The 72,089-nt window shown below is 30.4% G+C and overlaps 7 protein-coding genes across 9 annotated transcripts; 4 read left to right on the plus strand and 3 right to left on the minus strand.

Moving 5' to 3' along the window:
- The first annotated feature begins 3,837 nt into the window (after positions 1 to 3,837).
- On the plus strand, positions 3,838 to 9,066 carry LOC114193568 (glutamate decarboxylase 1-like). Its single transcript, XM_028083421.2, has 7 exons — positions 3,838 to 4,006; positions 4,107 to 4,311; positions 7,192 to 7,392; positions 7,501 to 7,715; positions 7,815 to 8,068; positions 8,191 to 8,243; positions 8,383 to 9,066. Exons 1-7 carry the CDS (start codon positions 3,921 to 3,923, stop codon positions 8,878 to 8,880), a joined length of 1,512 nt encoding a protein of 503 aa, XP_027939222.1. The 5' UTR covers positions 3,838 to 3,920; the 3' UTR covers positions 8,881 to 9,066.
- A 1,715-nt stretch (positions 9,067 to 10,781) lies between these two features.
- Positions 10,782 to 13,651, minus strand: LOC114193567 (Concanavalin A-like lectin protein kinase family protein). The gene has a single exon (XM_028083420.2). It carries the CDS (start codon positions 13,224 to 13,226, stop codon positions 11,127 to 11,129), a length of 2,100 nt encoding a protein of 699 aa, XP_027939221.1. The 5' UTR covers positions 13,227 to 13,651; the 3' UTR covers positions 10,782 to 11,126.
- A 12,980-nt stretch (positions 13,652 to 26,631) lies between these two features.
- Positions 26,632 to 27,872, minus strand: LOC114193570 (Adenine nucleotide alpha hydrolases-like superfamily protein). Its single transcript, XM_028083424.2, has 4 exons — positions 27,523 to 27,872; positions 27,240 to 27,349; positions 26,979 to 27,097; positions 26,632 to 26,898 (listed from the first exon to the last, which is right to left on the minus strand). The coding sequence occupies exons 1-4, from the start codon at positions 27,695 to 27,697 to the stop codon at positions 26,802 to 26,804; spliced, it is 501 nt and encodes a 166-aa protein (XP_027939225.1). The 5' UTR covers positions 27,698 to 27,872; the 3' UTR covers positions 26,632 to 26,801.
- A 2,225-nt stretch (positions 27,873 to 30,097) lies between these two features.
- Positions 30,098 to 31,401, plus strand: LOC114193569 (uncharacterized). 2 transcript variants are annotated; one of them, XM_028083422.2, is made up of 5 exons: positions 30,098 to 30,229; positions 30,360 to 30,463; positions 30,556 to 30,601; positions 30,794 to 30,910; positions 30,987 to 31,401. In XM_028083422.2, the coding sequence occupies exons 1-5, from the start codon at positions 30,139 to 30,141 to the stop codon at positions 31,256 to 31,258; spliced, it is 630 nt and encodes a 209-aa protein (XP_027939223.1). In that variant the 5' UTR covers positions 30,098 to 30,138; the 3' UTR covers positions 31,259 to 31,401. The 2 variants fall into 2 exon arrangements, with proteins under 2 accessions (XP_027939223.1, XP_027939224.1); XM_028083423.2 differs by having other exon boundaries at positions 30,108 to 30,229; positions 30,402 to 30,463.
- An 8,894-nt stretch (positions 31,402 to 40,295) lies between these two features.
- LOC114193409 (transmembrane 9 superfamily member 2-like) lies at positions 40,296 to 43,939 on the plus strand. Its single transcript, XM_028083188.2, has 7 exons — positions 40,296 to 40,826; positions 41,333 to 41,373; positions 41,470 to 42,055; positions 42,146 to 42,283; positions 42,376 to 42,532; positions 42,689 to 43,173; positions 43,273 to 43,939. The coding sequence occupies exons 1-7, from the start codon at positions 40,675 to 40,677 to the stop codon at positions 43,490 to 43,492; spliced, it is 1,779 nt and encodes a 592-aa protein (XP_027938989.1). The 5' UTR covers positions 40,296 to 40,674; the 3' UTR covers positions 43,493 to 43,939.
- Positions 43,940 to 44,274: 335 nt separating this feature from the next.
- ATSRL1 (PRP38 family protein) lies at positions 44,275 to 50,077 on the minus strand. 2 transcript variants are annotated; one of them, XM_028083252.2, is made up of 5 exons: positions 49,851 to 50,077; positions 49,015 to 49,380; positions 47,727 to 47,807; positions 47,283 to 47,354; positions 44,275 to 45,477 (listed from the first exon to the last, which is right to left on the minus strand). In XM_028083252.2, the coding sequence occupies exons 2-5, from the start codon at positions 49,300 to 49,302 to the stop codon at positions 44,560 to 44,562; spliced, it is 1,359 nt and encodes a 452-aa protein (XP_027939053.1). In that variant the 5' UTR covers positions 49,303 to 49,380; positions 49,851 to 50,077; the 3' UTR covers positions 44,275 to 44,559. The 2 variants fall into 2 exon arrangements, with proteins under 2 accessions (XP_027939053.1, XP_027939054.1); XM_028083253.2 differs by lacking the exon at positions 49,851 to 50,077 and adding an exon at positions 49,568 to 49,791.
- A 5,460-nt stretch (positions 50,078 to 55,537) lies between these two features.
- On the plus strand, positions 55,538 to 56,701 carry LOC114193618 (hikeshi-like protein). The gene is made up of 2 exons (XM_028083485.2): positions 55,538 to 55,828; positions 55,928 to 56,701. Exons 1-2 carry the CDS (start codon positions 55,726 to 55,728, stop codon positions 56,392 to 56,394), a joined length of 570 nt encoding a protein of 189 aa, XP_027939286.1. The 5' UTR covers positions 55,538 to 55,725; the 3' UTR covers positions 56,395 to 56,701.
- The last annotated feature ends 15,388 nt before the right edge of the window (positions 56,702 to 72,089 follow it).

Here is a 72,089-nt window from a genome sequence, read left to right on the forward strand (position 1 = left end):
AAAATGACTTTCTAATTACATGTTTTGGAATTTTTTTTAAATTTTCGAAATAAAACTTTTAGAATAAAATTTTAGAAATACATGAAATGCATTTTGGGAAAAAAAAAAACGGAGTATGATTTTCAGAATAAGTTATTCGGACACATTTAGTATCTTTTGGAATGAGTTGCCAAAATGAAATACCTTTCAGTCGAAAACACATGAAATACATTTCTGAAGAAGTTATATATATATATATATATATATATATATATATATATATATATATATATATTCTCTCTTCCTCCTTTGTAGTGTTTTTCCTTTACAGCAGTGACAACAGCAGAGATGACGACAGAAGTGGTGTAGTGCAGTGACAAAGGATAATTCAATCTTCTTCTGCCAGTAGGGCGTGGATTTAGTAATTAAGGGGTGCAGGAATCAATAGCTACTTTTGTGATAGTCTTGCAGTTATATTGTGGGTGAGTAAGCTGGAGCCTGATTATTATCAATACTATAATAAATGCAAATCAGGAAAACTAAAAATCCATTACCATAATTGTCTTCCAATTCATTTAATAATAAATCAAGGCCCAAATATCTAAGTAAATAATGAGAGCTTCGCTACCATTATTACATAATAATACATTTTTTTTTTCTTTTGTAAAGTTTTGAATTCCGTTCGATACTATTATTTTATAAAAAGGCTACCTTTCCTTCTTTACTGCATCATCTAAGAAGAATGTTCTTATTTTAAGCTGTCCATGCCGTATTTGTGTTTTCTGTTTCTTCTTTTAATGAAAGAACGGTAAGAAAATTACGACTCTTTATCAAGAGCCAGCGATGATATAATTTTCAACTGATGATTATTCAAAAAATTATCATTTAAATAATTATTGCAAGTATAAACATTTGGATTCAAATAAATTGTAACTAATTTATATTAATAAATATCTAAATTTAATATGGGAACAGGAACATATGGGCAGCTAATTATAAAAAGAAAAATAATTTTTTAACTATATTAAATTTTGATAATTTTTTTTTTAATTTTAAGTGATATATTTTAAATAATTTCATATTTTTTTATTTTTTTTATATTTTAAAATTATTTAGAAGATGTCACTGTCTAGAAAAATATTGTATATATTAGAAATTTAAATTTGTTAGTCGGTATAAACATTTTCTACGTTACTCGTAGTTTTCAAGCTACCTAAGAGAATGTTGGCCCACCGCACCATACAATTTACATTCATTTTTAAAATTTTTGTATTGTTATTATGTAGTGTGATTTCTCGTTAAACATAACGAAATATTTGTATTAATTATTTTATTAATATCTTATATGCAAATTTCATATTTTATTCCGTGATTCATTTTAATAAGTATTTTTTTAACTGTTATATTTGTTGTGAAATCTCATGTTTACAAGATATTCAAATTTAAAATTAAAAAATTACAAATAACTTTTTTACTTTTTCAAATGAGTAAATAATTAATTCAGTATAATAAGTATTTTATATTTTCTTTGTAGTATTATAAAAATTATTTTTTGTTAATGTTTAAAGTGATTGAATATTCATTGACCTTCTTAAATATTAATGATTAATAGTTTAAACAAAATTAGTGAAATTAAAATTTATATTAAGATTATAATATTTTATTATACTAAAAACGGAATACATAATATTTATTGTTGCTAAATTTATTATTTATCTTTTTACTTTTTCAAAAATTTGTGAGTTGGTTTGCTACCCTAATTTAAAGGAAAGGTTAAATTTAGGGAAGATAATTCAAGGCGGATTGTCCCACAGGTCCGCATAAAAAACACAAGGCAGTTAGGATGTTGAGTCTGCTAGCTCGCACTCGCATGCTTACAAAATTAAATATGTTCATTTTTTAGTTCTCACATCATTCACGTTATTTTTATAAGTTTCTTTTATTTTTTATTTTATTATTATTATTATTATTATGTTTATGTATAATCATTGTATATAAGATAATGATTTTAGTTCTTGAATGTGGGATATCTTTTTATGCATTTTTAGGTACATGTCTTGTAAGGTGACATGTTGTTATTATACTTTAGCTATAATCTTTGGTACTATTTTTTTGTCTTTGATTAGGTAAATTAATTAGAATTATTTCGATTGAAAATAAATATCATAAAAAAAATAAAAAGTTTTGCTTATCACAAAAAAAAAATATTTGTTCATCACAAATGCAAGCCAGCGGGCCAACCCGCAGGACAGGCCGATCCACAGGACGAGACAATCCGTGGGACGAAATAGGTAAAAAAAGTAAACATAATACTAAATTGCGGGACGGCCCAATTCAACTTGCACTTTATGGGCTAAAACGCAGAACGGGTTAAAACAAGCCAAACTGTCTGCTTTACCATCCCTAATTAAATCTCATTACTCATAACTATTATGGAATAAACTCAAACCTATTTTTGAATGATGAGATGGTGCATTATTATCCTTATAAATATTATTTGAATTTTAGATAAGTATATAAATATGGATTTCATTTTAAAATGAATAAAATAACTTTTGTTGACAAATGTTTGACATGATACATATTATGAAAGGAGATAAAATGTCAAATAAAATTAAAAGGAAAAGAAAAAGTGGGTAGAAGTAAATACTACACAAATGTATTATTGTTTTTACAAAATATCTACTACATCTTGTATATAATGTAATATATGACTATGAGTTAACATTTAAAATAAAAATAAAAATAAAAACTTCTTCCATCGACCTCCACTTCATTCCTAAAAGTTAAGAATTACCTTGGACGTGTGTCATGAATCCTTGAATAGAGCTACTCTACACTTTCATTAATACTTAATTGATATTTGTATTTAAATTTCTCTCAATTTAGTCTATTAAAATTTTCTCCCATATATTTTATCTTCAGATATTCGTTTCCCTTTTTAGTACATTTCAAAATAAGTTTTTGCTGATTTATTTATCTTAAAGTTTACTATTTTTCTCTCTATATCCATAATATTACTCGAGTGTTATAAAATTTCATAATTAATTTTATATGTTCTACTTAACTCTTAAATAGGTATACTGTAGTATAGTCTAACAAATGATAAGTGTTAAATTAAATTCTTATTACTACGTGTGATGAATATAAAAAAATTATAACTTTTTTTTAATAGTGATATATATATATATATATATATATATATATATATATATATATATATATTTGATTCACCAATTGGTATGTTTTTTTTCAAGATTTTTAAGAAATTAATCCAATAATAATGAAATCCATAAACACTGCTTAAAATTAAACGAACAATCTGTATACATTAAAAAAAGAAGATGAAGTTCCCTTCGTCCATATAGTTTATTTAAAAGTCATTTGAATATTCCTCTCTTTGCTTCCAGCTTGCAAATTAACTTTGCATGCCGAATAAAAGGGAAAAGAAAGAGTAGACGAAGAAGAAGAAAACTACAAGTCTGGAACATTTAGCAAGCATATATTTCTATTCATCGTCTTTTTCTTCTTTTGTTTGCAGAATGTTTTGACCTCGGAATTTTGATTATATAATTATTGTTTTTAATCTTTTAACTAAAAAAAATCTACGTTCATTACATTAATTGTTTAATTTTAGAAAACTTAGTGTAAGCGTGTTGTGTGAATAAACGAAGAATGGAAACAGTGTTTCGTTACGGGGAAAGAGAGAACGCGTAAAGCATGTTAGTTTGTGTGGGGTTATTATTTTATTACACAAAAAATAAAAATAAAAAAATTTATTTTATTATCCTGGTGCATGACACGTGGCCATCTCCACTCTATTTAAGACCCTAACTCCTCTCTCTCACAACCTTCACCTTCGCACTTTTCCACAACAGATTCATCACTTTCTACAGACAGTTGTTTCTTTCTCTCTCTGTTTCTCGCGATTATCGAGCGCCATGGTTCTCTCCAAAACGGCATCGCAGACGGACGTTTCTGTCCATTCAACCTTCGCCTCTCGCTATGTGCGCACAGTTCTTCCCAGGTAAGTAGATGTGGATCTCTGTTTTTTGATGTATTTATTGAATGAATGAATGGTTAAGATGTTGTGTGTGAAAATGGAAATGAACGATGATGATGCGTAGGTTCAAGATGGGAGAGCTATCGATCCCGAAGGAAGCGGCGTACCAGATCATAAACGACGAGCTGATGTTGGACGGAAATCCGAGGCTGAACCTGGCGTCGTTTGTGACGACGTGGATGGAGCCTGAATGTGACAAACTCATAATGGCTGCCATTAACAAAAACTATGTGGACATGGATGAGTACCCTGTCACCACTGAACTTCAGGCAAGTACCACGCCATGCTATTTACTATTTATTAATCTTAATCGATTATGATTATGGATGAGAGATATAATTTTTTTTTTAATCATTTATCCAGTACCACTCCTTGAATCCTTCTCTCTAGCTTCCTCAGGTCTTCACCTTCTGTGACTTACATCTCATCTTATTGTCTCGTTATAATTCACATCACTATGACTTACCTTTCTATATGTAGTTTCTTGGAGAAAAAGAAATTCAACCTCTCTTTCGAACGGTTAATCCATGGACATTTAAGAAAGACCCCATGCTCATTCAAAATTTTTATGAATAAAATATAAATGAAACAAAAACACTCGTTTTACACGGAGATTTAAAAAGAAAAATGTTTTTTTTAATGATTAAATTTTGATAATTTTTTGAGTGTTTTTTTTTTAATATTTTAAAACTACTTAAAAAATAATAATAAAAGAAAATTGTAAAAATTTAATTACAAAATATTGTACTAAATAACGATATTAGTTGATTAAAAGTGAATTAAAATATTAATATTCTTATTCATTCAACATTTTTATCACTCAAATATAAATACCTTTTTAAAAATGGAAAAAAAAATGTTACTGAATTAAAAATATTATATTTATTATTTTTTTAAGTTTAAAATATAAATATATTAAATTTTAGGATATAATAAATTCAAATTTTACTTTTAAATTTAAGGAATAAAATTATATTTAACTATAATTTTTTAAACTTTAATATACTTGAATAAACTTAAAAAAATATTTTTTAAAATTTTGTTTGAGAATATTATTGAAAAAAAAATGTAATTGTACCTATTTTTTAAAAACGATTTAAAAAATATAACCAATTTTTTTTATAAATTCTATAAAAAGTAAAACTATTTTCTACATTCTTGAATATTTAAAAAAAATTGACCTTGTCAATCCCAAATTATTTTTTTTTATTCTAATCATGGTTTGAAAAACTCATTTCTTTTCCTTGTGATGACAAAATATATTCAGATTAAGTGGTCACTCACAAAAATATCCACAATAGATAGATGAATATATACTTGCTTATTTCAAGATGTTGGGTTATATTTTTTTTCATCTATAGATTATGATTATAGTAATTAAGGAAATTGTGGTTATATATAAAAGACATTTAACATTACTTTTACTCAAAAATATTAAGACAATAATGTTATGGACCTTTGATCTTATATAGTTTTAATTTTGTCTGTTCTATTCAATGTGAAACTTTTGACTTACACTTGGACTCCCAACACAAGATTAGTCATTGTTAGCATAATATAAGTACAAGCAATACACTCAACCAGCCCCACACCTATTTTATATATGTTTGATAATTTAATTAATTTTATTTTTTAATCTCTAAATTAAAAAATAAATATGATTACAAAACAATGAAAAATGTACACAAATAATATTTATTCTTTAATTTTTATATTTATATTTATATAAAAACTTCTATTTTATTTTATGTGTGGCTATGTAATGGTAGATGTTCTTTTATATTTTCTGTGAGGTTTTAGTTATTCTCTATGCAATTTCTCTAATTATTATAAATAATTTTTTTGTATATTTTTTATAAATGTTTTTTTGTTTTATTTATTTTGATAATCTTGTTTAATCGATGTTGAACTCAATATTTTTTGTTATATTTTTTATCTGTATGTTATACCCTGTATGATAATTATTTTTGTCGGAAAACAAGAGTAAAAATTTGGAAGTAGATATATACAATTATTTTATAACAAAAATGTATCTATAAAAAATATCCAAAATTAAATTCTATGACATAAATAGATTAAAAATAAATATTAAATGGTAGTCAATAAAAAAATTTCTTTTGAGTTTTAAGATGTTTAACTCTTGAACAATGCATACATAAACTAAATTAAAAATTTCATAATTTTAAAATACAGTGACATACACATTATATATATATATATATATATATATATATATATATATATATATATATATATATATATATATATATATATATATATATATATATAGACACACACATACACTAAAAATGTTTTACATAAATAATTATATTATATAATTTAAATTTATAATAATTATGTTTGTAATTTTATGTAATTATAATAATATTGAAATAACTTAAGGTTATATTTAGTTGTTTGTAATGTTATGTGTAACTTTTTTTTATACTATATTTGAATACAAATGAAACTAAAACCAATAAATATTTATTCTTTTTAATAATTATTTATTAATAGAAGAAAATGTTTCATATATATGTTTCCAGAATTAAAACTTACATAAATAGATCATAAAATGAATGTAATAAAATTCTATTTTTAACTTTTAAAGTTTATGCTTTTAAACTTCAGAAGTAGCCATACTTCATAGTTGTTGGACCTTTGATTTGGGCCCGTATGAAAAAAATAAAAAAAGCGAGAGCCGAACAGAAAGTCCTTTGGTCCAATCAACATACAATGGGTCATTTGTTTTGACAATTGGCAGCCAGTTATGGGTGAAAAACATTTTAGTTAAACTTTTTCATCCATCTTGCACTCCAATTTACATAGTCTTTAACATATCAAATAAATATTTATTTATATTAATAATAGTTGTTCATATATACTTCCTCTATAAAATAAAAATGGATGAAAGTTACAATATTTCCCAAACAATACAGGACAAAAATGATTTTACATTTGCAAACGTTGACAACACGTCAATATATCCCATTTTTTCCCAAAATAGTGTAATATAAGCCTGCTATTTGCATGTGTTGTAATTATACGTAGAGTGTATACCATTCAAACTTGATTTCATAGTACAAGCAAAGTTGCTTCGTGCATAACGTTTCGATCTAACGTTAACATTCAAACTTGTATGCGTGTAGAATCGTTGCGTTAACATGATAGCTCACCTTTTCAATGCACCACTGGGAGAGTCAGAAGCTGCCGTTGGTGTTGGTACGGTTGGCTCATCAGAGGCCATAATGTTGGCTGGATTGGCATTCAAAAGGAGATGGCAGAATAGAAGGAAAGAAGAAGGGAAGCCTTGTGATAGTCCCAATATTGTTACTGGTGCCAATGTTCAGGTACACAAAAACACACTTGCATCTTCATCCAATAAAATTTCATCATTGTTGGGAACTGTTTCTTGAATCTACTCATTATTGAACTTAATTCATTGTGCTCATTTGAAGGTTTGCTGGGAGAAATTTGCAAGGTACTTTGAGGTGGAGTTGAAAGAGGTGAAGCTGAGTGATGGATACTTTGTAATGGACCCTGAAAAAGCAGTGGAAATGGTGGATGAGAACACCATTTGTGTTGCTGCTATCCTTGGTTCCACTTTGAACGGAGAGTTTGAAGATGTCAAGCGCTTAAATGATCTCCTACTAGAAAAGAATCAGGCAACTGGGTGTGTGTACTATAAATATTCATCGCTTCTTAACTATTTCCTATTTTGTGAATCTAGTTTTAGAGATGGAATTGACATGTGAAATTAATTGTTGGGTAGATGGGACACTCCAATTCATGTGGATGCAGCCAGTGGTGGATTCATTGCACCATTTCTTTATCCAGAGCTTGAGTGGGACTTTCGGCTACCACTAGTGAAGAGCATCAATGTTAGTGGACACAAATATGGTCTAGTCTATGCTGGAATTGGTTGGGTCATTTGGAGAACCAAGGAAGACCTTCCTGAGGAACTCATTTTCCACATTAACTATCTCGGAGCTGATCAACCCACCTTCACCCTCAACTTCTCCAAAGGTAAGTTCACACACTCAATTGGTTCAAAACAAGAACACAATTTTGCTTTCCCTTTGTACCACTAACTTGGTTATGCATATTGATATCACTACATTTTTTTTTGCATAAAATTTGCAATGCAGGTTCTAGCCAAGTTATTGCCCAGTACTACCAACTAATTCGACTGGGTTTTGAGGTATTATGAGACATTCTTGGGCACAAACCATACTTAGCTATTTCTCTATTTTTTCTTTATCTCACCAGGTATCAAATAGTTGATAACATGTTGTATTAGTCATCTATATTAAATTAGACTTGACTTAATGGGTTTGCAGGGATACAAAATGGTGATGGAAAACTGCACAGACAACATGGCAGTGCTTAAGGAAGGACTAGAGAAAACTGAAAAGTTCACCATTGTGTCTAAAGACATCGGTGTCCCATTGGTGGCCTTCACTTTGAAGGACCACAGCCACTTCAATGAGTTCCAAATCTCTGATCTTCTGAGGCGCTATGGATGGATTGTGCCAGCATACACTATGCCCCCAGATGCAGAACATGTCACAGTGCTTCGTGTTGTGGTTAGGGAGGACTTCTCTCGCACCCTTGCGGAGCGTCTTGTCACTGATCTCACCAAAGTGGTGCGCGAGCTGGAGCTGCTTCCTGCTAGGGTAATCAGCAGCACCGTAACGACTACTGCCGGAGAAGATGGTGAAGTCACCGAGGGAAAAGTATTGATTGCCAAGAAGAGTGAACTAGAGACACAGAGAGCAATCACTTCAGCTTGGAAGAAGTTTGTGATGGAGAAGAAGAAGACGAATGGTGTTTGTTAGAGCCCTGTTTTCGATCAATTTTAGCAGACCAATCTCTGCGTTTCCACAACCTTTGGTAGGCACAAATTTTACTACAATCTTAATTATCCTGGTATGACAATTATCGTTCATGAATGCTCATAAAGTTTTAACTGGTGTCATTTATTCTGTTTTATCAATGCAAGTACGTTCTTGTGTTCCCAAAAATTTGTTTTGGATAAGTTGGTTCAAGTAAATGTGTTCCAGTGCATACAAGGACAAATGATTGATCATTTTTGCAAACGTATCAACCGCTTGGCGACCTATTTTTAAAACTTTATAGTTGTACAGAAAACAGAATAGTAGATGTAAACTAGTTATATGAATTTGTTGGAATTAATATTAATACATCACTAATTTCTTAAAAACCCATCCATCAATGTTTCCTATATTTAAATACAACTAAGGAATTACTTATATTTAATCAATTGTAATAATAGAAGTAATTTTTAATTAAATAAACTCAATTAAATGTGATTATTTTTAAATACTCTTGTTATCAAACTTAAACACTATTTGTAATAAATATGACTAAAAACATACTTTACTAATGCAATTTCTTTTATGAAATAAAAAAGTTAAATGAGTTCAACTATATATATTTTTTTAAAATTAGTATGAAAAATTAGATGCAAAAATAATACGTATTATTCTTTCGTTCTTATAATTTAGTATTTCTTAAAATAATTAAACTCGGTACCTGATATATAAATATAAGACTAAGATTTACATATATTTCTCGAACTGGTAAAATTAACATATTTTAATTTTGATTCTTATAGAAGATTCATTGCATTTTATTTTAAATTCTTTCATAGAAATTAAAATCAAAATTCGTTAACGTTATTAAAAGGATAAGTATATTTAAGTCTAGTATTAAACCACAGTAAACTTATTTGGTGCTAAGTACATATCAAATTAAACTTCCCAACTTTACCACATAGTAATTAAACCTATACTCTAAACACATTACAAAGTAAGATGAAAAGCTATATTCAGTTTTTTGTGGGTACAAATTCATTATCAGTGTCATTTTCTTTTACAAAGCCCCTTGTACGTACTTCTATGAACAGTACTTTCTTCACAAACTCAAATATAAACAAAAATGTCTATTTTACATCAACTAAAAATGTTAGTTTAATTTATTGATTTTTCTTTATTTCTTAAAACATCATACTTCTAAACTATCTCTAATAAAATCATATTTTCTGGAGATGTTTAGATTAAGCTTGAAAATATTTTTTAAAATAATAACATTAAATAAAATTGAATGAAATAAATTTAATTATACTTTTATAAGCATCATGTTAAATTTACCAATGTTGTTGGTTGAATAAAATCGGAAATAATTGATCGTGTTTGGACTAAAAGTTACTCCACTTTTCAACACAAACAACATAAATTTCATTAATGTTATTATGTAGAAAAGAACAAAGAAAAGTGAGAAGGAACAGCAATTTGTTAAGCTGTCATACTTCAATTATGAAGATTTGCAACGTATTACATCGTCGCCTTTTAGAATTCTAAATTTGTAGCAGAATGAAATGCTCCGCTGAGTTTCCTTCATTCATCAATTAAATTGTGAAAAGACACCGTTTGAATCCAGTACTACCAGAAATGGATATCCTAATCACAAAATTCCAAAATCAGAGGCCAGAAACAATACTATTTTCCAACTCTCAACTAAAATAAGAGAATCAAGAAATACATTCAGAAAGTTGGGGGAAGATGTGAACATCAATAAATAAAAAAAACTATTACCCCAGTTTCAAGACTGATAACCATATATAAAACCGAGGCATTATTTCTCTATATACAGTGTATATTTCTGTATGTGACAGATACAAACACCTGCATTGCCATGAATGGGGCAAAGGAGGAAGTTCCCGAGAAATTTCTAACTTTATTATACCGTGGTCACTTAATTAAAATTATCCAAAAAAAGCTTGTTTACAATCCAAATTGGGCATTAAATTAGAAGTAGAACAATAATCTATCTAAAGTTACATCACCTTCCCTACACTTTAACATTTAACACCAACGTCTTGCATTGGTCCGCAGCATGAGATGAATCCCTCCAATTAGTTTCTGCCATGAATCATGAGCTTGAACCCCAAAATTTCTCTCTCAGGGCCCTTAATTGCATGTTATTGTCATTTACATACAAGAACAAATGAATACATATCTCTCTCTATTTACACTATATCAGTCAATAAATTTCAATGAGATCAGACTATATCTCCAAGATTGAAGCTGTTCTCTGATGTGGATGTGGAGATGGTGATTATACCATCACAGTCAGAAACACTATCTTGCAAGCTCATGAGTAAGTAAGAGTGAGAAGTACTGAAACCTGTGGTAGGCTTGGTTCTTGGAACAATAGGCACTTCAGCTTCCCCCACCAGCATCTGAACCACACCCCTCATAGTTGGTCTAGCCAATGGATCAGGGTGAGAACAAGCTAGCCCAACCAAGAGCACCCTTCTCATCTCACCCTCATCAAACTCTCCCTCAAGCCTTGCATCAGCCGCCATTTGCAACCTTCCTTCCCGGTGCAAACTCCATACCCATTCCACCAAATTGCAGCTAATTCCACCCTTACCACCTCCATTCCCATCTTTCTCTATCGGTCTTCTCCCACTGGCCACCTCAAGAACCACTGCACCATAGCTGAACACATCAGTTTTCTCTGTAGCCTTTCCTGTGAGGAGATACTCCGGTGCCAGGTACCCCATTGTTCCGGCAGCCACCGTGGCATCCGGCGACTTATCATGCTCCGTTTGCCTCGCCAAACCAAAATCTCCCAACCTTGCGTTGAACCCTTCATCCAACATTATATTACTAGTCTTGATGTCCCTGTGAATCACCTGATTCTCACACTCTTGATGCAAGTAGGCCAAGGCAGAGGCCACGCCCAACAGAATCTTACGCCGGTGAGACCAGGGAAGAGGTGTCCTTGCCTCGAACAAAGCCTTGTCCAAACTCCCGTTCGGCATCAAGTCATACACCAGCAGAATCTCCCCCTTTTCGTGGCACCACCCTTGAAGCCGAACCAGATTCCGATGCCTCAGGCTCCCAATGATAGACAACTCCGACAAAAACTCATTCTTCCCCTGACTGCTATGGCTGCACCTCTTCACCGCAACAGTGTCCCCGTTTTCAGGCAAAACCCCCTTATACACAGTCCCAAACGCGCCATGACCAATGATCCTATTCGCATTGAAACACTTTGTAGCAGACTTCAGCTCCTTGTAGGTAAACTGCTTCGGCATTTTAATGATCTCCGAACCAAGCGAATCGAACTTGTTAACACGCTTAACCTTCTTAGAGTAAAACCAAATCAATGCACCGGCAAAAATAGCCAAAACAAACGCCCCGGCAGTGACAACACCGGCAACCGCTCCTAAATTCTGCTTACACAACCCATTGTGGCAAGACGATCTGCTTTTGCTCTCTTTCTGTTCACTATTAGAAGGAGCCGGAGAAGGAGGTGCCGACTTCACCACATTCGCCGTCGGGTTCATCAGACTCACCGCCGGTGGAGGCGGTGGGGCCGCCCCTGCCGCAGCATCAAAGGATGAACCAAAACTCCACCACTCTATTCTGTGAATCTCTGTGCTACCCTGCGTGGAACCTGAGAACCCCACATACATAAAATCACTCAAATACTTATCCACGTCGAGGCTCGTCGACAAAACGGGATCTTTCGGTTTCAAATTGGAATACGAAACCCACACGCTCAACCCTCTGCTCGATCCATCGAACTCAATCCACGCGTTGATTAGGTCACCGCTCTTCAGATCGATCCCAACGCTCTCCAAATCACCAACCTCGCTCGAGACAACGCTGTTTAAGTCCACCCCAACGTGGTTCCCATTAATGTCCTTAAACTCTACGTCCATAAGCGTATCAAACTCGACGGCAATAAACCCGCCGCCGCCGCGGATGGCGGCGGCGGCGGCTGCGCTAAGTCCAAGAAATCCACCGGCATCGCCGATCGTTTCGTCGTCCGGCGCAAGGACGAAGGCGAGGCCGCCGCCGATGGAGGATGGGTTGAGGTTGGCGATGGAGAAGGAAAAGAAGGTGGTGAAGCTGGCCGGAGAGCGGTTACCCGGTAGGCGGAACCTGACCGGACGGGAGTAAAGAGCTCTGCCGGCGCTGGAGGTGGGAACGGCGAGGTCGCGCGTGAGGCTTACGGTGCCGTTGTTAAAGTGAGCGTCCCCCAGAAGCTTGAGGCTTCCCAATGTTAAGGTTCCAAAGTCGAACTCGGTGGCTGCTGCTACGAAATTGAAGAAGGCAAAAATAAAGAGCGTTGAAAGATGCGACATTGGCGAAGCAGAGATTGAATTGGCGAATTTGATTCTGTTTTGTTCCTTCGTTTGTTGTTTGTTTGGTTTGTTCCCCTAAGGAGAGTGAAAGTGAAAGAGAAAGAGAGAAAGAGAAGGTGAGAGTGAGAATTCACGGGTTCAGAGAATCCCAAGATAGTGTTCTTGGCCACGTCGACACCTGTCCACTCTCTCTCTCTCTCTCAACGGTTATTTCATTCATCTTTCTCACACACACTCACTCACTCACTCATCTCCATAATCTTCCAATAACTTTTCAATATAACTCAGATTACCTCATTAATCAACTTAATTATGTTTAATGATTGAGATAAATTTGATGTTTAAGAAAGAGATGAGACTTTGCGTATGAATGCGTTCAATTCAATTCAACTGCAGACAAATTCTTTGCTCTCTCTCTCTTTCTCTCTCTTGTGGTGGCTGCGCTCACGCTCACGCTCACGGACATGTGCATTCGCCGCTCAATCCACCCTTCTCCGCATTTATTATTATCGTTAATTAATTATTATAAATAAAATAGTACTTTCTATACTCTCCCTTCAATGTAAAGGTGAAAGGATAATAAATTACGACGTAAAATGTTTTCTACAATAAAAACATTACGATGTTTGGCTGTCTAAAAGTTGTGCATACAATCAAATTGTCGTTTCATCAATTATTTTAAATGTTATCTTACTGTACTCAACATCATAAAGAAAGACAAAGAAATGTTTTTACCCAAATACCATATATAGACTAAAAAATTGTGTAGATGAAAATATTGTGTCAAATATTTATACAAATAGTATGATTCTTTTTCTTAAATCAAATTTTGAAATTTGATTAGAAGAAAACTGATGAAAAGATAAGTCAGAATTCGAAGTTGGAAGAAACGAAATCTGAACTATGATTAGAAAAACAATGATTGAAAAACCAGAGAGAGTTAGTTGATTTAAATAGTTTGAATTTATTTTAGCAAATAAATAACTTTAAATACCAAAAAAGTTATTATACAAACACATTTTGTAATAAAAATGAACTGCATGCCGAAAGGGTAATTTCATTAGTTGAAAAAATAATAATTTTAGTGTGGCATATTTAGGCGCAGCCAAAGGGTTATAACAGGAGAAAAATAGGATAAGGGAGGAGGAGAAAAGGGTGTCTTTTAGATAGGAAAAAAGAACTAAAGAAAAAAATTATTAATAAAGATTATTAAAAGGGTTAAAAACTTTACCAAAACCAAAGAGGACAAAGTGCAAGCCATGGCTTTTATGAGTCAATACCATATAACCCAAAAAGTATTATAGTACCATAATTTAGGTTTTCACCTATCAATTAAGACTTGCCACTAGCTTGACATGCCATACAACATTATCCTTCTCGTGTTTTTTAATATTTTAGCACATTCGATAATGTTATCTTCAGCTTTATATTTACGTGTTAAATATATTTTTAGTTCCTTACTTTCTAGTAAAAATTAAAATGTGTTTTTTTTCAAAATTTTAGATCAATTTAGTCCCTCAACTTCATAAATATGTGTATTTAGTCATTTTAACCAGATTGTTTTAAGTCTATTTCACGCTTCAAATACTTTTCATGATAGTATTTAAGTTGTTTACATTATTTGACTTATTTTTACTTCAGTATTAGATGAGAAACACGTATAAAACATCAAATTAACTTAATAAAGTTATGTTACAAGAACTAAATTTACCCAATATTTAAAGATAAAAGACTAAATTGGTCAAAAATTTCAAAAATAGACTAATTCTAAATTTCACTAAAAATTAAAAGACCAAAAACATATTTAACCCTATGATTATATATAAAATTTTAACTGAAACTTTAGTATACGTGGGGATGAATGTTGCCCAGATTCTTGTTACCAAATACCGTGGGATTAGAAAGGAATAAAGGGAGAAAAAAAGGTTTCATCTTTTATGCTTTGAATTATAGAAGGAGGAAACTGGGAAAGGGTGAGGAAGTTGCTCACTTGTTCTTTCTTCTTTTTGTGTGTATGTGAATGTGTATAGCTTTTTCTCTCTTTAGTTATTCCCTTTCCTTGGAAATCAGAAAACGATGCCTTCATTTGAGTTTGAGAAGGATGTGTTATTTTACGGAACCAGAAAGTGAGGGGAAAGAATGAAAGAAGAGAGAAAAGAAAATGTGGGTGGAGTGCAGCTGGTTTGGTGGAATAGAATGGAAAAATGTTGCGTTGAGAATTGGTGAACACGCAACGTTGTTTCGAGCGATTTCATGATAACATGAGACAAAGGAGCCGTTAGAGGAAAAAGGTGAGTATGTATGATTATTTATTTATTATGGATAAGATGATGATGGTGTTATAATTTTTGTAGAATAAACTATGCGTATATGGAAGGAAGGTTTTGGTGGCTGTGGCATACTTTACCAAAGTTGTACTCAAACTATTATAATGCCTTTTTCTGAAAATTAGGTTACTTCTTCTGAAAGCTCAAAACCACACCATTCTCAAACTCAGATCTGTTTCTGATTTTCATTTCCACCAACCGCTTCAAATTTCTCACCAAGCAAAAGGTCTCTACACTCGCCTAGTGTTCCGTCCATTTTTGTTTAATATTAATAAGAATTTTTTTTTTATTATTATTAAATATTGGCAACATTCTCTTATCACATGTAATATCTTCTAAATGATTTTTTATTTTTTTATTTTTTTATTTTTTCATTCTCAATATTTTAAAATTATTTAAAAAATGATACATCATGTTCTGAGAAAAAATTGTCAAAATTTAGTAGTCAAAATATCATTGTCCAATTAATAAATAGATTTTAAATCTAAATTGATTTTATAAAATTGATTTGTTACGTAAAAATTTACTAATTTATATAGATTTGTTACATGAAAATCTACATCGCTTCAAATTTGTTTTATTTACAGATGATATAGATTTACGATCCATCTAATGCACATACCAAACGGAGAATTAGGTATTTATAAATTATTAGTCCGTCAAGCAATATTATTATTGTTAATCACTACATATTCTTCGTGTAAATATTAATTAATATCGATTTAAATACTTTGAAATAGAATTGGTTGTTACGAAGATTGTGGAGTTGAAATTTGTAAATATTAATGTAAAGGGTTTATTTTCTCTACAAAATAATATACACATGAAAAAGAAATAATAAAACAAAGTTAGATAAAATTAAAATTATTTTTAAAAAGTTATAAGAAAAAGTACGGTTTAAAAATATTTCAAATGGCTTATTACTTATTTAATTGACGAAATATATTTTTTCATATTGATAAAGATGTAATATATTATTTGAATGAAGTCCTACGAAGAAACAAAATTAAACTAATAATTTAAAGAGTTAAATATTTTTTTGTCCCTAAATTATAACAAAAAATTAGATTTTACCATTATCTCTAATATTAATACAATTTAATTCTCAAACTTTAAAAATGACTGGATGTAAATGTAATCTTATCACTAAATAATCTTAAAATTTGCTAACATGATAAACATTTTTGCTAAGTGTGTATCCACGTGTTGACACGTGTGTGTTTACGTCATCACATGACAACGTCGTTTGTCGCATCAACAAAATTTTAATCTTGTTTGGTTACCGACACAACACTACATTCATTGAATAATAAAATTTGGAGATAAAAATATTAAAAAAGATTGAAATAATGACTATATATTCAAGAAATATATATATATATATATATATATATATATATATATATATATATATATATATATATATATATATATATATATATATATATATATATATATATATATATATATATATATATATATATATAACCAACCGTTTATTGCTTATAAGAACATACAATAGAAAAACAAATGGAAGTATTTAAAAAATTTATTTTATCTTCTTGTAATTTTGTATGTTTCTTAATTTATTTTATATTTTTTATATATGTATACAATTTAAATGTTTTTTATTATATTATAAGTACAAAATATCACTACATTTTCATGAACTATTTCTATAAAACAATGTCTACAAATAGAAAATTTAACAATACTTATATTTTGATAGAGAATAAAAAAAGAAAGAAAGAAAAAAAAATATTTTGAATAAAAATTAAATTATGTTAATTTGTTTATCATAATTTAATTTCATTTAATTTTACTATTTGTATTTCAAAACTTTTAATATACAAAAAATATGGAACTAGGTGGTTAAGTCATATGTAATCTTGGTGGTGTGGTGTGGAAACAAAATAATAGCTACATTATTTTGATATCTTTTATGATATGTATCCGTTTTTGAAACAAGAAACAAATAAGTTTAATTACATTTGAACAAAGAATAATATTAATATAAATATTTATTTGACAATTAATTAACAAAAACATATATACTAATAACTTATTTTACGTTAGAAACATATTCATTAATATATACACATTATTTTATTCTATTGTATTGAATTAAAATTTAATTTTGTTAATAATTTTTATTATTTTTCTTATTAATTTATATTATACTTATATTTTATTTTAATTTTAACTATTATTTAAGATATTTAAACTTAAATTAAGTTTATTGAAGAAGATTTTGATAATTATAATGAAAAGAATAAAAAATGTTATTTGTTATATATATATATATATATATATATATATATATATATATATATATTAAAAAAAATTATAGTTTTTAAAAAAGTTAAATAAGTATTTAGTTCTTTTAACTTTTATAAAAAAAAAGATTTTTTTCTTTTATCTTAAACTTTGAATCATTCTTCTTCCTAAATTACATTTATTCATATTCATTTTTTAACATATCAAACTGAAAACGAAATTTAATTTCATATCATAATTTATAGAAAGAAAAATATTTAACTTAAAAAAAGTAAATTACACTAAATAAAATGAAGTTAGAAAATTTCCAACTGATATTTTTCTCTTTAAAACCTTATAAATTTCTAATTAAAAGATTAATTTCAATTATACCGATATAAAAACACCTATGGAATGGGTAGTGATACTCACATGTGAACCATGATATCTGTCATTGTCCAATTAATTTGCTAGTGAAGAAAAAACACATATATATTAATAATGGGTGGTACCCACCATTAACTACTCTAAAGAATTTTATCATGGATATCCGTACATACCGGTATGCAATTTTTATCTTGTGCAATAACTGATTATTTAAATATACCTGAAAGTTAAAACTATAAAAATGCATTGTAAGACTACTGAATTATGCATGATTAATGTGGTCAAAGTCCTTGGTTTAGCTCATATGTATTGATTCAATTTAATTAACAATTTCAATTTTAGACGTTTATGTACAATTACTTAAAAAAAAATGAATACTGATAAAATGTTATTATCACTGTCATATTAGGAAAAATAAAATAAAGGTGATTAAGAGATGGAAGTTGTACTATAAAATACAGATAGTGAGGATCTGTACGTGGAAATGGGACAACCGCCACATGCATTAGTAACGCATCTTTATTTTATTTGCATGGACCAAGTTATCCCAACCGATAATCTTGTCTGTCTCCTCCTCATTCCCTTTATGTCCATTTTCTCTTATTGGTTAATTAGAAAGTAAATGTTTTTATTTGATAAGTTTTATTTCTATAAATAATTGTTATTAATTTTAGGTCATGCATATATATGACACATAATTAAATATATTAGAGTCATTATTTATTAAACCAAAAATAAAGTGATCTAACTAAATTAAAGATTTAGTTAAAAATATATGTCATGAAAATAAATATTATGTAGAGACCATAAAATAATTTTTAATTTGATGAGGGGCTAAATTAGAAATACTGAAACTTAAGTAATTAACTGTTTATAAATGGTCATGGTCCCCTTCTAAGAGAACAATGAGTCATAATGTACTTCTCAAGTTCATGTTCCTTTCTCTCTATCTCCATCAAAAAATAAAATCAAAGGAAATAAAGGTGCTCTACACGAGGAAGATCACTGGATCAGTAGTGCTCTAAAGAAGGGAACATCATCGTTATGACTAATTCAGGTATGCTTCCGTTTACTAATTACAACATGTTTATGAGTATGGGGTAGTGTTTATGATTGATCGTTAGTATCAATATTAAGATCATTTTATCCTAACATATTTAAGTTTAATCCAACACAACCCTTTTATATAAAATAAATTAAATTTTAAATTTAGATTAGATATGTTTATAATTTTTCATTGATCGTAAAATTAAAATTGATGTCTGTCCGAAAATTTGAAATATTTTGAATTAATGTGAGTATAATATAGTCTTTTTAATGTAATTATGTTAATTTTTTTTATATGTCAAATATATTTCGTACTAGCATTTGAGTTGTTTATATCATTTAAAATAATTAACATAATTGGGTTAAAATAACTATATCCATTCATATTTAAATTTTAGAAATTAAAATATATTAAAATTTCAGACAAGGAAGAATTCTAATTTCGCATCAAAGTTGAAGGACTAAAAACATATTTAACCCTAAATTTAATTTAAGTTATTAAGAGTTTATTTTAGACTAGATTTTGGTTTATCATATTATTTATTATCATATCCAATATACAATGTCCTTTTAACATGAGTAGAGTTTTAGAAAATTTCACATTTATTAAAAGATGTGTCGAAGATTTTACATCAAATAAAAAATATATGTCGATTAAAAATAACTGTCAATTAAAATTAAGACTAGTTTAAAGATTATGAAAGAAAATAATTCTCACCTTATAAACTAGTTTAACAAAATTAAATTAGACATACATTTTAGCACCTAAATAAAAAATTACCGGTCTTTCAAGAAAACATTATAAATAGATATAACATTAATTAGACATGAGTCCAATACACACAAACTGAATTAACATTATCTCTAACTTAAAATTTTTAAACAATGAATTTATAGTTCTTCATTATCAAATTAATAAAATTGTTATGCAAGAATTAACTTCACTTCTAATTGATTTATGCAATGATTTGTAAATTGAAGTTTTTGTTAGGAATCCAAGTGTGAGTCTAAGTCCCACATTAGTTCGAAATGAGAAAGTAGATCACTATATAAGAATAAAGATCCATAAACTCATTGCCTTAAGGTATTGGGTTGAGAGTGGTGTCAGTGTCTTATGTGGTTAGGCTCAGATCTCATTGGTGTTGTATCTCCCTAGTGAAATCCCCTAGTTAAATCTAACAAGTGGTATCAGATACGTGAACAAATATCTCCTTAATTTTGTTAAAATTATTATTATTGAAAAAAAATTACCCATTTAAATCTTATATTTATCTTCTAATTTTATTCTCCTTAATTATTTACTTTTGCTTTAAAAATGTATATGATTGAAATTCAAATAGTTTATAATTATCTCCGCTTACGATCTTAGATCACAACTGGGTGACAACCTCGTTGAAGCATCATTTAAATATGAGCTAGTCGTGGTCGTCAGTTTTCTCACGGTTGTTTATTTGTCTCAAACATTTTGAATGCTTCATTTTCGCATTCATAATGTAAGTAGGACAGCTTTCTCTTTCCCAACATGCTTTTTTCTTTAAAAAAATTCAACATCCGGTCTCTGTCAGGATTCAAATGTCAAGATGTATAGCACTTCTTATTTCTCTACTATAATACACAACTATTCATCTTCAATTTCTTTTTTTTTTTCTCTTTTCATGCATCACAAATAGTTATTTTGATTTCAGCATGACAACATCTCATGCTCCTGTACTCTCTCTTCTTATTATACCTATGGTTTCATTGATGTCTCAATGTATTTTGGTAATTTTCTAGTGTTAGATAGTCAGTTTTTCTAATTGAGATAAAGATGAAAAAGAGGGAGATAATTCTTTTATTTGGTTATTTCTATTTTAAATTTGACTATTATTTGTTGAAGGATTAAATATGTTTGTACTTTTTAAATTTGGAAACAAAATTAAAATTCTCTTATATTCCAAATTTTAATATATTTTTGTCTCAAACTTTGAAAATGTATAAACCTTATTCTTTTAACTTAACAAAGTTTTTTTTCTTACGTATATAACGACATTCCAAATTGACATCTAGATGAGAATATGTCAAATGGTGTCACTAACACAAAAATGACTTATTATGTTTATCCATTTAGGCCTTATCAACAAAGGTCAGGTGTGAAAAATGTGTGATGACATTTTTCTAAATAATTTGTTAATTTTTACCTCTGACTCCTTCTCGTTAGACGTAAATTTTTATTTTTATATCTGACTTCAAAGGATCATACGTAAATTTACGTTTAACAACAAGGGGTCTAATGTAAAAACTCATCAAGAAAATTCTCTAGACAATTTCTTTTCACTTTCTCCTTAATAGAGCACGCACAAAACCTTCTACAAACGACAATGAGAGCTGCGACCTTCGTAAGGCCTCCATTGTTGCACAAAGCTTATGTTTTCTTTCTCTGTGATGTTTGTCACATTGAAAAACATTATTTCCACGGATTATTTTCAACATTAAGGTTGATTTTCTTCGTCTTCTTTCTTAAACTTGGCCTTTACGAGATAATGTATGAATGTGAAGAATTTTATATTTTGTTCCCTTTGGATTTTGGTCTGTGCGTGAAGATGAACCTTCACCTTTGGTTTGTGCGTGAATTTGTTAGCATGTATATAGGTTCACTTTTTCTATGAGTTTTAGACATTTTTTTTAATTAATTTTAGGGTTTAATTGGGTTGTGCATGATAATGAAACATGATTTTAAAGTTTAATTAATTTTAATTTTATTTGTTATTTAATACTTTAGATTATATTTTTTAGATTTTTTATTTTATTTTATTTTATATTTTTTAGACTTTAGATAATTTATATTTATTAGATATATTTTAGATTTTTTTAGGCTTTAGATAAATTAGATAATTTTATATTTTATGTTTTTTAGACTTCAGATAATTTTAGATTTATTAGATATTTTAGATTTTTAAGCTTTAGATAATATTATATAATTTTATATTTTATATTATTATATATTTATTTGATTTTGTTCCATTAATAAGAAATTCAACTTCGACATGAAGAACTCTCTATAAGGATAATCTTACAAACTTCATAACATCTAATATATAACAATTATGACATCTTTGAATTTAACCAGAGTTGTGGCATAATTAAATCAATTACTGCATAGGAGATAAAAAATGTTCAATTTATAACACCAAAGGTTAGGAATTATATCTTAAATTAATTGTTTTGCATAGAAGTTATTTAAGATATTAATTTTTCCTTTTGTTATTTGTAATGTAATAGGAATAATGGTTCTTTTGAATGCAGGTATTATGTCATATGCATTGGATGACAACTATCATTAGAGCAAGAATCATTAGAGATTGGACGAAGGTATGTAAACACTTATAACTTATTCATGAATTGTATGGTTTGAAGAACTTTACACACGCTAACATTATATCATTGTTTTAAGACTTCGATGATGTCTCTCCATAATCAAATAACGACATGTTGGAAGTAAGAAGAGACCGAACATCTTGTCTCTTCAAGCATTTACAAGAAGATTAGGTTTATGATTTAATAGTTTTTTCCTTTCATTTAGTAGTTATTCATTACATATGTACTTTGATTGTTAAATGTACTATAAATGTTGTTTGAGAAATATATATATATATATATATATATATATATATATATATATATATATATATATATATATATTTTGTTCTAGATTGTTTATGACTTTTACGTTTTGGTTTCATGCTAAAATCACGAAATTAAAAAAGAAACTACAACATTTATGTTTGTTAATGTACTAACATACATAAATTTATGTATGAGAATTTTGTGTCAGACATAAATTTATGTCTGAGAATTTTGTGTCAGACATAAATTTATGTCTATTATGTTGTTATGAAACGTAAATTTACATAAGTTAAAACAACAACATACGTAACTTTACGTCTCTCAAAATTACGTTGACTCTGTACATAAGTAAAAAATTGAAATGCAGGACGTAAAAAGTCTTTTTAATGTTAGTGTGTAAACGTCTCAAACGCCAGCCCGAAACGTTGGTTGACACTTAAAAAAATTAACTCGATTAGGTTAAAAATACTATATCTATTCATTTTTATAATTTGTAGACAAAAGTGTATCAAATTTTAAGAGAAAGATAAATTTCAATTTCACTTTAAAATTTTAAAATTAAAAACATATTTAACCTTTAAATATAATTTTTAAATTACTATTAATTTCAATGATATGAAAATTAATAAATAAATAAAAAATAATATATTGTTAATCTTTTCCCATTCTACTAGTACTATAAATCTTGAAAAACTAGATCTTTTTTAAGAATTCTTAAACCAGCATGGACAAAATTCACGAACCCTCTCTCTCTTCATGAAAATCAAACCAAAGACATGTATCCATAACTGAACCTCAAGTCAACCCGAATAATGCATTTTATATGTATTTGATCACAGTCATTGAATCATGAATCACAGAACATTTTATAACTTAGTTTTGTTATGGCTGAAGGGAATTTTGCATTTATGAAAGCACGTGATTCGATGAATACAATATAAGCATGTGAGAAATGTCTGTTATTTTTTCATGTTATCCTAACAAAACGTGTGGTGAATGGAAAGTACTTATGTTTGTGGCATGGTATGAGTTTGCACTAACGTGGATGAATATTCAGAAGGGTCCCATAGTTAGCTGGAACTAGGGAAACTGCTCATTCTTATAATCATTTATGTATCAATAATTCAATTGCCCACACAATTCTCTCTAAAATTTTACTTCCCACATCCACATTTCTCAACTCAACAATTAATACAATTAATACATTTCATAAAAAAAAATACTAACAATAAATATTAATAAATTTGAGTAACTTACCTAGATGCATATTTAACTTCTTAACTTCTTGTACACATTAAAGCCTCTATAATAATATGAAGTGGACTACTGTGAGAAGTTGTTATTTGAATAGTTGAAACATCCCTTGCAATTACTTGAAGGGTTGGAAACTTTAACCCATTTGTTTTCCACCATCATAAGATATCAAATTCTTGTATAATTGACAAATTATCTTCTTCCAAGTAATAATTCAACTCTATTTTCATAACTGTAGTTCTAGATTTTTTCTTTTTTGCCATAAACTCTAAAAATTCATTGGCCTCATGATTAACAAAAAGAAGAGCTACAAATTAAGAGTCAAACATTCTTATGAATATATATATATATATATATATATATATATATATATATTTGTATTTGTATGTATTATAAGGAGTAAAGATAATCAAATGTGTGACCTACAAATTATTTGATAAATAAAATTGAAGAACACCTATTTGAACATAATCACGTACAAAAGAAAAAATTGTGTAATAAGAAGACGAAAACTTACCTTAAAGATTAAATCTTGAAAAACAAGTCATACAATTGAGAGAGTAAAAAAAAGTGTATAACCAAATATTAAGAGAGTAAGAAATAGATTATGTTTAATAATATATATATATATATATATATATATATATATATTAGATTATCTAATAAATTATAGATATTTTAGTAATTTAAACATGGTCGGTTATTTGGGTGGAGATATGCATATTTCCATTCTCATCTTCATTCGTAGTTGAAAACTTTGGATATTATCCATATCCATATCCATACTCAATCAATGCGAGATTTTCTCATCAAAACTGAGACGGTTTTGGGTGATATATACAGATTTATTTGTCAATCTCTACGAGTATTATGCAACTGTCTTCTATTAATTGATCACATTTGTTGCCTTGCAATGTGACAAAATTTCCATTCACATAGAACTTCAATGTGAGAGTACCGAAGTCTCCTATATGGGTCCCAAGGTAGCTAGCCACGAAAAGATGATCTCTTACTCCTAAACATATTTCAAAATATAATGAATCAGAATTACGTAAAAAAAGAAGAAGAGTATAATGATAATTTTTAAATTTTTATTATTTTATTATCCTTAAATTCCATAATTAAAGAATATAACATCTAATTAATTCATTTCTTGTATCAAGTTCATCTTAATTATAGATTTTAATTAAAGCATTTAGTGTAGTTGCATAATTATTAATTTAAAATTTTGATAAGAGATTAGAAAATGTTTAAGATAACAAAACTTGTATTCTTTTAACATTAATTAAATTTTAATAATTTTATTAGAAAAATAGTAGTTCTTATTTGATTACGCTGAATTGCTTTGCTCTATATCAATTAGAGTTTATGGTGTACAAAAAGTTATAGTTATAAGGACATATGTTAAAAGAATTCAATTACAAAAGGACAAAAACAGTTATAAGAAATGGAAATGTGGGATTTGTCAAATCCATTTCCCTTTGGCAATTAAAATGCAAATTATAAGTAGAAATGAATTTGGTCCAAACACATGCATAAGATACAAAAGTTGGGAGGAGGATCCAATTTTCACGGGTAACCCAATGCAATACATTACGATTAAAAAAACAAAATTTATGTAGACACTAATATGCTTTTAATTTTTCAACTCTTTATGTTTCTGTTTTTTTCTTTAACCCTTTCATTTTCTATTGAAAAGTATTTATAACTGAGAAAGGACAATTAGTTGTGAGTTCATAGGCTGAGTCTGACATTTTGTATATTTTAGTTCCAAGTTGTGACAACAAACGAATAAGAGAACGCCACACGCACTTATGAACACTAACATAAGCTTGCACCAATAATATGGGTTTGGACCATTTTGATTCATCCAAATAAAAAATGGTGTTTTTGATCAATGCTTTCACTTTTGCTTCCCAAACTCACTTCTTGATACCACCATGCTTGATGTGAAGTTTCTTTTTAAAAGACAAAACACAACCAGCTTTAAAAGATTGACTTTAAGCACGTTAATGTTGATTTTGGTTAAATAAGGAAGTTTCTTCAATTATAATGAGTTAAGGTGGATGATGACGATTGATGAACCATTTTTCATCAAAATATCTGCTTCTTTCTTCTTCTACTGGATTCAGGCTTTAAATGCCTTCTGGAAATAGATTACTGTCGGCAGTAGCAACTATTTCAACCCAAAAGCCAAAAGTTCGTGATCAAGTTCACTGTGTAAAAATTCTGTTAATGAGTCTATGATTTTTTTTTATTGAATTCTTATTAAATAAGATAAAATAATTAAATTGTGAAATGATAATTTTTTAATGAATTCACTATAATGCGAAGCAGAATTTATTTTCATGCTTTTATTGTCATGGATGCTGTCGTGGGCCAGAATTTATATACAACAATTGAATATGAAGTGTTAACGACAAATTGAGCCCATGATCTTGCAGGCTTATAATTGGACATGGCTTCAAGACTGGGCCAATCCTTAAGCACTTATTTCTTGATCCAATCCAAATCTTTAATTCTATCCAATCGAAACCAAACCATACTATATATTTACATGAAACAACATCATTACAAGGTGTACACGAAAACACATGACCAAAATCACAATCATTGAACAGTAACAACACAGTGTTTTCGATTCTCCATATAGATTCATATATACTATTTAAGTAATTATTATTATCATTCACAACGGGATTCAATGACGGGAATTGGAAGATTGTTTTGCCTTGACCACAGTGACGGGGCAAGAGGCATTTGTCATCACATGCTTGCTTACACTGCCCAACAACACCCTGCAAGAAACAGTGTTTAAGAGAGATTAGAAAAAATTAAGAAAAAAAAAAGTTGGTTAATGAATGGTTAATATTGATACCTTTTAATGGGACCTAAACCTCTGCTTCCAAGAACCAAAGAATCAAGGTGAAGATCTTCCACAGCTTCACACAATTTCTCCCGTGGATCTCCCCAATACACCTTTGCCACCGCCTTTGCCTGTTTCAAACATCAACACAAAACCAATTTGAAAAATGAGATCTGCGTCTATTTATATATTTTAAATTTGTTTTATCTCTGATGGATGCGTGATTTCTAACCGATAAAATCATGTTACATATAAAAAACAACGTAAATATACCCCTTTAGTCTTGGAGGCAGTATCAAGCATATCTATGACCTCAGGATCCCTTGCAATCCCATATTGCTTAGTAAAATTCAACTCCCTCAGTTCCTCCAAAGGCACCAAAGCTGCAAAGCCATTAACCAACCAAAAGTTCAAGTTATGTACAAAACATAGAACTCGTAGATTCATTTTGATAATATTCATGTTGTTCATATAGATGGAACTCTAATTCTGATAAGAAACAACACAACATGATCATGTGTATGTGTGCATGAGAAAGGGAAAGAGGGGCACTAACGTGAACCAGTGTCTTCAAAAAGCTCCTTTCGGGTGTGATGAGCTTGGGGAGGCTGAACATTGATCAAGATGATTTGATCACCATGGTTGATGAGATTATCAACGGCCCATCGAAGAGCTAACTTGCTTGTGGGAGAAAAATCCATGGCTACTCCAATAGTTCGTGTCTTTGCCATAGTTAACCGATGCTGCCAGAAACTGAGGGTTGAGTTCAGTTTATATAGTTGGTGTTTGTGTTTGTGTTGTTGTGTTGAGGGTTTTTCATTTACGCCCGTGGTTTTGAAAAGTAGTAATACACAGAATGTTCGTGAAAGCCCTAGAATAAGATGGAGTGTGCTTTGTTCCTTAAAGATAAGCGTTGGATGGAATTTGTGACAGAGGAAGATGGTGTGGAATATGGCATAAAGGTGACATATATAGAAGACAAGAATGCTGTTTTCCCAGAGAGCCTTCTACAGAAAAACACGCAAGTTATTCCATGGTAGTGCCATATGTCTTGTCTCTCATTGGGTTCTAACTACTTTCTTTGACTTATTAAATACTTGATTACGACGACATTACTAGAAAGCAGCTTTAGAAAATGATTGTTCTTAATATCACTACTGCTGTTTAGCTAAACAAGAAACATGCATAAATAATAGAGGGAAGAGAAGAAACCTTATACATGATTCTAAAATCTAAAGTCTAAATGTTTGTCAATCACTGTACTAGAAAGAAAGCAGCTACAAATATCTCTCACAACAATTTGTTAATTTAAATATATGAATTAGTTAAATTTCAAATCCCTTATAAAAAGTTGGATATTTTTAAATAACATTTTTATTTATTAAATATTTAACTTTTTAATACTTTTTAATTGAATTTTTATTTAATTTTTTACTAAATGAGTGATATTTATCTTGTTTCATCATTTTACTTATCTTGAATTTAAAAAATATGAGGTTTTGTAATTTATATAAAATAATATTGTAATTGATGTAAAATAATACCTTTTTATTGTTTTAATCGAAACATGTTGAATAATGAGATCATCTGCTCTCTGATGATCATTATTTTTTTAAGTTTTCAATACATATTCATTTAAAGTCTATTATCATTTTATATTAACCATATTATTATTTTATATTAATCATAAAATTTCACATTCTTTAATACATAAAATATAAGTAAGATGTCAAGAAAATAAGTCACTTAATTAATAAAAAAAATTAAACGAAATTGAAAAAAAAATTGAATACTTAAAAATTAATAAAAATCCAATTAAAAATATTTAAATTCATGAAAAATTTAAAAATTAATTAAATTTGTATATTTACATCTTTAGCATTGACTATATATATATATATATTATTTTTCATATGTAGAAAATATTAGGGAAGCCAATGATTTGATGTGAAGATAAGATGGATGGATAATCAGGTAATAGTATGAATATTATTTAAGTTCAAATACTAAAATAAATGAGTTTTAATTTTAATTTTTATGATTTTTTTATTTCTCTAAAGTTGCTTTATATTTATATTTATATTTATAGTACAAATGAAAGTAATTAATAAAGAGATTTCTTAAAAGAAAAATAATAATTTTAATTTTAAAATGGATTATTTATTAAAGAATAAAATTAAAAATAGAAATATGGACATCAAAATGGTGTGTATCCTTTATATATAGGTATAGATAAAAATAAATAATAATTTTAAAATTTAGAAAAATAAACGGAGAAAATTTTAATAAAATAAAAACCAAAATATATGTATATAAACGTATGTAAACGTATTACTTATTTGTCTATATATTTATGTATATAAATGCAACATATTAGAGATGATGGGTAACGAATGTTTTGCGTTAGAGAGATAAAGATAATAATCTATATGCACCTTGCCTTGCAATCAAAAACACATTTCTAAGGTGTTATGAATTGCTTATGTGTTTGTCTCCTTTTTCATTAAATATAAAAAAAATAATGAAATAAAATCAAATTGAAATGTTGTGTATAAATTATACTTTCCATTAGTATTTGAAACGGTTAAATAAAATTTGAAACAATTTACCAGTATTTCTTTTTCTTCCTTAGGAACTTATAGGGTCAAATAAAAAGAGGAAGAAAAAAAAACAATTATAACCAAAGTTATGATAAGTATAAAATACAATAAAGTGCAACGATAACTAATACTATGGATTGTTGCCGGAGAATGGAAATGTGATGAAAACTGGCATGGTGAGAGTTGGTGCCGGAAAACCAATAAGATGAAAACTGTGTTAGTTTTTAACATCAGTCCTAATTGGTGCATAAGATAGGATTAAGTCTTAATTGGTGAATAAGATAGGACAAGATAAAATTTAATGGTGAATAAGATACGACAAAGTGGTGAGATATTCTTAGCTTAACTAACAATGGATTATCATCTTCACTACACTGGCCTTTCTTTAAAAAATAACAAACTCATTTTTTAATTTATCATCCTTTTCAGCTTTTGCCAACCATACTTTAATCTTATCCTCTTTCAAATTCTATTTTAAAATTATATATATATATATATATATATATATATATCTTTAAATGAAATTTAAAACACAATTCAATTGAGTTGCAGAAAGAGAAGGCTTTCCCGCTATGTCACAGTCACACCTCAACAACTGGTTTTCTGACTGCTCCAGCTCCATGGAATTCGAGATTGGAGCCACTGATGCAGATCAAACACTTGGTACATATGCTATATACTATTTTCCTTTTCAATATTCTTATTTATGTTTCATTTTGTTTCTTGAAATGTTAATGTCTGACACTATTAGCTCTACTTGTTTTATATGTTACTGTGTTTTTTTCTACACCAGAGCCTTGGTTTCAATCTGATACATCTTCTGGGTACCTTCAAGATGCCATTGCAGGCAAGGGTATTTGGTGCAAGGAACAAAATTTACCATCCTGCTATCAAAAGGTTGTATTAATTTGCTTAACGATGTTAATTTATAGCGAAAGTTGAAAATTTCAAATTCTTACCACTGGAATTTTCATTACTTGGATGATCAGGTAGAACAATTTCCAATGTTCTCCACAACAGCTCCACCTCTTCATGGTACGTACGCTTTGGAATCTTGTTTTTTTCCTATGTTCGGGTTCATCAGTTTGTTCTTTTGCTTTTTCTCAACTGTTTGATGCAAATTCTGTGGCCAAGTGTATGAAGCTTGGTGGAGTCTGGAATTGTAGCATGTCATTGTAATTGAAATGAGATGAAACATAACTGATCATTTTCTCATCACCTTTGTAGATTGTGGCATTGCACATAAAAAAAGGAGCATGAGTACGAGGCTGTCATCAACAACACTAGGTGACGCACATGAAGCTGCCATCAAACAAGAATCTGCTCAAAACAGTTATGCATCTGGTGAGTGATTTCTCGGTTTCAACATGGTCGTTCTTTTCTCTGTATTCCACAGATTCTTTATCTTTTCTCTTACCAGGTCAACGGAAGAAAATTGCTTACCCGTTTAAGTTAGTGAAGTGTGGAGGAGTTGGAGGGGAAACAACACTGAAAGATATCAATTACCAAATTCTGAGCACCCCATCAACATCAAAGGCAATTCCTCATCCTGTGACAGATTCTGTGACTCTTCCATGCAAATTAGTCAAAGGAAGTAGTTTTGGTTTGTCTGGAAAAACAGTTACGTCCCTCACCAGGATTCATACTAGGGGAAGAGGTTCCATTACCATTATTAGGACCAAGGATTCATAAAGACAACTACTGTCATTCATGTGTTACAAATGTCAATGTCAGTCCTTTTTGCTTAGACTATAACTCCTTGTGATTGCTATCTTTCTTTGTACCACATATGTTACAATGTAATGACAAAAACACTTTCTGTCGCACTATAACAAGTTCCACTCATTGTCACTATTCACTGTTGCACTACAAATTTTTACTGCTTGCAACGTAACTGAACAGAGCATTTTCATTTTCAAACAGTTTGTCCCAAGTCAATCATGAAAGTCTTCCAAGTTCATATGCTTGACATGCAAATAAATTGAGTTTTCATTGATATTATCTATATGTGATAATCTTACTTCGAAAGACTCATCAATCATATAAGAAAATCAATGATTAATGTTGATAACCAGCTCAAACAAATTCTTATATCTAAAGTCTTTCTAACAGAATGTAAGATAAGTCTGTCCTGTTAAGATAAGTGAGAGTAATTTTTTATGTATGGATTGAATTTATCGAATCCATTCAAATAACACCGTTAAACTCGATAAAAAGAAAACAAAGAAATTCAGTAGTTGGTTTATCAACATAGGAAACTATAATTGATAACTCCAGAGAAACCAAAAGCAATGGAGAGTGAGATTAGTTTCGAATGAGAAGATGAGTAGAAATAAATTAAGTAGTCCAAAAAAAAAAAATCTCAGTAGACATTTTGTCTTTTCCAACACTGACTCAACCAGAAGTATAAGGGAGAATCTTTGAAGGGGTTATGATAATGTGTAATGAAAGTGTGTTATTCAAGTACTTGCCAAGCGTTGATGTATGCATTATTTGAGCAAACACGATCCTGAAATTCGCTTCTGTGTTTGATTGGAATCGATGTCTATACCTTATTTTTAGCTCTCCAGTCATTATCATCTAACAATCAACGACTGTGTTTGATGTCACACATCACAATTGGTTACCATGAGAGACACTTCCTATAATATCATCAAATGTTCATATTCAGGAAACATATATATATATATATATATATATATATATATATATATATATATATGTATGTGTGTGTATTTTTTTTTTATAAACAACCTTAATTATCCCTAATGCTACGAAATGTTAAATTGATATTAATTTAATCATGGAGAAGGCCATATTGTAGAAGCAGCCGGCATGTTTAGAATTGAGTCATTGCTTATATTTCAATCACTAATAAGTAATTAAACTATTATTATAATGTTTTCTACTTAATTCATAAATTTTCTACTCACCAAAGAAAATTGAAGAAGAAATCTTTAATGATGAATATATGCATAATGAAATTCCAATAAGTTCACAGGCTAACATATGTATGAATAATAAGCTAGTAAACTTAAACCCTAACATGTTTATTACACTAGAAACCATGAAGACCAAGACAAAAAAAAATATTGTATTTTATGGCTGTTTAAACTAGATTTAATTACGGTTGGACAAAAGATAATTTAATAATCCAAATTTATATTATTTATGTCTATTTAAATTGATTTTTTCTAAATCTAAATCTATATTTTAGATTTTAAGTTGAATTCACTTAATTGGATTGCAATTGATTTAGATTGAATATGTTTATTGATTTTAAATATTCAAAACCAATGTTCATCTAGGTTAAGCTATGGCAGATATGGCAGATAGGACCAGGTCGACTTAAGTTAGCTTAGGTTCAAGGTTGAGCAAATCGACTCAAGTCGACTCATGTTGAAGGTTGGTCTGACTAAACTTAAGAAAAAATCTAAGCCAAATCAACCTAGGTATAGTTTAATGTATCCGGGTCGAAAGTTGAGCTAAGTCAGCACAGACCGAAAGTAAGCCAAGTTGGTTTAAATTGAAGAATTAAACTGAGTCGTTCTAAGCTGAGAACTAAATTGACTTGACTCAAGCTGAAGACTCGAGTTGAGACGACTCGGGCCGAAAGGTCAAGTCGAGTCGGTCCAAACCAAAGGTTTAGACGAGTTAATTTGGGTCGAAGGAAAAGATGCATCTGCCTAGGTCAAAGGTCGAGGCGAGTCAATTTGTGCCAAAAGTCAAGTTGAGCTTACCCGAATCAAAGGTGAAAGCGAGTCGACATGGTCCTAAAGGGTGGATTCGAGTCATCATGGGCTTAGGATCGAGTCAAGTCGACCGAATAGAAGAATTGAGTTGAGTTGGTGCAGACCGAAGAATCAAGTCAAGTTGACTAGGGCTAAAGGTCCAACCAAGTTGATCCTAAGTGGAAATTCAAGATGAGTTGGTCCAAGTTAAAAGATCAAGCCAATTTGGCTTAGGCTGATGGGGCGAAGATCAAGCCGATGTGGCCCAAGCCAAAGAATCAATAAGAGTCGATTTGGTATGAAGGTTAAGATGAGTTAGCTCAAGCCGGAGAATCGAGAGGAGTTGGCCTAGGCCAAAGGTCCAGCTAAGTCGGCCTAGACTAAAAGTTCAGTTGAGTCATCCAGGGTCAAAAGTTGAGCTAAGTTAGTCGTGATTGAAGGTCGAGGCAAGTTTGCCAAGACTGGAGCTTGAGGAATGTCGACTATGGCCAAAGTCAATGATACGATTCTTATTAGAAAGAAGATGATCTTTTCTGACTCTGGGTTTCTTCTCCAAAATAAACAATAAAGAACGCGAAATAAGACAGAGATGGAATGTGCCATAATCTAGCAGATTAATAAGTAAAGGAAAATTTACCACAAAGAGATCCTCTTTGATAAGAAACAAAGTGTAGATGCAATCAAAGATAGATAAGTCAAGACGCCACAATCAAATCCAATATTTATAAGTCAAGACATCACGATCAAGATTGATAAGTCTAAGGTAGATTTGCCATAAGTTGTTAATCCTTGATAAGAATCTAAAGTTCTAATCCAAGAACCAAGAAAACATTCTCTTAAAGAAACAATTTCATTAATGATCAAAGTGATTACAAAAGTTTTGAAAATGTGAATAAATAGACTCTCCTAGAACTCTAAAGATAGGCCTAACAGCAAAGGTTGACAACCAACTTAAGAAAATAAAAACATAACTTTAAAATGTGTCTTTTCGTCCAACGAGGGATGATTCAGCCAGCTTGCATTCGCCTAGCAAGCGAAGTCACCTAGCGACAAATTCAATTTGCAAAAGTGTTTGTCCAACGACATATGTTCACCCAACGAACATACAATTCGCAATTTTATTTTAAAAGTGAGTTATAAGCTATAAGCTTCATGTTTTGGGGTTTTTAGCTTCTTGTATCATCATGAGTCTTGAAGATATTTGTTCTTTCATCCTTTGACTTCTTGACCTTAACATAGGCCCCGTGAATTTCCATGGTTCCTCTTACGATTTTTCTTGTATATTTTCCATGGATCAATCAAGTTAAGTCACGTCAGGCCAAGAATCGAGATGAGTTGGTCTGATATGAAGATCAATATGAGTCGACACAAACTGAAGAATCAAGATGAGTCGGCTGGGCTAAAGGTTGAGCCGAGTCGGCGTAGGCTAAGGTTCGAGTCAGGTCGGCCCAAGCTCTAGGTTGAGTAGAGTTCACCCACACTGAAGTTTGACTCGAAGGTTGAGCCAAGTTGTCACAAATTGAAGGTCGAGCTATCAACCTAGGTCAAAGATTGAGACAAATCGACCTTAGCCAGAGCTCGTGATGAGTCAACTTGAGCTGAAGTTCGATCCAAGTCAGCCTAATTCGAAGGTCTAGTTGAGTCATCTTGAGCCAAAGATCAAGCCGAGTCAACACAAGTTCATGCCAAGTTGAGTTTACCCATGTTTAGGGTCGAGCAGAGTCGACCTAGGCCCAAGTGGAGTCAAGTTGGTATGAGCCCAGGTCATGTCAAGTCAATTCAGACCCATGTTAATTATAGTCAGCTCTTGTCAATGTTAAGGTGAGACGATCCAAACCTAAGTAAGGCTCAATGAATCAGATATAGGTTAACACATGTCGACCTAGGTCTAAGTATAGCCAAGCCAGGTCAACTCATATCTAATAGACCTAATAATAAGGTATATTGGATAGACCTGACTAAATGTAATCTATTTCATAAAGTTGGTTCAATCTAATTTCATCATTATCATGCAACCCCTAAAATTAGTGATCAACATTTAATTATGGTAAAGAGATTCCACATCATAAATGGGTTCAATTTATTGAGTTATACTTCTTAAAAAGTAAAAATGTTTCTAACTAAGGGTTAACCATGTTTTTATCCTTAACTTTTTATTGAATTTTGGAATTAGTTTATTTTGAAATTTTGGACCAATTTAGTTATGCATCTCTCGAGATACGTGAATTTAGTCCTTTTAGTCAAGTTTCGTTAAGTTTATTTGACATTTCAAGAGCGTTTCATAATAGTATTTAACTTAACATAAAAACAAAAATATGTCAAATAATATAAATAACTCAAATACAATCCTAAGATATGTACGAAATATCAAATAAACCTAACAAAATTTAATTAAAATGATTAAATCTACGTATTTCAAAAGATGGAGGACTAAATTTGTCCAAAGTTTCAAAATGGATTAATTTTAAAATTCACTGAAAGTTAAGGAATTAAAAACATGTAAAAAATAATGTAAAAAATAATGGTAGTATAAATTATGATGTTGTTAGATTTGTTAAATCTTTAATAAAAAATACCCTAATGACATTAATGTTAAGGTGCCATTTAGCTTTGATAATCAAGCTAGTAGAAATTATAATAAAATATAGATCAATTTTTTACTTTGCAATTCAAGTTTTAAATATTATATTAATATAGACATTCATGCTTTGGATTATGAATTGAAGAAGAGTTATGATCAACGAGAGTGATAATTTTGAGAACTTTGGGCGAGGTTTATTCATCACTTGATGTTTCAAAATGATGAATTGTGAGTTAACTTTGTTGAAGGTGGGTAAGTTGAATAATGAATACAGTGATTGATTGTTGTACTCTAATAATGAATGAGGCTATCAAATTTGAAATGCATGTTTCTTTTTAAGTATAACAAAACTGCATTAAATATCTATAAATGTGAGGCTTTTTAAGTATTCCATTACATTCATGTAAAATTTATGCTTACCCTTTGATGCAAGACTGTGCTACCAAGTAATAGAAACTTTTAAACAACCATAACAAAAAAAAAAATGAAAAATAAAGGATTTTAAAAATAGCATAATAGGAATGAGTCATTAGTAATTCTTCACTTCTATGAAGCAACAATAATTTTTTTTTTTAATCTTTGTACTATTTCTGCAACTCTCTCTGTCTTCACTTGTTTACTTAAATTACTTTATTAATTTCTTAAAACCATTTATTCATGCCTTAAAAGTATTATTAACTATAAAAGTTTTATTTACTATACCTTAAAGTGGACCTAACCAAGTTGGTCCATTTCCACACATATAAAAAAGAGCAGGTCCACGTCCAACAATGAATCAATTCAAACTTTTCATCGTGTTCTACAATCCTAACCATAGGGAAATTTTATTTTATCTACAAGTGTCAGTTCTTATTAGTTTTCATATATCTCTCAACTAAAGAGATGTATTAAAAATATTTTGCACAAGTTTCTTTACAAATACAGGTGGAAATATGTGTCTATTATTTTATTTTAGTCAAAATTTAATAAACTACAAAATATTTTTATTAAAAATAATTATAAAAATAAATAATTTGTATACTTTTTTTATTATATAAATATTTTTTTATAATAAAATTTATTTGAATTTAAAAGAGTAGTCAGTAGATAAAATTGGAAAACAATTATTTTATATAAGGTAGTTATATAAAAAAATTATAATAATAAAATTATTTGAGTTTAAAATATAATTATTGAAAGAATAAAATTGAAAAATAATTTAAAATGTAATTACTAAAGAGATAAAAATTGGAAAATAAAATGTCGACACCTCATTATTATAATCATCTTCGTTATAACTAACGTAAAATCATCTTCTTCGTTTATAACGGAAGCACTTATAACTAAGACGTAAGCACGCACCGTGTCCATGTTGTTTAAATATTTGATTTGTATTATAAGCTAATAATATATGCAAATTCATTAACATATAAAAGTAAAACAAAGAGAATAGTAACAAATTCACATATGTTAGCAGTAATAATTATAAATATAATAAAGAAAAAACGTGACTTGTACAAAATATTTTAAAAGAGCGGTTACTTATAAAAAATTATTTAACAATTATATTTTTTAAAATTTTAGTTAATAATTATATTATAAAGGTTAAAATGGGAATAAAGATCGTGTAAACACAAAGATTTATTTCTTCATACATGGGTATATATAATTATTTTATAATGAGTGTGATTATTTTAATTCAAAAAAGTTGTTATTAAAATGACAAAACTAAATATAATTTTTTATTATAAATAATTTTTAAAATTTTAAAAATAAAAATTAAGAGGGTACATTCTAAAAAAATGTTTCATTAACACAAAATTTTAGTGATAAAAAGTTGTTAGTCACTAGAATAACTAATTTAGATATCAATTTATGAAATAAAAAATTATTAGTTACTAAAATAGTTATTCTTACGAATAAAAAAATTATAATTGGTAATTGAGAAATCAATTACTTTGATAGCAAAAATCTTAGTAATTAATGTTTAGAGACTAATTTCATTTGCTACCTAAAACCTTGGTAGCTAATTTTTAGAAATCAATTTAGAGATCAATTATAAATTTTTATTTTATTTTAGTATCTAATATTTTTTATTTTGTAAATTGATATCTAAATTTGTCACTACAGTTACTAACAACTTTTGACTACTAAAGTTTGTTGTTAATAAAACATTTCTTTTTGTAGTAAAAATTAGAAAAATAAAAGAGTTACACAAAAGAAGTGTATTCTTTATATATAGGTTATAGAAATGCTTTTTATTTTATGTTTAGTTAGATGTTAACCGTTTATATTCTTATTTCGTTTTTACACTATTATATTTTATAATTCACTCATCAACTTTAATAAACAAACTTTTTTTCATGTAGATAATTTAAGTGCTACAATATTAGTTTGTTGGATTCCGCCACCAAAAGATTTTATAAAGATTAATTGTGGTGGAGCTTACACCTATGATGAAAAACAAGTGGCGGTAAAAGGTGTTATTGGAGATTCTGAGGATGAATTTCTTTTTACTTTCTCTAGTGTTTTAGGATTCAACTAGCAGCATAGGTGGAACTATTTGTCATTAAGATTGGAATGGAAATGACTTGATCAATGAGATACAATAATATAATTGTTGAGAGTGATTCTCTAACTATTGTGCAACTTATCAACTAGGGAGCCCTACAACAAAAACACCTTTTTTATGCTCTTGTCTCTTTATTAATTTAGATGGATTCAAATGTTCAATACATTAGTTAGAATCATGTGTTTAGAGAGACCAATTCAGTAATAAATAATCTTATCAAAATGGATTGTCGTTATCTTTGAATTCACTTATAATTCTTTTTAAGTTTTCTCCGTTTGGATATTTTGTTTCCTTTATGTACGGATTAAATTGAAAAATTAAAGTATCTGCTAAATGTATTTTTCTTATAAATATAAAAAAATTGATTTCTCTTGCTTCTTTATTCCTTTTATTTTAAATTGTGGAAACATATGTGCCATATATGTGTTCATATATTTTGTTGTAGTAAAATTTTATTGACCTATAAAATAATTTTTGGTAAAAATAATTATAAAAATAAATAATTTGTATACTTTTTTATTATATAAATATTTTTTATAATAAAAAAATTATTTGAATGTAAAAAACTAGTTGTTAAAAGATAAAATTAGAAAATAATTATGTTATTGAGTGATTATTTAAATTTAAAATATGGTTAATGAAAGGTAAAATTGGAAAAGAAAATGTGGACTCCAAAAGATGAATCTTTTGTATATAATAGTATGGAATAATATAGATAGTTAGGAGAATTAAATAAATGAACAAATAAGTTTTTTATAAGATAAAATTAACTTATATATAAATAAAATATATGACATAAGTTAGCTTGCATAAACTAATTTTAACTGAAAATTTATTTCAAATTGTTTACATTTTATCGAAAAAAAATGCTTATAAAGAAACTTATTATCAAATCTTTTGGTTGTATACTAGTATTTTTGCAAGCATTAGTTTTTGTTTTTCAATTGTGAGATTAATTTTCATGCATTGACAATCGAGAGACCATACATTGTAATTTTCTAATGCATTGTTGTATGATTTAAAAAATTTAACAATACGTTAATATTTTGTTTTATCACGTGCATCATTGAATAACTTATTTAAGTCAATGTAGGTAACAAACGATGTCTGACAAACACCCTATTAAAAATTAAAAAGTATTTATTGACATTTGTGTAAATTTGAGTATGAAATGAATTCTGTTAAAAGGGAAATTCTATATATGCTCAAAATCTCCAACGATATTAACCATCGTGAATTTTTGATCATGGTTAAAAAAATCATTAATTTTTTTTATTCCTACAATATCAATTTATAAGGTGAAATTTATATTTAATTTATATATCATAAAATTATCTTATTTTTAATTAATGTGAGATTTTAAAAAACTTTTCAAATAATCCTTAAATTAAACCCTTTTCATTATATGTTTGGTGTGAATTGCCATACATACTCAACTATCAGGTAACTCCAAACCTGTTGCACTAATGTAATGGTGCCTAACTCACTGAAATTCACAAAGCAAGAGTGCCAAACTTTTTATTTGAAAGAAAGTCAATTAAGCTTTTGCGTAAAAGATAATTATTACACTATATTTTCTTTATGTATAAGTTTTTAACCATGATTAATTAATTTAAATATTCAAACGCGTATTCACGAAAATAACAGTTAATAAAAGTCAATTAATTAAAGAGAGTAGAAATAAGGGGCTAAAAAAAATGAAAATGGAAACGCATTGGATGAAGAAAAGGTGGCAAAAAGCTGTGTGTATTGTATGAATATGCGATGAGTTGAATAGTGATTATCACCACAAGAAAAACGAAGTTGTCTCTAGAAACAAACCAATGGAGGAACAACCTTAATATGAAAAATGTTAAGAGGGAATAAGAAAAAGTGGACGGATATACATATGTTGTTGAAAGAGAAGAGAATGTTTTGGCACGATGTGGTGGTGCCATTTGTTCGAGTTAGGCACGTATTTGTCATCATTCCCCGTTCACGAAGATGATTCATTTTCAACTCCGTAGAAAACGAACATCACCATTCATTGCAACGTAAGAAGAAGACCAAGTTCGTGGAAATTCAAATCTTCTTAATTCCTTTTAATTATTTCGTTCTTCGTTTGGTCGAAGGAAGTAACGTGGAGATTCCCTTTTCTTCCTTCTCACTTTCATGCACTTATTTGGCTTATAAGTGCAAGAGGAAGCCATTGCATTGCATTGGAGAGTCTCTCTGTTTCTCTCTCTTTCTCTGAATCTCTGTCTGTATGGGAAAGTCAACGGCGTGTTTGTTTGGTGCCATTGTGTTCCTTTGGTGTTGCATAAGCCATGTCACATCTGATGCATCGGATCACCGTTACAACAAAGGAGATTCCGTTCCCTTTTATGCCAACAAGGTGGGACCCTTTCACAATCCCAGGTCAGATTTTCAATCTCTCTTTCTTCTTCTCACTTTCACCAATTCATGTTTTTGCTTCAAAACGTTTCAATCCTGAAAGATATATATAGCTTTTGTGTTGTGTTATTATGGGGTTACCATTTGGAGGATGAGATTTCCTCTGGAATTGGATACCGGCTTGTTTCATCTCAGACTGTTGCTCTGATTTATCTGTAACGAAGATTCAATGATCTTATCATGGTGTGGATTTGGATTTTGGAACCCACTCAAGACTTTGATCAGTGAAACCTAGTTGTTTGAGTACACACTGATTAAGACTTTTGGGATTTTTACCTCAACAATACCATTTCCTTTTATTCAAACTGCATTTATTCTATGCAGAAGAAAGAAAGAGCAATATTTTTTCTACTGAAACAATCTGAATGCTTGTATATAAGAATGAATATTGGAATAATTTCTAAAGCTTAGTTATCATATTCATAAATTTCATCCTCACAATTAGATTCCTTTATTGATTACTTGTGCAGTGAGACATACAGATATTTTGATCTTCCCTTTTGCTCACCAGGTTAGTTTGCAAGTACCCTTCTCTTTTCTCCTATTTCCTACTAATGTTTTTGGTTTCTCATATTCCATATAATCCAAAACTTGTTGGCTGGAACAGCTAAAGTGAAAGAAAAGAAGGAAGATCTTGGTGAAGTTTTGAACGGGGATCGATTAGTTGTTGCTCCTTACACACTGGACTTCCAAATTGACCAAGAACCTCATAGTATCTGCAAAAAGACGCTTACAATAAAAGAGGTGGCTAAATTCAGACATGCTGTGTTGAAGGACTATTTCTACCAAATGTACTATGATGACTTGCCCATTTGGGGTTTCCTAGGAAAATTTGACAGTGAAGAAAACGATGATCCAACTGAGGTCACAGTCCATCTTTTCACGCATGTCCACTTTGAGATTCTGTACAATAACGATCGCATCATTGATGTTTTCATTCGAAACGATCCACGTGCAGTTGTGGACCTGACACAAAATAGAGAAGTAACTGTGGATTTCACATATTCTGCCAAATGGATTGAAACAGATACTCCATTTGAGAAGAGGCTGGAGAAATACTCACAAACATCCTCACTGTCACATTCCTTGGAAATCCATTGGTTTTCTGTCATCAACTCGTGTGTGACTGTTCTGCTCTTGACTGGATTCCTGGCCATAATTCTCATGCGTGTGCTCAAGAATGATTTTGTTAAGTAAGAATGATGGATTCAAACCTCTTAATCAGTGTGTACATTCATGGATTCAAACCTCTTAACCCTATCAACCATTTCAAATCTTGACAGGTTTACTCCTGATGAGGAAGCAGTTGATGATCAGGAAGAAAGTGGATGGAAGTATATCCATGGTGATGTGTTCAGGTACCCAAGATTCAAGTCTTTGTTTGCAGCAGCACTTGGGACAGGAACCCAGCTATTTACACTGTGAGTTACCAGCTAAAGTACTTATCTTTTAAAGGTGTTGACTTTGTATTATTCAGCTCTTTTCTGACCATGATACCTGATCCTGCTTTCAGTGCAATATTCATCTTTATGCTTGCTCTAGTTGGTGTTTTCTATCCATACAATAGGGGATCTTTGTTTACTGCACTGGTCATCATATATGCACTAACTTCAGGCATTGCGGGCTACTATGCAGCTTCCTTTTATTACATGGTTGAAGGCAAAAACTGGGTACGTTACATTACATGGATCAAACAGATTCTTGATTACAAATCTGAACTGTGTTGTCTGATTTTGTTTAGGCAGAAATATTATCAAAGAACAGTGAAAGCACACAGTGCAATTGAATGAAGTAGACTTCTGAGGTTTTGATTTGGTTTTTGACAGGTGAAAATTTTGGTGTTGACTGGAAGTTTGTTCTCTGGACCTTTGTTTTTCACATTCTGCTTTCTTAATACTGTTGCACTTGCCTATAACACCACTGCAGCGCTTCCATTTGGAACAATTGTGGTTATTTTCCTGATATGGACTCTTGTAACCTCACCTTTACTAGTACTGGGAGGGATTGCTGGGAGGAATAGCCAAACAGGGTTTCAAGCTCCTTGCCGTACCAATAAGTATCCTAGGGAAATTCCCCAACTACCTTGGTACCGTACAACTCTATCTCAAATGGCTATGGCAGGTTTTTTGCCGTTCAGTGCCATTTACATTGAACTCTACTACATATTTGCCAGTGTGTGGGGTCACCAAATTTACACCATATACAGTATTTTGTTTATTGTTTTCATCATCCTATTGATTGTCACTGCTTTTGTCACTGTGGCATTGACATACTTTCAGCTTGCTACTGAGGATCATGAATGGTGGTGGAGGTATGTAGACTGTAACATTAGAGTTCTCTCACTGTTTTACTTGTTTATCAGTTAGAATTTAGTTCTTTCTCATAACCATTTCGTTGTTGGCGTGATTAGGTCTTTCCTTTGTGGTGGGTCAACGGGCTTGTTCATCTATGGGTACTGCTTGTATTACTATTATGCAAGATCAGATATGTCTGGCTTCATGCAAACCTCTTTCTTTTTTGGCTACATGGCTTGTATTTGCTATGGTTTCTTTCTCATGCTTGGAACTGTGGGTTTCCGTGCTGCTTTGATCTTTGTCCGTCACATATATCATTCTATCAAATGTGAATAACAGGTTATTGGAACCAAACAGAGGCTTTCTTATCCCTTTGATACAGGAACTTTTCCTCTCATGTCCTTGGTTCTTGTAGCAAATGGTTTGTCAAAAATATAGTGGGGAAAGATTTTACGAGCCTGAAGTGCTTTACACAAGTGCCACACCCCAAATTTCTCCCCATGCTTCGTATAATCTCAGAACATGTGCAACAATAGTGTAACTAACAAAATTCTCTCTTGGAAATATAGAAGCTTTTTGCATACTTTCAAGTGTATAGACTTCTACCACTGCTTCATATATTCTAACATAACATGTATGACGGTCGTGTAACGCAAAATTCTTAGAATCATACAAGCTTTTTGCATTAGATTCATGTTTGTGGTTAGCTTATGATAAGAGCGTCGTATTATTTGCATCCTAAATTCTTAATTCATGAAAAGGTTCGTTTTGGATTCGATGCTTACAAACATGCAATATAAAAATAATACCTTCTTACCTCTTAAGTTGGCCTTCTATTTATCTGCAATAACCATCATTTTCGATTTTGCTTTACTATAGCCATAGGATATGGTAAACATCAACGTTCAATCCTGAATTACAATGACAATTATGTTGAAAAAAAGGCATTAACGTATTTTGAAACCTTAGCACACCAAAATTTTCCCCAAAAGGATTGAAGTTTTTTTCATGCTATATAAAAGGCTTCGGAGTATTTCTTATCAATATCCCACCTAAAGGCGTTTAAAATAGACTATTCTTGGATTATTGATCAGTTCAGTACGGGAACGCAACAAATGTTGAAGATTAAACTATCACCATGTAAATATGCGGTTATAGAAGTTCGGTACTACATAGAATTATCTTTAGTCTAAAACTTGCGATTACAAAGCATGAAATTCAATGCACCAGGGATAAATTTTAGTATACATGACATTATATCTATAAATGTCGATATAGATAGCATTCACGACCAATCTAAACATCGGCCAACCAAGAGACAACAGCAACAAAAGGACTAAACCAAATATTTTTTCTGTGAAAGTCATCCAACATCCGACACAAGCAGAATTCCCTGATCACTTTCAATACTTCCAAGTAGACCCGCCAAGTCTGATAACCTCTTCCCCTCCACTATCCTTTCTAGGAATTTTTTCCATTTGGATTTCTCCTTTATTATCCCCTAAATCACCGTACATATCTTTAAGTTTAGCTAGATTACTGGATGCCGAAGTTCTTTTACTCCCATCTCTCGGTGGACTAGAACGTGATTCATGACGAGCAGTGCCGGCTTGCAGGCTCTGACTTCTACTCCGGCTTCTACTTCTACTCCGACTCCTACGATAGTGCCTACTACCATTGTCATAATCCCGGCTGCTTTCTCTTTCTGTGTGCTTAGACCTCCTATCATAATCATAACTCCTCTCTCTTTCCCGCTCCTTATCCCTTCGGATTCTGTCCCTCTCCTGATCTCGGTCCGAGTCACGATCCCTGTATCTTTCCCGGTCTCGATCACGCTCCCACTCCCTGTTTCTATCCCTCTCACGGTATCTGTCCCTATCACGTTCTCGATCTCTGTCCCTGTCCCTTTCCCTATCCCTGTCCCTATCATGATCCCTATCCCGATCCCTATCTCTGTCTCTGGACCGTGACCGCTCACGATCCCGATCCCTATCCCTATCAGGATATTCCCGGCTTTGGCTGCGGCGACTACTTGGAGATCTTCTTATGTCATCACTGCCATTTCTTTCATGAGAAGGTAATGTACGGCGAATAGGTGAAGAATCCCTTGTGGAGGCACGATGTGGAGCTCGCTGACCAAAAGAGACTGAAAGAGCAGCTTTAACCGAAGGTGGTCTGCGGGCAGTATCATCAGAACCATGACGGGTAGATTCCCCGGTCGAACCAGAATGTGTAGTGGGGAGCTTCAACTTTTCAAGATTCGACACAACCTGCCGCAATACAGGAACAGGGATGCGAGGAAACAGTGTGTCGAAGTAATACTGCAACAGCAGAACAGATTCATCAGTCCTTTAAAGTGCAGTTAAATAATACGTAATTGAAGAGGTGAAATAAACTTGGGAACTGCAGTTATCAAGTCTGTCAACCAACATTCCCAAAATCATAAAACATCAAACACACAACAAATATGCCAGCAATGAAGAGGTAGTAACCACATAACACAAGAGAACATCAAATATTGATATAAATACTAAACAATCTCGAGAATAGAAAAAACAAAATTAAATTTGTGTGACTCCAGAACCCTTCCACACAATAAAAACATGGTTGTTTCCGTTCTTTCACTTGTTCCTTCTTCATTTGAACCAAAAATATAATTAATTTGAATGTTGGATGTTTTATATGATTCAAATACATTAATTTTACATTATATAGAATTATTCTACGCATACAAACTGAGATCAATAATTTAATATACATTCCTAGCAGAAATATCAAAATGCAAAATGAAAAGAACTGAAACAAACTCACAATCCAACAAGCCAGATATCCATTATTACATAGAAATTTTGATAAACTCCCACTTACACACCTCAAAATAAGAAAAAAATCAACTAGAGTATAAAAGTACATAGAAAATTTGATGACATTTGACCCTGAACCTCCCACATTTCAGGATGGACAGCTCCGTATATAATACAGAATGGCAGTTAGTGCATGCTATACTATAATACGACCACCTGCTGCTATTAAGTATGAAGTATTAGACTACGAAGATTGAAGACATAAATGGCCAAACAAAAATAAATTATTTATCAATTTAGCCTACAACTTTCTCCAAGACCTCAGAAATTAAGCTTCAAAACATATAATCTTAAACGACTTTAAAAAAAAGGCAGACAAGGATAAATATAGCTCCATAAGACTTGAAGGTTAAAACATGTTCCAACGCCAGAAGTACAAACCAAAATACAGGTGGTGGAAAATGTGAGACCTGGATCTCCTATACTATGTCAACCAACTTGGTAAATAAAATTTGTAGGAGAAACAAATGCAGATTAACAATTAAAAGGCAGACATCAGCTCAATCTCAGAAAGATAAGGAAAGAAGAGAAGAAATGCGAAATGAGAAAAACCTCATTTTAGTCCCTGAGAGATACATCTGTCATTGATTTGCTCTCTTTTAGATAAATTTATCAATTTGATCCCTCATGTTATATTTCCAATATTACAGTATGTCCATCAAACTAATGAAGGTAAATGTATTTCAAAGGATCAAACTAGGAGTAAATTGACAACAGGCATGTATTTCAGACAGATATTCTACTCTAAGGCAACCACATGAAGAAGCACTCTTTCACTAAAAGCCTCAGACTACATTGGCTTTAGAGACGAGAAATCAACCACAATGAGCATGCAATTAAAAAAAATGAGAAAGAAAAGAAGATTCTTTCGGACTAATTCTTATCAGAATTACTGGTAGGTAGATAAGTTTTATGCCCAAAGATACCGAAAGCACCTCAAACTGTTACTCCAAATTATGGGACGATGAGGGACATATCTGCATTTGCAGTCTCGTGATGCATCGGAATTCTGGTAGGAAAGCTCTGAAGAGAGAATTCTCAGTTTGACTAGTCTTTACTCCAGTCAAATGATTTTTTCCCTCGCAATTGTGTTGTACATTAATAATCTCAAAATAAAAAAGGTCAGGTAAAATTAGCTAATTATCATTTAAATGCATTTCATTATCTACACACGAAACTGAAGCACAAGGTCAAAAGATGGTAAACCAGGAAGTATGCTCTTACACAAAATATAGCCTGATAGGGATTTAGAGATAACAAACCTGTCCAAGTAGCAAATCACGGATGTATACACCCATTGTAGTCATTCGACCATTAGATCCAGGAGAAAATTCCTGAAACACAGCATCATAATTCACATATTACTTAAGGGAGCACTTAAATGATATCCGAAGATCAGTGATAATTCAAGCCAACTGAAGCCCAAACCAGTTACTATCTTCTAAAGCAAAGAAACATCTGGGCACAAAATACATCAACCATGACAGATTTGCCTCTATTCAAATAAAATCTTAAGAGAAAACTTGGCCCACAAAACATTCAATCGGCATGGTTCTATGTATAGTAATGGTATAATCAGTGCTCAGATAAATGAAAAATGGGATAACATACAAAATATATCCAGGATTCAGAACTTTGATCAAATCCAAGTTAAGGTTTGAAGAAACTATCAGAATAGAGTAAGATCGTAGAACATGTTACCATACCTCCTCATCTTTTATATATGGCTCAAACCAACTCCATAGTGTCTTTGGGTCTCCACAATATCTCAGATAGAGAAACCCAACCTATAAACAATAAAAGAAATCAATATAGAGCATAAGAAAAACATATGAAAATAACCACCAAAGAGAAATTGTATATAGAACAGTCTCTGTGTTGATGCTAAGCTGGATCATACCATCCTTCATCTCATTAAACAAAACTTAATATAAACATAAAAATACAAGATTATTCCTTAAATCATAACAATTTGAAGTAAAAAGGAAGAGATCGATTGAATTAGTAAAGCTAACCCAGTTCAGACAGCATCCCACCTAATAGGGTATGGGAAGTGTAGTTTATGCAACCTAACATGGCAAATGGAAATATTGTTTCCGACATGTGAACCCATGATCTGTGTATCATAAGGCAAAAATCCTTATAGATGGGCCAACGTCCACTCTCATGGACTCAGCTTATTTTATTACAAGGATGAAACCACTTGTTCATTCAAAGGAATTCCTCTTAAGAGCAACTGAAAAGTGGGGAGATTGATTCTATCTTATGCATTGTGTAATGTGGTTTCTGAAACAACAAAAAACCTCCATATCAACCTAAACCACCATTGACCCTCGCCCACAGACCACAACTTATAGCAGCACAAATCAATGCTCAAAAAGCAGAGAATAAGTTGGAGGCAAGGGTCAAATGAATGACTAAAGTGGCTGTAAGGCTTGGGGGCCTAATTCTTACGATTTGGGGGGGTCGAGGGCGCAGATTTTATCTTTCAGAAAAGGGCTATTTGACCCAGAAGACCACATCATTCAATCCCTCAATCGATCAAAAAGAAAAACCAGACAACCTCACCAAATCATTTTTTTTTGGTTCTGATAGAATCATAACAGAAGCATAAATTGTAAACACGTACAGTCCTCAATCTAACATGCAATTATGGCTATCTTACATTTGACAATTCAACTGAAACCCATCAACACACTCAGCCCAAGCTCTGTTATGATAATTCCACGTTTCAACTATGCAAGATAAATTATGCTAAAAAATGAGCGATTCCAATATAATTAAATAGTCTCATGTGAAGCCATCCTCTCTTGCCATACAAAATGACCAACTATTCAAAGCAAGCATAAATTCCACCACTTAATATAAACTTGATTAGAAATGGTCAGAAAGTCATCCATTCCCAACCAACAAAATTTTCAAGCACAAACACATCATAACCAACATAATAATTTTACACCACTTAAAACTCCCGTATAGTCACATCCTACGTACCGCTCTTATGTAAGGAGAATCGGGGTGTTTCAACAGCCCGTGCATTTGCTTGACAGTGAGCTTCATCGTAAAAAATTTGTAAAGAAGACAGAAAGCAGTAGAAGGACCGCGACAATTGCCAGTCATCCACGGCTCAACATGATCAACTTGATTATAGATCTCATCAATAACTTCATGATACGTTTTTAATCGATAGAGCTCCTTAAAGTAATCAGATGATAGAATATTCATGCACAGAACTTTTTCTAGCAAGGAGTCAATTGGCTTGCCACAAGTCTGTATCTCCATGATATAACAAAATAAACTATTGCTCCCACAGTTAAAATCTCGAAATTCCAACCACTGTATGAAGTCACCAATCAATTCCTACAGAAGAAAAACAAACAAAAGTGTGAATGAATAGTCAAAACAATAATTATATTTAAAAGTATGAAACAACAAGCAAGAAGCTTACAATTTCAACTCAAGCACAAAGAGAACAAACTAAAGTGGAATAAAGCTATCTATATTTAAATTTCAAAGGAAACATTTATTTGCCACAAGAAAAGCTTACAACAAATTAACAAGCACTAGAGGATCTTTTTCCAGCTGAAATTTCTAAAGGTTACATTAACATAGATCCGCTCAGGGAGGACGAAATTGGTGCTTGCGTGAGCGAGTTACCGGGATAAAATGAATAAACGAAATCGGTGGAACTCGTCGGCGGACAAAAGAAAAGGTGAATGAGCAGAGGAGCGTGAATACGGAAATAAAGGAAATTGCAATTGAGATTAGGGATTTGGAACGCAAAAGAAAAATGAATGAAAGAGAGGAAGTGAGAGTTAAAGAAATTGTACCAATTGGTGAGAGAGAAGGGAGAAAGACGAAGGTTGGAGCGCGGAGAAGAACCCTAGCTTGTGAGGCTCTGTAGATACTTTTGGATTGGCAAACTAGGGACGTAACTCCTAACCCCCGATACAAATACCTCAGACCCCTCTCTTTTTTTTGTTAAGAAAACGAATCAACTCGACCCGTTTAAAGAGGAAAAAAAATATTTGAGTTTAATATAAATTTGATTTTGAAAGAAACGGGTCGAATTATAACTTGAGTCAGCTCCCTTTTTAAAAATAAATACTTATGTTTTCTGTCAAATAAAAAATAATTTTCATGGGAGAATGTAAAAGTAAATTTAAAAGGTTGATGTTGCTAAATTATATGTAAAGTCGCTTTTGAAATGTAGATATAATTATGTTTTGTAGGTTTATGTCTAATGTGAGAAAGGTTTTAAAAATAATTATTGATAGCTATATTTAGCATAATAAACCGACAGGAGTACGTAGTATTTAAATTAACAAAAAATATATAATGTTAATAAATCAAATATATATAAATACATACAATATTATTTTTCACTTCTATTCAATATATTATTATATATTTATTCTTTTGAAAATTTTAATATATATAGGAAATTCAAAACAAATATATATATCTTAATGTTTTAAAAATTAATATAATTTACAATATAGTCTATGATCTATAATCATTAATAACGTAATTTTTTTTTATTTGTGTTTTATACATTTGCTTATTAGTTGTATAATTATTGGTGAAAATTTTAATTATTTTTTTCAAAATTTTGATTTAATTTAGTTTTTTAATTTTAGAAATTCGTAAATTTAATTATTTTAATTTAATTTTATTAAATTTATTTCATATCTCAATTTATAAATATCAAATAAATTTAATAAAATTTGGATAAAAAAATTAAATTTCTAAAATTATGAAATTAAATTAATTCAAAATTTTAAAAAAAAATAATTATAATTTTTATTAAAAATTAAAAAATCAAAAACATATTTAATTCGACCTATTTATAATAAGAATTATGTACGATAAATAGTAGTTACCTCAATAAAAAATATAACTATTTTAATTATATGATTATAATAGTATAAAATAATATTATATATATATATATATATATATATATTATGACTATGTTTTTGTATATATATTCCTTATTTTTTAGAATAACTGTTTTCATTTTAATAATTATTATAATAATTAATTTACAATTATACTTTTAATTTATATTATTATAATAAGATTAATATACATGTGAAAGTTTATTTGTCATTATTAGTATTTATAATCTTTTCATTGTCAACTATGAAACAAAGCAGATAGAAAAATAAAATATGACTAACATATGTACATATGTACATGCGTGAGTATGTGTAGCATGTAATATATGAAACTATTTAATTTTTTTAAAATAAAAATAAAATTAATTTACATATTTATATTTATATAATTATTAAAAAATACAAAATAAATAATTAAAGTTGTGTAACTAATATTTTAAATTTTTAATTACAAAGATTATATGACAGGAAATCATTAAAGTAAATACTATTTTGTGAAAGTAGATGAAAGTATTGATAACCATTTGACTTTGCAAAATTGAAATGGAAGAATGTTTTTTCACTTCTTCAATTCAATATGAATATATTAAATTCATCCGGTATTATAGTCTTGAGAGGATGTGTCTTTTATTGTATTCCTTCAAAGATAACATCTTCTTTAACTCACGAAAAAAATCAAATTTAAATGAAATCAGAATTAATAGCCTTACAATAAGATTTAAAAATATACAATATACTGTTATTTATAATAATACTATATTAATTATTAATTATATTATTTTTAAATTATGTAAGTTGTTAACTCGTGATCAATCATGTTGAAATCTGGTACTGAGGTAAACATTTTTAAAGTAAGTTTTCCTATAATTGAATCATAAAGTCAAATATTATCATTGATCTCTTTGAAAACGAGTATTGAGGTCAATCTCCTTAAAATTGAATATAGTGACTTGTGGTCAAAAAATTAAGTAGAGACTATGGTTTATCTCCAAAAGATTGAATATTAATTACAATCGATCTCTTTATGACTGACCATCACGGTCGATCTTTTTGAAGTCAAGTATTAATTATGATCGATCTCTTACAAGTAATTATTGATTACAATAGACTAAGAATGATCATCTTAAATACTATTTATAATAAATAAAAAAATCGATTAATAATATATATATATATATATATATATATTATATACACCGATGATGTTATAGTGTAATAATTTATGATTTACTTATCTTTTTCTAATAAAGGAAGGAAAAAAAAGAGAGAGAAAAAAAACGAGAGAGATCATCATCTATGCAAAAGGATGAGAAATTATCATATTGTCTATTTTATTTATTTATTTTGTAATTACTAATTTAGTGTTCTTACAACATATAAGCTATAATGCTACTAAAAAAATTAGTAAAATTTACAAATTTAAAATTTTTGTAATTCGCAATTAAGATATTACTATTAAAAAATTAACTAAAAATTAAACTTTCATTTATTCATCTAAATAAACTAATGTAATGTTTGAAAATTCATAATTAAACCAAAATTTACATTATTTTCATAATAATTCTTATTTAAAGCAAGTCCAAATACAAAATATTTTTTTCTTTCCAACGAAATCTCAAGGCTTCTCACTATTGTGCATTCAAATCAATATCTGCAATAACAACATTCACATATAAAAATACAATCATGGCACTCAAACACACATATGCAAGGATAAACTAACTTAAACAAAACATCAACATTAAATAAATAATACACAATACAATCTTACTAAAGTTGTTACAATTTATCACTTGTCATAATGTCTCTTGTCTTACACAACAACAATAAAACCAAGTGGTCTCCATGCAAAAGGTCCAACATCAACATCATATCAAAATCATTGCACGTAGTTTACCATCCAAACCAACTCACTTTTAAAGTCAAACTCACTCTTCCTCCCTACTGCCCTGGAATGTTTAGACATAGTCTACTTCTTTTATCATCCACGAGTCTTACGGATGAAGATTAAAACTCATATAGTTGCACCGAGTCCATCATTCCCCACTGCTCTCCCATAAAGACTTATAGTCGAAGTCCACAACGTCATCTCCCAAAGCTCCCTCACCTTATGCTGAAACCCACTCGTTTCTCAACTAAATATTACTAAACATGCATGTATTCCATCCAAAAAATCCATACTCTAACTCATCACCATCATTTTAAATCATCCACATAAGATTAAAACCTTAATCCACACACAAACAATGCCCAAAACGCAAAAATAACAACCTATTATTTTTGCATCGACGTCCAACGCTCCATGTCTCACCTGGCAAGACCTACACCAAAAGTCAAAATCTCCTAGGGACTCGTTTTCTAACCTAGTAATCACACATGTCTCCCAACAACACAAAACCTGCACACGAAAATGGAAACCAATTGCTCATTGTTTTAAAGTCATATAATGACAAAACAGTTTGCCCCTATAACCACTTCAAAATGTAAACCTAATATTTTTACCCTTTCCACTTGCTACTTCATCTTAATGTTCGTACGCTCATTTATTACCATCACCACAAAATATCCTCTAAGAGTCTCAAATATTAAAATTAACCCAATATCATATGATTTAAACTTTGAATTTATTTCATTTAATTGATAGTAAACAAGCACTCACCAATTTTCTTAATTGATTCAACTCCACTTAACTTATCATATTCTTAACTCATTTTCTTTCATATAACCTGAAAGAGTCCATTTCACTATATCATGGTAATAAGTGTCTAGAATACTTCAATTCCCACATAAATTTTACACTTATAATACATGAATTGTTCATATGTTGCAAGTAAATAACCCATTTTAGCTCAAAGTAACATAATGAGTTATAAAGAATTAGAATTCAGTGAATCTAATGATATTTTGATGTATTACGGTGATTTTGGAGGAAAACAACAATGATGTAGTTGAGCTACAAGTATTGGCATTGAGCATTGAAAGCACCATAAAAAGAACATGAATTTTGACCTTCCATGTGAAAGGCACAAAATGACGTTAAGCCACACAAGAAAATCCTTGCAAAAGGAAACATGAAACACCAAAAAAAGGGGCTAAGCTGAAAAGGAAATCCTTCAAAGAAGGATAATTTAAGTGTTGATCACCAAAACAACAAATGGATGCGCTAAAAAGAAAATCCACCATGAGAGGAAAACGTTGTTATTGAGCATTACGAGCATTGCCCAAGATTTTCTCAAAAATAGGTTATTGCCTCTAGTTTTAACAATCCCTCTTAGCTTCTTTAGGCATTCTCACTCTATAACAAATTAGAATATCTTAGTGAGAGGCATGAGAGACGAATAACAAACTCCTAAAGCTTAGTTTTTCGTATCAACATGATTATTTGAACTTTCTTGTGTTGAGATTGAATGTATTTGGTTCTAATTTTTGTGTAGTGTTACCTCTCTAATATTTATGTTTGATTTTATTCAACTGTTTATGGTTTGATTTATGTTTATTGTTTGAATGAATTGACAACTCATCTTATTTCATTGGTTTGGATTGAGTTTGGAGACTAATATTAAATTGTGGTCCAATCAAATCACCTCATTCTTGTTAAAGGGTTGTACATGCTTTAAAGGGTGGGTTGAATATAAAGTTATGCACTTAAGGTAAAAGTTCATTCAACGAGGAGTGGAGGAATTACATTGGGTCTGAAGTTCTTAGGTTTCAAATTATATGAATGGGCCTATATCTACCTTAGAGTATTTTCATATCATTGAATAAATAACAACATACTAAATATAAAAGAGAAGTGGCAGTACAACAGAAGTAGAGGAGATAAAATCCAACCTCAACATCGAGGAGATAAAATCCAACCTCAACACCTATTTATTATCATATTTTCCAAATCTTAGTTAAACTTTGTTTTTATGATCAACACAACTTTTACAAACACTATTCCATTGAATCCAACAAGAAATATTGGACAATCTTAACAAATTTATGTAAATACGATACTTATTTCATACTTACTCTACACCCGATACATTTATTGAAATGGATTGCTACTCTAACATTTTATCACATAACAAAATCACTTGATCATGAAACTTTCAAATCTTACACAATTATCACAATTTCATATATCACCATATATATTCATATCACATTAATTATAACATTCTCAAAATATTGATCAAAATTTCTTAAACAATTTTTATCCATAAATAAAAGAAATAAATTTAGCATATCATTTCTTACCGTGAGAATTTAACAATCCACTAAATAGTTCATTCACAACATCCTCATGTTAAAACAAAATCCATTCAACTTCTTTATACATTAACTTTACTAAAAAACCATAATTTTATACATTATACCTTCTTCAACTTAAATCTTGACAAATTTCAACATATAACTTCTGACGATCTTAAACTCATCTTTCACTAATGAAAAGAAAAACATTTAAGTCACATTAACCATAGATTACCAGTATACACTATTTTATTACCAGTCAAATCAACTCAAAAACACAAATAACTAGTTAACATCCTGCCAACACATGAAGGTAATAATATAAGCAAGATATATAAAGGAGTAATTGCATAATGTAGTGTTGAACATGTAAAGTGTTTTTCATCCCTTTGAAAAGACGAATATGTCCCCATGTATATCCAGAATGTTCTAGAGACGCCATGATCTTTCTCTGTTTCTAAGAATCCTTAGAAAAACACAGGAATTCTTCACAGTGCGAGTCATCACTGAATGTTCGGTGAAGAAACTAAACTCTGATAGGAGGGAACAGAAGCAAGAGATTCTCAACATGTTCGGAGTGGTTTTCCCGAACCGGAGCTTCCCCATGGATATCTCAACCTTCGCCCAAATCGACACCTTCCACTGGGTCCTCGACATGAACACTTTCGTAGGTAACATCAACCCTAAACTCAAAACCCCACATTCATTTCTCAATTTCTCACCCCGCTGCACATTACCTTTCGATTTCACTAACCCTCTAACGTGCGCAGGCGAGGCGTACGACCAGGTTCGCGACCTCTGCATCTTCCTCCTTAACGGCTTCACCCTCCCGCCGGAGAAAGCGCTCGCCGTCTACATCCAGTCGCCGGGATCGCCCTTCGTCTTCTGCGGCGCCGTCACGGTGGCGCGCCCCTCCGCCGTCCTCACACTCTCGTGGCCGGAGCCCGGCGCTGCTGGGCCGCTGCAGCTGACGGCGGACGCGCAGCCGCTTTCGGCGAAGATCGGCGTGTCGGTGGAAGATCTGGCGTCGTTGCCGTCGCTTGATGTGGCGGCGGAGAAGCGAATCGAAGGGTTGGCGATGAAGGTCGGAGAGAATCTGTTCAATTTCATGCAATCGTTTTGCGGTGTGGATGGGTCCAAGTTGGTTGTTCCCATGGATATCTTGGACCGTTGGTTCAAGAAGTTTCAAGAACGGGCCAAGCGTGACCCTGAATACCTGAAGGGTTTCGCTTTGTAAGTCTAGAATGCCTTTTCTTTTGTTCATTAATTGTTTAAAATTGTAATGACAGGGAATATAGATGGAATACTATCTTGTACTGTGATTCTAGCTTACATGTTTTTTTTTTTTTTTGCTGAGAACTTGTGGTCACTTCATAATTTAGCAGAGTGGTTCAAATTTGAAATCTGTCTTTGTTAGAAGTACTGAAACATAGAATGCAGGTAGTGTTAGGTGAAACCTTATTGTGATTTTTTCTTAATCCATGTTTGATAGCAGTGCAGATACACAGGTGCAATGTTAAATTAGAATGCTCAGAACATTGTTATATCTGGAGTTGAATTCCTCATGATGTGTTGCTAGTTCTGTATACTGTGTTTAATTTCATGTTTCAGATGTGATTGATTTCTAGAAGTTAATAATGGTTATAATTTTTGTTTTGTCTTTATCCTTAAAGTGATAACAAACATGTCATGCATTGTTTTCTGATCAGCATCATGGTTTGAATGGTGAAAGCAAGCAGGTTCAAGAAATTGCAGAACAATGATGCTGCAGCATTAATTTTTTATTTGGTGAAAAAAGAAATGCTGGAATCATTAGTTGTGATAAATGCACTGAAAAGCACACCAGAGTAATTATATGATTCTATCCCAGTTTTGTTATACAATTGATGTTTTAAGGGGATGTCTTGTCTCTGGTTGGCCATGCCTATAATTCTTTTAGCTTATGGCATAGAAATGGTCTAATTCTTCCATTTTAAGAGAATCTTAGAAAATTTAGGTAAATTCTTATTTTAATTTTTGGGAAATAACATGCTGATGATGTAATTAAATTACTCATCAGAGAGAGTGAGTAGTTGCACTTTTTTTAAATTAAGAAATAAATACTAGATTTATTTTATTAGTTTGTATTTGAAGTGTTTTATTTATATGTAATAAATTTTAAGATAATATTATTTATTATCGGTAATTATATCTTTATAAAAAGGATAAATGTCATTGTTTTATTTAAGACTAACAAACATTCTAGAGTGGCCCAAACCCATTAAGATTTTTTTAACAATGAAAGAAGCCCAATAATCTATCTCGAAGGGCCTACTCATTCAGAATTTGGCATCTCATAACAATGACATGACTGATAAACTCTGAAGCATGCTTCGATAAAGTTTTCGATATGCACTTGTCTTAATAAACTTATTAATTTGAGATAAGTTTGGATGCGACTATCCATTCTTCTGGATATCTTGAAAGATATATGGTCCCATCCCATTATACAAAAAAATGTGTTGTTCATTGAAAAGTTTATTCTAAAGGAATCGATTGAAAGAGAGGATTAAATTGTATAAATTATTTATAATATTTTTGTTACTGACTAGAACTTAAACTTATTTTACACTCGAATTGATATTATAATTATAATATAATTTAAAATGAATTTCCAATTTGGTTCTGGTTCTTGGATTAACTCCGATCTAGATTTAAGGCAAAAGCTTTTTTTATTAAAATAAGTTAATTGAAAAAGTTATAATTCCTATAGTTCATTGCAACAAAACTAATATTTCAATTAATATTTAATACTTTTGATCAGTCTTTAAAATTTTTGAAATTACAAAAGAATCCATAAACATTTAAGGTTAATCGTAAAATAATCCATAACTAATCTAATTATTTTAAATTTAATTATAAGGTTTGAACCTAATTCAATATATTTGAATTTAGTTTGACCTGACTTAAATTAAATTTGTTTCATTTGACCTTGTTTGAATCACATTGACCAAATTAACCTCACTTTTTATTAGTAGGGCATAATTTGAATTAGTCTTAACGTCAATTTCAACCCTTTAATTCAATTCACTCTAACTTAACTTATTACAAACTTGACCTAATAAACTCAACTCCAACTTAACTTTTCACAAACTCGATCTAATAAACCCAACTTAATTTGATTTGAGTCAATTCAATTTTGTGTGAATTAAACTTAGCTCAATTTAATTTGAATTTTTGAGTCTGACCTAATTTATTGTGATATAAATATATTTTGTCTTTGACTTGATTAAACTTAACTTGATTTGAGTTTATCTTCGACCTTATATGAGTTAGGTTTATCTAAACTTAATCTTACCTTATTTAATCCTAATTTGATTTAACATTATATAAGTTGAACTAACTCAATTTCATCATGATTTTGAATTTTCAAAATGTAAAATATTACTCAGTTTACATATCGTTCATATATAGTTTTTTATGTTGTGAACAAGCAAATATTTGAGCAATTAATAACTTTTTACATGTGTATAAATATTTTTTAAATAAATATTTCATTCTCATTTTAAATATATATATATATATATATATATATATATATATATATATATATATTATTTTAAAAAATGTTTTATGGATTGCCCTAACTAATAGAATTTCCTGGGCATCTTATCCTTATTCATGTGAATTGACCCATGTCATTTAGTTCTTGCACTCCTTTAAGAAGTAATAGCCTTAAACCAAACATGTGAATTGGGTCAAATTTAAATATTTACCGTTGACATTCTCTATTGCTTACTACACCCCAAAATTACTAACTACACCAAAAATAAGAGAAAAGGACTTTAGTGTCCACCACCATCGTCATTGTTGTCATCTCATTACCACTGTTGTAGAGGAAGAAGAAGGGAGACAAACGTAGTAGGGAATGAAGAAGAGAGACACTGCAGAAAAAAACTCATTCCGAAAAGGTTTTTCCATAATGTATTTCATATTATTTAGAAAGTTCTTTTCGAAACACATGCAGAAGGGTTTCATAAACTTCATTATGAAAAACATTAAGTGCATTCTGGAAACCCGTTTCGAAAAACTAATTCTAGAATTCCTTTCATACATTCGAGAGATCACGTTTTGGAAATTTCATGTTTTTAAAATTTTTCGAAAATTTTATTCTGGAAAATTTTAAAAATATGTATTTCGGAAGTCAATTTTACATTGGGCAAAATTATCATTTTCATAATTTGAGGGAGTGCATGAAGAAATTGTAGGGGTGCAGGATGTAAAAGCCGATCTTTAATTTTTTATTCACAACTCCATTGAATGCTAAAAGAAATTGTACCATGGCTCCTTTAACTTCTTATTTAAAACATCCGTACAGTGTATAAAAAACTGCAACATCTAATTTGTTCTTGATTACCCGTGATGAGAATGTGAAACAACAATGGTGCGTAAAAGGGATTTTTGAATCATGAAAATGCACACCACACGTTCGAAGTAAACAAATATAAATGCTAAATTTACGATAAGTAAAATGATTAAATTATGAAAGTTAGAAGTAGCAGAGAAGTTGATTCTTTTTGAGGCTAGTTGGTAGCTATGAGTAGTAGCTAGGGTTGCAAGAAGGGCCATTTAATAATTTAAAAGAAAAATGTGTTGATGAGGCAAAGTGAATTGTGTTATTCCTTATCTCATTCTCTTTTGTTGAATATTGTCCCTTGTTTTACTTCATCATGTGGTAGAGGTTAGTCATTATTGACATTAAATTTTTCAACAACCCAATGGTGAAGACATTAGAAAAAGGTATTTAATTTAGTCCTTAACTACTACATGGCATTATGAACACCAAATCTCACTTCACTTATTAAGAACACCATGCATTGCAAATATAATTAGAAAAATAATAGATGAGTAAAGAAGAGTAAACTCTTTGGTTTAAGTACTTTGGGTATCCTTCTAATTATTGCTGCCTCTAGGTCCATCTATCAAATAGACCACCCCATGTGTTATCTACCTTCTTATTCTTCTTCTTTTTCATTATAATTATCACTCACACTTGCTTCAAAAAATGTAAAAACTCTTATTATTTTCGGAGTTTAGTTTAAGATCATACAAACAATTTGGGAATATTGAAAATAAAAAAATAATGTAACTTTCTTGTGTAAGTGTGTGTTTGATTTTAGTTTAGGAGCTCAAACCTAAGTTTATTTTGCGTTGAAAGTCACATATGATGTTTAACAAATCTTTGTTCTGTTTTGTTGAACTCCAAACATGAGTTGTTTTTAAAGAAAAATCATAAAACTTTTCCGTTAAATAAGATTTTCAATTTTATTCAACCAAACTTAATTTTTTTTTAACTGCAATCTAAACACACCCTATATAGTTTGAATAGAAAAAAAGTGTCTATGATACCAAAAGTTTGAAGATGGAATAAATGAATTATGAAGATAATGACTAACAAAGTGAAGTACAAATTAGTAATTAGCATCCACTATGATATGAGAAAAATATAGTTTGGAGGACAAAATGACTCCTAATAAAGATACCCAACCTTTTTAAACTATGTAAAGATAAATTTTACTTGCTTGTGAACATGAAAAAAAGAGTGAAAAAGAAAGACATCTAGCTTAATTACTATACAAGAATTAATCAAGTTTTTGTGACTGTTAAAGAAACATCAGAACCACTTACCTATTTTTAATAATGATTAATTAAATGGAAGTAATGTTGTGAAAAAAAAAATACATATAACTTTTTTAGTAAAATTTAATAATTATGATCATTAACGTTTAACTAACATATTTACACAACTTTCAGACTTCTTGTATACTTATTGTTAAATAGAGTGTTCTTTTTGTTCCACATCTCAATTATGAGACTAATTTATATTATAAAAACTAGTGACAATTACACATATACGTATATTTACTTTTCTATGATAATAAAAATTAATAAAATTATTATTATTATTATAAAAGTGAATAAGAATAATTATTACAATTTATTCGTAAATATTTTTATTTATTTATTTTGTGTGTAATTTTTTTATTATATATAGTTATTTTAGTTATGACTAGAATTAGTAAGATAATTATTTTGGTTTTAAAAACTATTTACTTAAAAGTAAAATTGAAGAAAAGTATATACTCCGAAAAAATCTCTTTTATATAAACATAAATGAAGTTAATTATTAACTTACACAAATCTTAATATAATGTCAAAACTTATCGTTACTCATTGATTGAGGCAGTCATATGTAATAAATTTTGTAGGGATGAATTGAATTTAAATTTGTTTTCAATTTAAAAATGTTAAAGAGGTTTATATATACAAATTTTGAAAGTGAATTCCAGTTTGAAAGAAAGACGTTGAGTGCAATGAGGTGTAAGAGAAAGCATTTCCGGTTTTAAGAAAATCACGTTTACATTGATTGTTATTAAGGCTTGATTTGAAGATGAGAAACGCGATTTGAAAGATGGTTGTTTGGGTGCGAAGGAAGAGAAGGGAAAGAGAAAGAGAAGGAGAAAGAGAAAAAGAAGGGTTGGAGAGTAGGGAAACAGAGCGCGCTTTAAATGCGGGGCAGACAACAGAGTCAGCGACTTTCGTGAAAGACACTGTCAGGGCCCTTAAGAACCCATGATGTGATACCTCACTCTTTTAAACACATCCATGCATTCATTCATTAATCTTCATTCCCTAATCTTCATTTTTCTCTCCAAAAAAACAATTAACTTCTATTAATCATCATTTGTATTTGTCGGAATCATGTTATGTTATGATGACAAAAAGTTACTAAAAGTATATTCAGGTTCAGGAGTAGCTCATAATTTATGAGAGAAGAAAGAAATTTTGTTCAACTTTCTATGAACCAAAACATTTAGACATTCTCTTTTCACATCTGAAAATCAAAGTATGCGAAAGTTACTTCTTGATGATTTCTGGTGTTAACGTGCATCTGATTAATGTGCACACAGTTCAAAATGAATTAAGTGTGTAAAGAATGAGATTTATATTTAATTAGGTTTTGAGTGGATGAAAAGTAGTTGATGAGTGATGCATATATATATATATATATATATATATGTGTAGGTGTTGTCTGCATAGGGGAAAAGCAAATGAGAAAGTTGAGTGGCACCAATTTATCTTTTCCCTTTTATCAACAGAGGACAAAGTGTACTGCACATGTTAATCCAGTCAAGAGGAAGGAGAAGAAGAAGCTATATATGTATGCATGCGCTGCAATGTTGATGATATAGTCATCATAACCTCATAATTAATACTTGTTCTCTTTCTTCCCTCAACAGTTTTCTTGATTTGTCAGTGTAAAAGTAAAAGTTAAAATAAAGAAACTTTTCAAAAGGGCTTTTCAGCAGTAACCTTTTTCTCTCTCACTGTCAACTGCATACTTTTTGAATGCTCATCAATCATAAAGCAATCGATTACAAAATCATTTTCTCACCTCTCACATCATGACCCTCTTTTCTGTTCTGCCAAAAAAGTACTGTTTTCTCTCTGACCCTTCGCATTTATTATTCTCCTTTCGAACAACGGGCCATGATAGGGTTACAAGTCATCACACTCCATACATATTCATATTCATCACCACCACCGCCATTACCACCTATTCTGCTACTCTCTTCTCTCTCTCTCTCTCTCTCTCTTGCACACGCACAAATACATATACCATATGTCAACTTCAAAGCGTACAACTTTCTTCCACGTATCACCTGTAACAATTTATGATCATGCTTTTCTCTTACCAATTACTGTCTTTCTCATTCTGTTTAACAAAAAAATTAACAAAAAAAATTGGCCTTTTTAACCCATCTCAGTAGACCCTTTGACTTTTCACTATGATTTTCAGATCGATATTTATACAAACACCAGTCTTCTAAATCCGTCAAGATATTAACTTTGGATCCACAGCATTACTGAAATTAAAGTTTCACTCACCCTTTTCAGTGTTGTTCATGAATTCACAAGAGACAAATTGAAGAAGGATTATTAATATAGATAGAGGAGTTTGTGATGAAGAAAAAAAATATGGAGTTATGAAAAAGAAGGAAAGGACGAGTATATGCTATATTGGGGTTAGAATTTGGACGCGTTATGAGTGTACTGTAGAGGAGCAAAGAGGTAGTGGATGAAGTTTGTGTGTGATTGATGGGAGAGTGGGTGGTTGAGTTGGGTATGTAAGAGGTGGACACTAGAAGGTACAATCTCTGGGTGGTGCTCTTTCACCTTCAATATATTCGCTTGCAATGGGGTTTCAAAATTTGGACCCCATTTCCTTTTTTCTTCAGTTCCAAACATCTCACAACAAAAGTGGACTTTGACATGTCTTTCTCATGCTTTCTTTTCTCCTTCTTCTCTCTGTATTCATAAATTATTAAATGAGGCTATTGGTGTTAGATGTACAACTTGTGTAGCACCTATGCTCCTAGGGTAAGACTAAATTTGTTCAGTGTTCAATGAGCCTGTCAATGCTTTGGGAATTATATACAACAGTTACCAGTTTCAAACCATGAAAGGAATCTACTTCACTGTTCTACCACCATGTGTAACATTGCTCACTGGCATAAATTCTAGCTACCTCATCTACTTTCTGATGAACAGCTTAGGGAAAATCGAAGTTTATGAGAAAAAAAAGGTTGTGTTGTGATTAGGAGTGGGAGTGGGTGGAATCATTACTTTTGTTCTCTTATTTTGTAAGAGAAGGGAACACTTTATTATGTGTTCTTATTTTCTTTTGTGTTACAGAAGGGATAAAGGTCCATTTGTTGCACATTTACATCCAATGACATGACACTACTTATCACAGGTTCATGGAATATTGTTGCCTTTGACCCTCATTCAAGGCTTATGAACAAACATTTTGGAGGAGACTGTTTTTTCTACCCCGACACTTAGCCACTTCAGGAAACTTACGATGCTCCCTTACAGATCACGCATTCCAATTAACATTCAATTTTTATTTCTTAACCTAACTATCATTTACGTGTAAAACTTTTTTTTTGTTATAACCATCCAAAATTTTATTTAAAAATTTTACATTCAACAAAAATAACAAGGTTGAGTTATAAGAAAAATAAAATTTTAAATATAAGAATAATTAATTAGCGAGAAACGACACATTTTATCTGAATAGAAGGAAAACCACTTAATAAATTAGAGTTCAAATCGTTCTTTGTATTCGTTTATCCATTCAGAAGTTTGAGATAAAATTGGATTACTATTTTTTAAACTGTGCTGTCATGTCTACTTAATTTTAAACGTTTTACAAGCATGTGATTTAATGAGAAAGATATAAAAGTGAAGATAATATATTTAAATGTAGATAAGCATATCAATTACTTTTCCTAATCTGTTTTATCTTTCTATAGGGAATACGAACAAAAAATAATTATTTTCCTAAATTATTTGTTTGCTGAAATGAAATCGATGTTTACAAGTTATTGGCTCGAGAAGAATTGTATTTACCTACAGTAACCGATTTCATGTTTGAACTTTTATGAATAAAAAGTATTTTAAACAATGGACCCGTTTTAAATTGTCAAACTTTCAAATATAGTTGATAAAAGTGTGTTAAGACATCTTATTAGTTGAACATGAATATCTCCAAATTTTCTTCCAATATATTTCTACCACTAATGCATTTACTTATAAATAATAAAAAAAATTAAATGATATTATGTTTTTAAGATGTTAAATATGCATATTTTTTTTTTTATAAATTATGAGAGAATTGATAAAAGAAAGTAGATTATGTAATTAGTACTAAAAAAACAAAGTTTAAAGAACTAAAATTAAATTACATTAAATCAGCTTTATTAGATGCTTCTAATTATTTAAAAAATATTAGATTTTGTTCACATGTACATACTAAGTTTGTGTGGAGTTTTCTGCGTGTGAGTGAGAGAAAGCAAGACATGCGCATGCTAAAGCATGCCTAGTAGGCCACAAATTATATAGGTTTGTTCCAAATAATATTAAGGGACAAAATTTTACAATTATCAAGATCTTTGACTTTGCATATTCACTATTTGTACGACCATGATAATTGATATATTATTTTAATTGTTTTCATTTTAAGAAATATTCATTATTGGACTTTGGATCTGTGCTATTATTCAAAACGCATAGATGCAAGAAAAAGGAATAGAATTAAATTCCAATTAGTACATATTTTTTATTAGGAATCACTTAGTAATTTTGAAGTAAAAGTACACCAAAAAGTAAAAGTAACTCTCCAACAATACATTTTTATTTTATCGACAAATGTTAACAATACGTAATTATCCAAATCTTCATACATCTAAAAAAATAACAACACTTATATTCACTCTTCATATTTACCTTAGTTTTCTCATTTTTTAAATCTCTTTATATTACTTATATTAGGACTTTGGTGAATATCACCTCGGAATCAACAATTTCGAAATATAAAACAATAACATATTATATCTTTTATTAAGATTTGATTTTTTTTTCAATACATTAACATATATTTCATGAGAAAACTCTACGCAAGTCTCAAGGATATATATATATATATGTTTCACGTTTATGTTTGTGGAAGCTAATGTTATATAATAATGGTTACTTCTTCTTCTTGTTTTTTGTAGAGATAGTTTTGGTTTGATAGTGCATGGGTTTTGGCTATTATATACAAAAGGAAAACTTTGTCTAAATCAAAAACATGGACAAAGATTTGAATTAATTTAGATAGTATTTTTTTTTTCTGTGGTGACTTGAAGTTTTTGAACCAATTCTTGGAGTGAAGTGGAGTATAGATTACTTTAGTCGTGTAAGTAGATTTGGTATAGGTTAAACCAGTCCAACTTTTTTTCTTCCACTTTTAGAAAGATAAATTTTGAAAAATTACTCGAATTCACTAGAATCTAATAACTTTATCTTAAAAATAAAAACTATACAAAATAACATTACATCCAACAATTTTTCTTTGATATAAATTTTGTCGAATAAAAATTGGACAAAAACATATTATGAAGACATCCTAACACTTGTCTTAATTTCATTGGTGAGTGAATATATATTACAATTTTATTTTTATAGGTCGAATCCATGTTGCTACCTAGAAACACAAAGAGAACAACGCGTTGCTCTGCTCCAGAAACTTCAAATATGTCACGTGACGAAGACAATGGTTTTCGTAATTTTCAATTTACCTAATTTAATTAGTAGAATTAAAGCCTATAATTTGGAATTTGATGTAGATTCTTATAGCTTTCCTCCACCTTATTATGCAGTACATTAATTTCTAATAACAGTAAATTGTACTTACACTTAGAGAGATAATTCTGAGAGTTCTTTCTAGTTTAATTTATCTGATTTAGTTAATTGAAAGGAAAATTATATTTTGAGTATCATTTATTGACTCCCATCATTTACTCTGTGATGTGGTTTAGTGTGGACCATCGATTCTTAAAAGAAAAAAAGATAGTGATACATTAATTAATGATCTAATTAAACTACATCGGAAATAAAAGATGAAAGTCAAAAGATGAGAGTCATAATATCATTGTCCTAATTGAAAAAGAAAAAAAAAAGTTAGAAAAGTAAGGTTTGGGTTGCGTTATATGATAGATGAGTTATGAGATAGGCGTGTTTGAGTAGTTTGCTTCACTAACCACAATGGAAGAAAAGACAGATTGAAAATATTCCCAGAAATATGCAAAAGGATTAAAAAGGAGAAGTGAAATGAATGAGCATGTAAGTTTAGGAAAGGGAATTACCATAGTTTTGGTGAAGGTGATGCTGAGCTCAGTTTTTCCTCTTTCGTGAAAACGTGAACATTTTTGCAACTCACAAGCACCAAAACAACAAGGACCTTCCCATTTTACTTTCTTTGCTTTTTTTTCAACTTTTCCTCTCTCTACCACACCACTTTTCTCTTTCAAACTCAATATCAGAATCGTAAATTATTTTCAGATTTTTTTTTTTCTATTCCACAAGCACATACTAAGAGCGAACGCAGAAGCGCTTTAGGAAGTAAATGTTTTGTTTGCCTCAATTCATCAATTTTCTTCAAAACATTTGATTCATGTTCTGAGCACAATATAAATATTCCTACAATTTATTTTGAAAATGAAAGTTACCACAAATAATAACTGTTTATCTACTACAATTTATTTTTTCAAAAATTATATTTCCACAAATAATCTCCAAAGTTTATGGTTGGATACGGGCCATGGGTGGGCCCAATTGAAAAGTTAATATAAATCACGTAGCGACGGAAATGGGGACAGCTGTGTGTTGGAGACCGTATACATGATACATGTGCGCGTTTGGATCTACGAGAGGCATGTTTATGATTACAAAAAATTATGGTAAAAGATTCTGAAATTTAATTATTAATTTTTCTTTTAGATTTTACACAGATTAAACTTAAATTAAAATACAGAACCTTTATGAATTTATTTTTAGTTAAAATAAAGTTTCAAAATTTGCTTCATGCAAAACATAATAATTTGGTTTGGTTGGATGTTGAATTGAATACTTGAATGGAACATGTCTTTGTTGTATATTATATATGTTAGTTTGGAATTGAAAGAGTCAAAAGGTAGGGTCCAGCAGAATCATAGGAGACTTTCATTCCCCAATATATTCTTTCTATCTCTCTTATCTCTCAATACCTTTGAGAAGAAAGGTACACACACATGACACTACACATCAAAATATTCTCAGAGCCATATCATTTACTACAAAAATTCAATGCCCAAAATTGAAATAAATAAATAAAATCAAAAGTCCAGTAAATAATGTAAGCTTAAAAAAATCCATTCAACAAAAAACTAAAAATTATTGTTTTTCATGGGACATGTCTTGTTTTTTTTAATGAAACCGACGTTAATATATATAAAAAAGGACATTGGAATACATTAATAATGTTTTTGTTTTCCTGTGCCATGAGGTTTGAAATTGGACTCCATGAGAACGAACTACTCAAATACCCCACTACATAAAAGATGAGAGTAAATTAAAATTTGAAGTAAACCTCACGCACGAAATTATTAGTTTAAAAGAAGCAAACACCTGCACATAATAAACTAAATCATTGAACAGTGAATGGTTTAATTTAATCCATTTTTTAATGCATGCAAACACTCTGAGTATTACGTTAATCATTGTACATGTCAATCTTTTTCTACTCCGGGAATCTAGCTTTTCAAGAGTTTTATAAACAAATCTATCTAAATCCTTCCTTTTTCTTCCATTCCAATTCCTTGTATATTTTTATAATATAATACAACACAACCTAAAAAGCACTAAGAATTTTGTGTTGTTAATTGTTATCTTTATCTTGGTCTCACATAATTCCTATTCCCCCGACACACATCTTTATTCCTCCCTCTATACCAAATCACATCACAACAATTCTGGTTTTGATGATTTTCTTTTTTTTTTTACTCTTATTATTTTATATGATGACTCCAATAATTGGTGTAAAGCTCTAAATAGCTCGAGCAAGGGAGAAGTTGGCAGGTAGACATATAATGTCGCTGATTTGGATCTCTTCCTATTAAACACAGAGTTATCGATGATTCATGTTACCTTTGTGGTTGGTTTTTGTTTCATTTAGTGCCGTTTATTTCCTTTTACATAATGTTTCCATATGCAGTTTGATGTAGCAGTTATTTTGCTTCTGCGGGATGAAACAATTCACAGCAAAAGGAAGTTCTTCTTTCTCTTATATGGACAATTGTGTTTGTCACACATTTCTTTGTTTCAACATCATGGGTGCCTGGTGTGAGGGGACCGATATTAATAAGGGGCTACTTGGATTTCTATTTTGTTCATGTTCCTCAGACTCTGTTTTCTCTGTGTGATCTGCGTGACAGAGAAAGTCAATATCTTGTACAATCAACATGTATGGCTTCATTCACTCAACAATACCTTTCCACCGGTACCTTCTTCATAAATGAGAAAATATGTTGTCCCTGTAGCATTGCCAATTAGGAGTAACAATCACTTAGATTGTAGTGGTACTATTCAACTTACTGCAACTAAGAGATTTAATTGCTAAAGATGTAACCAAAACTGCTTAGGATTCCTTAGGATTCTAGGGGATGACAAGAATAGAGACTGCTTATGTCGGCTTCCTTACTTCTCCACATTACTAATTAATTACTGCCAAATTCATATTGTTTCATGAAAGAAAAAAAAAAAAAACTAATCAAAATTTCTCATCTAACCCCAATGCTTAAGTATAAGAGAAGTTAATTAATTTAAAATCTAGTAATAATGATACTTAAATTTATTTAATGCTTTTTATTTTATATAGGATAGTTATGTTAATTAGAAATTATTCTTAAATTTAATATAAGGATAAATTTCAAATTACAACATTAAATAAAGTTTTGCAAGTTAAAATCCACTTATTATTAAAGAACATGACATTTTTTTTTATATCTGAGTTAACAATAATATATACCTATAATTATTAGTGATGAGATTGAATTTTATAACTATATTTTCACTGGTGTAAAAATCACTTTTACAGTAATTTTTTATTTCAGTTATAACCTACTTTGTATAAAAGTTAAGGTGGTGACATAATTTTAAATATTGTAAGACATTTTATATTGGTTGGAGTAATAAACAATACAGAAAGTTGGGGAAATGGAAAATTGGTAATAAAATAACACTTCTATACCGATTAGACCTAAAACTTGTATAAAAAGTAATATGGTGACATTTTTGTAATATTGGAGGAGATTTTGTATACCGGATACTCACTATAATCAGTATATAAGAAAACTTTCTATACCGAATCAAATTATAATCAATATAGAAATTAATTTCTTATATTTTTTTATATTTGTAAACACACAAACAGAGGATTCTCAAAGCATTTTAGAATTTCTTCTTGCAAAGTCTTCACCTTCACCACCATCCTACTTTCTCCCTCATGCCCTCACCTATAGAATTTCATTAAATTAATGGTTAGAGTTACAACATGTACGTTCTAACAAATTACGACAAATGATATTCTCAAATTGTCTAATCGAACAGTTTAAAATTAATACAAATGATTAATATTTGACCATTTGCATTCTCAAATGTGAACTAAAGTTTGCTATACTTAATTTAAATCAAATTAATACAACAAAAACAAATAATACCACCTTAACATATTCAATATATCTTACATCTACGGTTAATCTAAACTACATTTTTTTTTTAAATTTAATCACAATCTTTTTAAACAAAGTAATGACTACATGATTAATTCACTCACTAAAAGACTTGTCCCCATATTTTTCACTATTTATAAATTCTAAATTCTAATTTTAAGCACCATATAATATTATTCACTCCTAAAAAATTAATTTCAAAATTCCAATTTATTGAACATGTTTAAATTAAAGAATTAAACCAATAAAAAAATTTCAACGGAAACATTCATAGACTTCCATGCTTGAAATACTTAGAATCAACATGGTTTCTATTACAATGGAGATATAGAGTACTTACTTTAATGACCAATTTTTTCCTACAAAAACTTCAATACAATCAAAGGAAAATGCCTCCACCGTAAAACACCTACAAGGATATATTTAAACCATCAAAATAGTCTTCATAACTTCTACAAACATTCATAAAGGTCATTGTATAAAAAGAAAATGTAAAAGAGAGAAATCGCCACTAATGCAGGAAGGACTTTTGGCAGCGGTTATTTTTGTCATTTTGCCCCGGTTCTAGAATCGAAGCATATTACGATGATGCCACAAAAGGTTAACTTTTTGTCTCGAGTCTCAATCGACGCAGAAACTCCATGTTTTGCCTCGGTTTTGCTGAGAATTGAGGCCATATGTGCTTCTTCACCATTAGAAATCCTAGGCAGCCACCATGGTTCCACAACAGCTTTGTCAGTCACCGCCATGTCAGAAACTCACATCCAAAGATCCGCAGCCACCACAATCTTCTCCTTCAATGTAAGAGCAATTTGTGAATCATGCCACCACCACGGAACCTCCATGTTCTTCATACACGAAAATGTGAACACCACACTTGCATAAACACAAACAAAAATCACAAACCCTAAATCGCGTCTCCTCCCCCAAATAGCGAAACCACCTATGCCGCAACGACAAGTTTCTTCACGTTGCGCCACCTACACGTTCACGACCATCAACAACAGATCTCCATCCACGCACAACACCAATATGCCACACACTTGCAACACAACGAATTCTTGCCCACTTTGCGAGCCCCAAATTGCACTTCGCCAAGCCGTAAAGCGAATGAGCCAAACGTCGAGTACTCACGAGTGGCCAGAGCGCTACAACAGTAGCAGAGGTGGGTGGTTGATAGAGAGAACGCATGCACGCGAGGAAGAAGGAGAAAAAAAGTGATTTGCAATTTTTGAGCCCTAACGAACCTTTTGGCCTCGGTTCAATTTTTAACTGAGGCAAAAAACAATTTTTGGCATCGGTTCAATTCTACCCAAGGCAGAAAACAATTTTTGGTCTCGATTCAATTTTTAACCTAAACAGAAAACAGTTTCTGGCACTGATTCAATTTCACCCGAGACTAAATATCACTGCCCTAGTGGCCTTTTTGAAATATTAGCATACTTTTAGGCTTCGAGTCTTCAAAACCGAGGCATATAAGACCTTTTGGCACCAATTTTCTAAGAATCGAAGCATAAAGGTATTTTCTGTTTTAGGTATATGTTGAACCGAGACATAAAAATTGTAAAAATGTCATCGCATCATTTAATGCTTCAATTAAGTCATAATCGAGGTATATAACGTAATCAGAATCCTTTGTTTTAGTGAATCTTTAAAATATGTGTTCAAACTACATTATTGTAATATAATATTTATGTGACTAAGTTATGATTTCTTTTTCATACACTTTAAATAGTTTGCTATATAAATGTTTTAGGGTTGAAATACACAATTTAGTTATTATAATTGTTTTGTTGTT

This window comes from Vigna unguiculata, chromosome 8, assembly GCF_037176805.1.
Source record: "Vigna unguiculata cultivar grain cowpea cultivar isolate G323 ecotype 2 chromosome 8, ASM3717680v1, whole genome shotgun sequence".
Lineage (NCBI taxonomy): Eukaryota > Viridiplantae > Streptophyta > Magnoliopsida > Fabales > Fabaceae > Vigna > Vigna unguiculata.

Excerpts from the sequence above, each read along its gene's own strand:
- LOC114193567 (XM_028083420.2), bottom strand. The coding sequence starts at position 13,226 with ATGTCGCATCTTTCAACGCTCTTTATTTTTGCCTTCTTCAATTTCGTA.
- LOC114193568 (XM_028083421.2), top strand. The coding sequence starts at position 3,921 with ATGGTTCTCTCCAAAACGGCATCGCAGACGGACGTTTCTGTCCATTCA. Across the intron at positions 8,069-8,190 it reads CACCCTCAACTTCTCCAAAG|GTTCTAGCCAAGTTATTGCC; the intron begins GTAAGTTCACAC and ends TTTGCAATGCAG. Across the intron at positions 8,244-8,382 it reads TAATTCGACTGGGTTTTGAG|GGATACAAAATGGTGATGGA; the intron begins GTATTATGAGAC and ends ATGGGTTTGCAG.
- LOC114193570 (XM_028083424.2), bottom strand. The coding sequence starts at position 27,697 with ATGGCAAAGACACGAACTATTGGAGTAGCCATGGATTTTTCTCCCACA. Across the intron at positions 27,350-27,522 it reads TTTTGAAGACACTGGTTCAC|CTTTGGTGCCTTTGGAGGAA; the intron begins GTTAGTGCCCCT and ends ATGGCTTTGCAG. Across the intron at positions 26,899-26,978 it reads GGTTTAGGTCCCATTAAAAG|GGTGTTGTTGGGCAGTGTAA; the intron begins GTATCAATATTA and ends TGTTTCTTGCAG.
- LOC114193569 (XM_028083422.2), top strand. The coding sequence starts at position 30,139 with ATGTCACAGTCACACCTCAACAACTGGTTTTCTGACTGCTCCAGCTCC. Across the intron at positions 30,230-30,359 it reads TGATGCAGATCAAACACTTG|AGCCTTGGTTTCAATCTGAT; the intron begins GTACATATGCTA and ends TTTCTACACCAG. Across the intron at positions 30,911-30,986 it reads TCAAAACAGTTATGCATCTG|GTCAACGGAAGAAAATTGCT; the intron begins GTGAGTGATTTC and ends TTCTCTTACCAG.
- LOC114193618 (XM_028083485.2), top strand. The coding sequence starts at position 55,726 with ATGTTCGGAGTGGTTTTCCCGAACCGGAGCTTCCCCATGGATATCTCA. Across the intron at positions 55,829-55,927 it reads CGACATGAACACTTTCGTAG|GCGAGGCGTACGACCAGGTT; the intron begins GTAACATCAACC and ends TAACGTGCGCAG.
- ATSRL1 (XM_028083252.2), bottom strand. The coding sequence starts at position 49,302 with ATGGAGATACAGACTTGTGGCAAGCCAATTGACTCCTTGCTAGAAAAA. Across the intron at positions 47,808-49,014 it reads ATTCTCCTTACATAAGAGCG|GTTGGGTTTCTCTATCTGAG; the intron begins GTACGTAGGATG and ends TATTGTTTATAG. Across the intron at positions 47,355-47,726 it reads CATATATAAAAGATGAGGAG|GAATTTTCTCCTGGATCTAA; the intron begins GTATGGTAACAT and ends GCTGTGTTTCAG.
- LOC114193409 (XM_028083188.2), top strand. The coding sequence starts at position 40,675 with ATGGGAAAGTCAACGGCGTGTTTGTTTGGTGCCATTGTGTTCCTTTGG. Across the intron at positions 42,056-42,145 it reads CTCAAGAATGATTTTGTTAA|GTTTACTCCTGATGAGGAAG; the intron begins GTAAGAATGATG and ends AAATCTTGACAG. Across the intron at positions 42,284-42,375 it reads GGAACCCAGCTATTTACACT|TGCAATATTCATCTTTATGC; the intron begins GTGAGTTACCAG and ends TCCTGCTTTCAG.